Source organism: Calypte anna, chromosome 11 (assembly GCF_003957555.1).
Source record: "Calypte anna isolate BGI_N300 chromosome 11, bCalAnn1_v1.p, whole genome shotgun sequence".
NCBI lineage: Eukaryota > Metazoa > Chordata > Aves > Apodiformes > Trochilidae > Calypte > Calypte anna.
The window spans coordinates 8,402,260-8,474,348 of record NC_044257.1 but is presented as its reverse complement, the minus strand read 5'-3'; the positions used below and the strand labels follow the sequence as shown (position 1 = coordinate 8,474,348).

The 72,089-nt window shown below is 42.0% G+C and overlaps 2 protein-coding genes across 2 annotated transcripts; one reads left to right on the top strand and one right to left on the bottom strand.

Moving 5' to 3' along the window:
- Positions 1-33,838: 33,838 nt before the first annotated feature.
- Positions 33,839-44,851, bottom strand: CCNE1 (cyclin E1). Its single transcript, XM_030457745.1, has 11 exons — positions 44,710-44,851; positions 44,504-44,594; positions 44,214-44,282; positions 38,431-38,573; positions 38,219-38,354; positions 37,302-37,448; positions 36,178-36,273; positions 35,675-35,809; positions 35,474-35,585; positions 35,238-35,395; positions 33,839-34,464 (listed from the first exon to the last, which is right to left on the bottom strand). Exons 1-11 carry the CDS (start codon positions 44,721-44,723, stop codon positions 34,342-34,344), a joined length of 1,224 nt encoding a protein of 407 aa, XP_030313605.1. The 5' UTR covers positions 44,724-44,851; the 3' UTR covers positions 33,839-34,341.
- A 488-nt stretch (positions 44,852-45,339) lies between these two features.
- LOC103526578 (uncharacterized protein F13E9.13, mitochondrial-like) lies at positions 45,340-69,647 on the top strand. Its single transcript, XM_030457818.1, is given in 9 exon segments — positions 45,340-45,391; positions 45,598-45,673; positions 46,833-46,915; positions 53,064-53,148; positions 53,151-53,228; positions 61,447-61,597; positions 63,701-63,837; positions 68,844-68,939; positions 69,222-69,647. Coding segments are annotated over 8 exon segments (750 nt in total). The 5' UTR covers positions 45,340-45,391; positions 45,598-45,600; the 3' UTR covers positions 69,269-69,647.
- Positions 69,648-72,089: the final 2,442 nt, after the last annotated feature.

Here is a 72,089-nt window from a genome sequence, read left to right as displayed (position 1 = left end):
GAAATACTCATCTTCTAGAAAACAGGCCCATGGAGCTCAACACCTACAAACTGTGTCCCTCCAATAGGCAGAAACTAATTGGTCATGGGTAATAATATAGCATTCTTGTCCCTCTGCCATTAATATGTGGCTTTATTAATATATCATGGCTTGGTAACATGGTATGACTGGGATCTATATCAAATTATTATGTCAATGGCCCATTAAGCAAATAGTATATTAAACCAGTAGAAGAGCATTGAGATTTTGCTCCATAAATGGTATATAACAGCAGGTTTAGGATTTAACTAGACACTCCAATAGATGAGATACTGCACAAGATGCAGGTTAGCAACAAATTTGCTTTATCTTGTTCGTTTCTATATAGAACCAGACACAAGGAGGCATTTTCTGTCAAGATTTGCACTGTAGCAAATTAATAAATATTTTCCTATGAAAAGCCATACAAACATGACCATGTAATGCACTACTAACAAAAATGTTCCATTAACATTTCTGATCGAGGTCATCAATTCTTCTTCATTCTTCAACATGTTATTTTCACCATGTCCAGCAGTTATCTGTAACACTGAAGACATCAAACGCTCCTCCTGTGCTTTTTCCCCCTCTCTAATGTTTGAATTCAGCTTGCCACAGAAATTTAGGGATGATGAAAACTCCTGGACATGAGCCCGTGCAAGCCCCCCTTTCCCATAGCATCCCTGATGCTGAAAGGCAACTTGGTTTGAATTCTGTGCTCTTTCCCCCTGAAGCCTTGTGCTTAGGACTTACAGAAAAAGAAAAAAACAAATTAAAACTGTAACATGGATATTTGTCCATCAAAGAATGTATTAAAATTGCAAGGCTTGCATAGGTCACCAGGCACCTCTCCTCTGGCAGCAGTCCCCAGCCATGCCTGGCAGAAGCTGGAGCAGCTTTAAGGTGAGAAGCACCAGGTAACAATGGGAAAGTCACAGGAAAATCCACTCCCCCTCAGCCATGAGCTCAGCTACAGGCACAGCCTTAGGCCCAGAGCTGCTCTGGCTGTTCAGGTTTTGCTGTGCAGCCTCTGCCAGTCACCTCCCAGACTTCTCCATGCAGCTTCCAAGAGGACTCCCATGGAGGTTGGGCTGCTCCATACCTCCCAAGCTTTCCATCCCTCAGCTTCAAACCAGCTCCAATGGAAACTCCTTCCACCTTATAAAGAAAACACAAGACGGTTTCTCAAACAAACAAAGAAACTACACTTAAGTTATAAAAAGCTTCAAGCATGTCCCTGTGTACTGACCCACCAGGAAAGCAGAGGGCTGATGCTCTTCAGCAAGAGAAGTTATGTCAGCAGTTGCTTTCTGCCAGTGCCCAACCTGCTCAGCCTATATACAAGATCAAGAGTCACCTTTTTTTGTGTATCTTTTAACCAACTCATGTAAATAAAAACCACGTGGGATTGATAGATGCTATTACTCTATAATAAAGACTTCAAAAAACAGCACAGAGAAGCAACATAGAATCCAAGGTTCAGCTCAGTTATTATAAACTAAAAAGGAATTAAAAAAATAAACTATCAAGTCATTTGCTACAAGCTGCAGCCAGGGCCACATCTCCTCCCACCACAGGAGCCAAGAAGGAGCAGAGCTTCGGGATGCACAGTTCCTGCATCCCAGCTGTGTGTGCTCTGGTTCAGATGCCCATCCCTAGTTTTGGGCAACCCAGCTCCAGGTCCATGCCCTGGCCCAGAGCCAGGCAGGCTGCCCTTATTCACTGCCTCCTGGGCAGTATCTTCCCTCACCACAGCCACGGGTGTTCCCAATGCACAGGTTTCTCCACGTCCACCCACTGTGACTGCTGCCTTAGCAGTCAGCTTTCTGTCCACCTCTGTTTAAACTTCTCTGCCTGCCTGATGCCTCTTCCCCTCCTAGGATTTTTCCCAACTCTCTCCTGCCAGCACACACAAGTTACTGTGTGTGAGGATCTGGTTCTCACACATTGAGCACAAATTGCTCCCCTCCACATGTGTTTTCTGTTCACCGAGACACTGATCTGGTGACAGTAATCCTCTTTATTCTCAGAATGGTTAATGGATTCAGGCACAATTTATCTCTGCTGTGCATTCAGCTTTCTGGCCTCTAAGAAGTGAGCACAAAACAGTTTCAGACACTTCTGTTCACTGTGCACAAGACTAGAGTGCTTGAAAAGATGCAAGATAGTGAAAAAATCAGTGCTGTGTCTTTCTGCCTCACTCATGCCTGCCAATATCATTAAAAAAAAAAAAATCAATAGATTGCAATTTGCATTAATTTTAATAAATTTGCATAAAAAACAGCAAATACATTGACAGCTTTGTCCCCAACAATTATAAAGTTATGCTGGAGCAAAATGCTAGAATCCAGAGCTCATTGCAAGCAGCTGCCTTGAGGGGTCGGATAAAGCAGGCAGGTAATTCCTCTACCTACACAGCTCAAACTGGGCAGGCAGCATGAGCAGGGTCTGACCCTGCACACTTGAGAAGAACAAGCACATCCCTGGCTACAGAGCAGCCCATGTGTGTGTGTGCATTCAAAATACTACACAATACTAGGAAGCAAAAAATGTAATTTCATTCCATCAGAAATAAAGCAATCATTTGGTGGTAGGGCAAGAGAGCCCAGCCTTGTTTTGTTACTCTAACTAAATACTCATGCTCAGATTTTTAAAGTATCCTGTAATTAATTTTTCAGTTCCACTTTTTGGAGGCCAGAATTAAGGCCCCTGAGGACCAGCCCTTGCCTACCTGCAGCAGTTATTGAGCAGCAAATAATTCAGGTACGCACAAAAGTGTGGTTTGACATTGGGAGGTGTTGACTTGTGCAAGCTAACAAATCTTCCTTCCCTTGACTAAGCATTTAAATCAGGTCTGCAAGATTACCTGTTCAAGGTGCTCTCAGTTTCCATGTATGTGTTTCTCTTTTCAAGAAGATGTTTCTCATCTCCCAAATCCATAACTGACCACATAAAATTTGTTTCAAGACAGTATGATTACTTTTAAAAAATCAGGTTTCCTGGCTCTTGATCTTGGTCTTCAGCCAGAGGTGAATTTCCTCTGCCTGTGGTGTAACTTGCTGTGCAGTGGGAGAGCATCCCACAGGTGCACAGCACCAGGCTCTGATTGGAGAGGACCAGGTAAAACCCAGCAGATGTGGCAGCACAGTGTAGGCAGGGAGAAGCACAAGCTCCGTATGTACCCATTGCACATCAGTGTGGTGCAGCTCACTCCTTCAGCAGGGCAAGCATCACCCCCAAACACCCATGTCTCCTGCCTCTTAGCATAGAGCATGACTTCCCCAAGGTTTTTAAGCTGTGTTGTTCTGCAAAAATGCTGTAGGTGACAGACAGGCGTAGCATGGTGCCCTTAAACCTCAGCAGTCAGACACAGGCACTGAGCTACCATGCCAGAGCCCCAACCAAGATTTAAGGGGGAAGAAAAATATTGCTGCTTACAGGCCTAAAAATCAGAAATACAATGATAAAAATGAAGTGAGTAACTGCTTCTCTGCAAAAGGTGTAAAATATCATTGAAGGAGTATAAATAACAAAAACCTCACAAATACACCAAGGCCTTCAACACAGACCAAAGAGGAATGATGCACTGGAAAAAAAAATCTCTCAAATCCTGTTCAGAGAAGCTGATTTCTGATGTTCTTCAACTCTGTGCTTAGAATAATTTTTTTCCCCATAGAAACTTACACAAAAATGACAAAGAAGGAAAAATATATAAAAAGCCAAGAAATAATGACTTTTTAATCTTTGATGATATCTGCTCAGAGGGTAACTATCTGTAAGGATTGCAAAATTTAACCTATCATTTTCATAGTGACAACAGAATTTATAGATTAAAGATTTATAGGTTTTAAACATTTGGAACAAAACCATCTGGCTCCGTGATAGCCAGCCCCAGACTCAGAGCTTCAATAGTGAGAGCTCTTCTCACTGAACAAAAGCCAAACCTCAAGTCATCAACAGCATCTGGCTATGATAAAGTCCTTCTCCAACACCAACTACTCAGAGGTTCACTGCTAAATTAGTGGGTGTGCCTGAGAAGCTGAACTGCATGAAAAGGTAGGTGAAGACACAGTAGGTATCCTCTGGGAAGCCTGGAAAAGGTACTGAGCGTGTGCCCCAATGGGGCAGGAAGAGGACAAGATGAACATAGACTAAATTTTTAAAATCCTCTCTCATAGGGGTCAAACACTCTCTCTGGGTATTTACAGATGCTTCCCATGGGTGCAAGGCACTGAGCACTTACTGGCAGGGAAGAAGGGAAACTCCTGGAAGCAGCCAGTGGGATGCCACCACACCAGAGCAGGTGCCAACACAGCACCCATCTTTACTTACCCGGTGAAACCATCTCCACAGTCCCACACCATCCCCGTACTGTGTCTGGAGACCCAAAACAACCCATTGGCCAAGCTTTGGCATGGAGAGAGGGTCTTCAGGACCCAGGTGTCCAGATGCTTGCTCCTCACCCACCCCCAGTCCCAGCACACTGCCTGTTTTGAAGCCACATCTGTTCCTTAATGGTAAGGTAGAAATAAAAACTTGAGACAAAGCTCTGACATTTTATAACTGCATTTGCACTAACAAATGTAGATGACACATTTATTGACATTGTAACAACTCCTCCAGGACAACAACATTTTTTTAAAAAAATGGAAGAGTAAAGATAAATCTCCCATAGATATTGCAATGAATCTTACACTGACATCCTAACAGCTCTGATTCAATCCTTGAATAGGGAAGAGCTCATTAAAAATATCTTCCCCAGTCACTACATGGGGCCGATGGCTCCTTCAGCCCAGCCCCAGCGACTCCCTCCTGCAGCTGGTGATGCCAGACAGGAACAATTTATAGTTTCATGAATTTGATGAAATGACATCTACACTCAGATTAGTACGTTCAGAAGAATTGTAAAGGTTTCAGGCCCAGATTTTGTGAACTACAAGTTTAATTGGCCCACGATTACTGTGACTGCATATGCAAATTAGATCAGAGCAATTTCACATGTAAATGGCCATAAATCTGGCATGCCAAGCCTGCCACTGACTCCCTGCCACTCTGCCCATGTGGCACAGGAGCCCAGCCCTCCAACTCCCCACACCTGCACCTGGTGCTGCCCCTGGGATCCCACCTACACAGCGACTGCTGCATGGCTGGATCAGCACCCCAGACTCTTGGAATGGGGTTGTGAGCTGAAACCATGGGCTCAGGAGAGTGCAGAGGGGTGCATGGCCAAGAACACAGGAGGTGAGAGGAAGGGGCAGCAACCCCATGAGTGCCCAGCAGCCAGTACTCTCCAGGGGCTTCTTCTCTCACTCACCCTGTGAAACCCTAACCCAGGCCTCTGCCAACAGCTCACCTGGGCTCATAACTCACCAGCAACTTGAACTAAAGATTTATCCTGAAGATTTTCTTACCGACTTGGCTGCTCTCCAGAATTTTCACAGGTTTTCCAGTCCTTTCCCCCAGGGCAGCCTCTCCCTCCCAGGGCTTTCTTCAAGGCAGCAAGTTCCCACAGTTAATGGGAACCCCAAGCTGTAGATATGGAAATTGAGACTAAGCCCTTGGAGCAAAGTGATTCAGTAGATGCTAACCTGGATTGCTGTCACTCCTTTTAGGGCCTGGAGTAGACTGAAGAGCAGTTTAAGATCTGGCCCATGTGTTCCTCTCCAGGAAGAAGGCACCCTGCAAGCTGTAGCTGTTCCTTAACACAGGCTCTTGTGTATGGGAAAAAACTACACAAGGAAGGATGCCATCAATCACTGTTGCAAATCCAACAGTAAAATTTAGACTGAAAACCTTTGCTGGGGATTCCAATTGTAGTTTTGGCAGCAGAGGAGGGAAGCTGGGGCTCAGACACCTTGCCTTTCTATAGAGCTAAGGGGGAGATGCTTCAGCAGCAACACCTGGGGCCACTGCAGAAGAACCACCCCAGAAATGCTGGTTCCAGACACAACAGCTCATCCTTCACCTCCCTAAATGCCTCGTTTGCACAGTGTGTTTGTTGTTGTCCTTTTTAATGAAGAAAGACTTCAGATCTTCAGCTGTGGACTTCAAGCTCTTAAAAAAAATTGAAAAGATAAAATCCTAATATTAATGAAGAAAAACAGACCTATGCAAGCCAGAGACAACTAATAACCTATGCAGAGCTCTACACTGATAAAGATTTGCTAGTTCCTATTGAAAGTGAAGCACCAAGAGTTTTCATGTAATATGCTCCTAAGAAGACTCTGGTATTCAGTCTATCTGAACAATGTGCTTTAGGCTTAGTTTTCTGAAGAATTTTGTGCCATTTATGGACCATTTCTGCATGTAAAACAGGAAATTAGTGCACTAAAAATGACTTATGCCCCAAATTAGTCTGTTTTCATACCCACAAAATCCCAAAGCAGCTGTATTTAACTCTGACCTAAGTATTCACCTCAGGGGTGAATTACCTAGAGAAGCTGGAGTTAGATGGAAAAGCATCCACAGCTTTAGAAAGATTATTTTACATATTCACCAATAACTCCATTTCATGGAAACAAGTGCCAATTTGGGGCACATTGTGCCATCACCCAGCATGGCAGGATCCAATCCCATAGCACCAGACCCCTCCAGCGCTGCTCCCTCTGACCAGTTAATGTTCTCATGTCTTTCCAGTTTAGGCAAGACTAAAAATACATTCCAACCTACAAATTAAATCCAGGGTACCCCACCTCAATAACAGTGCATGCATAACAGTGCCACACGTCCCATGCCCTGCTGCTGCTGGCTGCAAACCTCACCCAGGGATAGGTGTATAGGTCTTGGGATCCCACATCAGCCCACGCCTGACAATAGAAGGTGAAACTTGGGAAGCAAAGCCAAACCAGGTCATGTTGTACAACAGCCTCCCAAAGCTGTGGGACCTTTTCCCACACATATTCTGGGTGTTTTCCAGAAATGTTGAGATTTCTCAATTTCAGCAGGAAGCAGCACTATTCCTCAGCTTCTGGATGCACCCTTTCCTTAGCGAGGTCCCAAGCAGAAGCTGGAATAGGAATTTGCTTCTTTTGCTCCCACTAACACAGCACAATCTCCTCTGTTTACATCTGCAAGCTCAACTCAGCAAAAACATCCTGCACAGATGAACTCTGCAACTATGCAATAAATAAATAATAACAATAATATTTTGTGTTAATATAACACCTCTAATCCAATTATCTGAAAGCTCTTTGCAAATACTAATTAATTAAGTCTTGCAACAGCCCTGTGACTTAGGTTACTATTATCCCCCTTTTACACATGACAAACGGGAGTCTCCGGGATGCTGCTTCCCTCAAGGGCACACTTAGCAGCACAGCCAGGGCACAGCCCATGCTCCTGCACCACTTTTCATGCACAGTGTCACTTTAAAAACAAGGGTTTTTTTGGGAAAGACTGTCACACGACAACAGCAGAAGGGCTGGAAACTTCCCAGCATTGACAACACCATCAGACCCAGCCCTTACCTGCAGCAAGAACCAGGCTCCCACTTGCTGCTTTCTGCCCCAGAAAACCCCTCAGGACTGCAGGTCCACACGGAGGAAATCACACCTTACCTCTCCAGACACAACACAGCATGAAGTAATAACTGTTTGCCTTGGGTCTATTCCAAAGCAGGGACTGCAAAACAAATAGACACAGGGCAAGAGCTCAAACCCCCAAAGTGCTCATGGAGGCATAGGACTCTTTTATGGTTTCCTCCAGGTGCCATGAATTTACCCAGAAAAATGTGTAATTGACAGGTGGAGCCGTTTCTGTTTCCCTAGGAAATGGCCCATCCCAAAAGGACAGGTGGATGGAGGCTGGAAGGGAACGAGTGCCTCCAAAGGGCTCCTACACCATTTTGCCTATGGCACTAATTATTCATCAGTCTTTTAAAGGCTATTCTACTATCAATAAAGCAAATAATTTTTTAACTTGTGTTTTATGAAAAATTAATTTTTAAAAAGAAATAGAGCTGCTGCTCACTTTCTGCTGAAAGCAGGCTGGGTTGCTTCTCTGGCCAGGAAGGTCAAGGCAAAGTACCTCTGAAAATTACTCTTTTCTGCTCTTTCCTGACAGAGAAATACATCTGAGGAGGTTTTAATTTCTTACAACTATTTTATACCCATGCTGTTTTTAATTAATTAATGCTAGCTGGAAGAGTTACCACAGCTCCCTGGATCAGCCATCCAAATCAGGGGCACTTTGGGCAGGAGTATGGTTGGAGCCATTCTTTGCCTCTTTTCAGTTTACCCCAATACAAACAAACAGGCGCTAAAAAGGAAATATTTTACATTCCAGTTGTACCTTTTCAGAAATGTGCTGGTTTTCACCCCAGAAGAGCATTGCTGTCACACCCATCTCTGCTGTGCACTGAGCCATGGGCTGCTTAGTAGTAACTGGGGGAAATACCCTTTTTGTCTACAATGAAATCCATACTCCCTGTTTTTTAACATCCAAGTAATAAAATTCACACAGCTAAGTGAAAGATGTTGTAAATTATTTTACAGACTCGTTGCCAATTCATTCTCCCTTGTGTTACACCGAGGTCAGTTCAGTGCTGCAGCTGGTCCCAGGCTTCCCCAGCAGCTCTGGGCGTGCAACACGGAGAGGAGCAGGCCAGGAGGTGCATTGCTTTAAGTCAAACAAGATAAGACGTGTTTGCCAGTTGATCACCAAACCCAGGAAAGATCAAACAGCTCCAGTGGAGGAGAACTGGGTACAGCAGCTCATAGCAAGTGCTGTGGCTAATTCCAGACCAAAGGGGAAGTAGGATAAGAGGAAATTTATGAGTAAGCTCTTGAAGTAATGAAACGAAAGTAATGCTGATTGGCCTCATTTACAGCAGTTCAAAAGCTGATCAGCATCGCTGAAGTAGTGAAGGATCAACTAACAATCATTTCCACAGTGAGGAGCAGAGCTGACCCACAGGACACAGCACAGCAGGTGCTGACATGAGGCGCCACTGCTGCTGGCCCTCGCGTGCTCTCCTAGCACTGCTCAGAGGTCCCCCTGGCCCTGCTGGGGCACCAGCCCAGCTTCCTTGGGAAACGGGGGATGCAGTGCTGAGTGATGACCAGAGCAGCTCACTTTTTTTCCACTGGAAAAAGAGGGGCAAGGCTTGAGAGCAGGTGAGTGCCCCAAAGGTGTATCTCAGGAGAGGAGCACCATGCATGGAAGGTGCTGCCCTGGTGCAAAGATGCTCAAAGCTGTCCAAGCTTTGCAGGATCAGGACACTGGCTGAGGTTCTACCAAGCACTCTCTCTGTCTGTGGAGCTGACAGGGCTGCCCAGCCTGGGGTGAGCTCAGGCCCTGAGACATGTGGTTCTCCCTGCTTGCCCGGCATGGTTGGGGCTGTGTTCAATCACAGCAGACAGTAACCAATAAATCAAAATAAAAGCCAGTGGATCTTCAATTATCTTAGAGCCTATTTTTAGAAATAAGCTTGCCTCCAACTGTTCGTCGTGTGCTTCCCCCAGAAGTGGGGCTAGGAGAAAGAGGCACATTTGTTACTAATATATCTTCACTTCAAAACTGGGTTTGACCCATGTCTGGGTCAGACTTGTATAGGAACATATTATTTGTGAACATGAAACCATCTGGAAAACATGTGATTCCATTGAATTTGGACAAAACCATCTGCCCATAGGTTGCACCAATGCTCTGATGGAACATGCAGTTTATGGAAATATTTGTCTCTTCCTGGCTGATGTACTGTATTATAACTAATTTTTTGTAGGCCATGTTGCATGAAGTCCGGATCTGCAGTGAAAACAACATGCCTGATAAAATCTTATGTGAGACAATGAGATGTAATATATACATTTTGAAACCGTAGAGAGAAAAATGACCTTTTCCACCAACACATTGATTCAAGTCTTTATGTAAGCACAAAATCCCTGTCTATAAACCTACGTGGCCAAACCTCTGTGTTTCCAGTAGTATTTCACTTACCTGGAGAGTGTGGGGGGGAAGAACAGCAAATGAGTGGCTTTCAGCTTTGTATTTTGATTCCAAACACCGTGAGGGAGTTCAGTGCAGGGCGGAGAATCCCAATCCACAGCTGCACCAGTTGCTCCACAGGACGCACTGGTGGTGCCACTCAGGCTCACCCCCACTCCATTTGGGATCGAAACCCAAACTTAATTCGCGTGGAAAACCAGATCCCATGAAACGAGGAGGGGTTTCCCAGTGTCCGTTCTGTCACAGACCAAGACGAGGTGGATGAGTCCGGGTCTCCAGGGAGGGTGGAGGGGGGGGAGGGAGGCTGCTCAGAGAAGAAAAACTTGTTATTTCTGGGGTGACGGGGTGCAGCGGCCTGGGTGAGGGCGGGGTGCATCAGGGAGGGTGCGGGCCGGTCTCCGGGCTCGGCGGGTCTCGGCCCACGAGGTGGCAGCAGACCCTTTGCAATGCGGCGGCTCTGCCGGGACAGCCCGGGCGCGTCCGCAGCCGCGCTGGGCCGGGGAGGAGAGGTGCCACAGGATAAATGCCTTTCAGCCGTGTTTGACACCGCAGCAGGACAGGAGAACCTCTCCTAGCAGGGCTGGGGAAGCAGGGGAGCGTTTCCTTGCGGTACCTTCGCTGCCCCATTAGCAGCCACCTCTGCCGACACCCTCAAAATGCTCTTGTCTTTCCTGTCACATTCAGCACAGCTTGCTGGCCTGCTGCTGACACGGTGTGGAACTTCACGTTGTTAAGATCTTTAAAAGCAACAGCAGGAAAAAAAACCCAAACAGATAACTCCTATATCTTTACTTTTTCCAAGCTCTTTCTCCGAGTGTGTCAGGGCAGGACAGGAGCATCTACCAAGCACTCAGCTGGATGCTCAGTGGGGCATCGTGGCACTGCTGGGGCACGGCAGGTCCCTCACCTCTCTCATGTGCCACAGCACAAAGTGATTCCTCACCTGCTGGGGGAAAACTAAGGTATTTCCCACGAAGTGTGCTCAGGGACTAGTGAGATCTTCTGTGGCCTTGGGCACCACAGACACGGATGTGCTGGGGACAATGGGACAACGCAGCCCAAGTGGAGAGGAGGTCCTTGCAGATGGGTGTGACAAGCAGGACTGGTTTTAGCTGCAGCTACAAGGCATGATCAGCACTGCAAGCCCAGACAGGGCACCATCAAAATTCAGCTGCAGATAACAGTATCTGGGGACCTGCAGGGTGATAGCAGATGGCGGAAGGAGTTTTTCTTTATAAACTGAAAATGCAAACATGGAATCACTGTCCGCACTGATTTTTCCCCCCAAAGAACACACGAGCTAATAGACACTGCTACACATCTCCTCAATTAAGCAGTCAAGATATGTTGAATAATAAATGAGCACAGAAAGGCCTGGGCTGCAGCTGGGACAGAGTCCCCAGATAACTGTGGTGAGTGCAGCAGGTGCCGTGGCAGAGCCCTCCCAGCCCCCTCCCAGCTCCTCTCTGAAGGTCTCTGCTTTCTCCCCATAGCTGGTGGCTTCTCCTTCACTTGTCTCACCCAGCCCAGGGGAACCTGCAGCTCTGGTAGGGAGGACCAAGCCCAAACACCCGAGCATCCCACTGCCCTTATCCTTCATCTCTCTGCTCTCAGCTGCCACTCCCTGCCACCTTTGCATCTCTGATACGCAGACCACTTTGAATGCATTATGGGGGGTTAGACATATACATAGGAGAATACAGTAAAAGTTAACTAAAAGGTATGACCTACATCAAGCAAAACCATCAAGTGTCTGTTACATTAAAAGAGGTGGCTGAGTCCTCCATCCTGCTCGGCTATAGCATTTTTATTTTATTTTTTTTGCCAAAAAGTGGGTACAATGATGTTATACTGCCATCTTAGGTAACAATGTACCTTTGTTTATAAAGAGGGTAAGGAGCAGAGAAGTGAAAGGTATGAATATAGTTTGAATTCATTGCTTGAGTGGGCAGAACATGAAAATTCAAAACATTCCAGCAGCCTATAGATGTAGGCAAACTCTTGGCTGTTCAGGCAACTGATTGTTCAATAAATGCAAACAGACAAAGCAAAGCATCACTGAACTTGAGAGATAAAGGTCCTAACAATAGAGGCCTTTTACAATGTGAGTCCAATTTTTGGTGCCTGTTTATAGAAGTAAAACCCAATTTGAGCAACTGGAGCATCAGCTTTTTACAGTGAAAGATAATTCAGTTGGAGCAACCAATGAGATCATGTAAGATCCTCTGAAAAAATCCTAAAATATATATCTCCATTTTGTTAATAAATATCTTGAATCTAAGCATTAAAACAATGTGACTTTAATGGTTTCTCCAACTCGTAGCTACATTCCTTGGTAGCAAGAGATCCCATGTGGGAATATTAAAATAAGACCTCCCCCCACACAGGCTGGGAGTGATGAAACATAACTTAGCAGCTTCAGCATACATCAGAGGATAGAGCTTGGTGTTAAAATATTCAAATAAGGAATTCAGCCCTCAGTGTTTCTGTACCCGTTGGTGTCCAAATTTTGAAACTGGTATTTAAACATTCTTATAAGTGCCAAGTTTCCATAAGTAAATATGAAATTGCATGTCAAAAGCTGGTAATCATGACCCAGTTTGTAGCTGGAAGTCTAAGTAGATAATTTAAAGCTGTGTTTTGGCTTAGTCCAAGGAAACCATCAAAATCTATCGTTGCTTTGTGAATCTTTGTGAAGTCAGCATGCTACAGGTAGGAGAGGGACCACGTGATACAGTAGCTTCTCATTTTTTGCTTCAGTAGACTCATTTTTTATTGAATACCAGAGTAAATATTTAAGCAAAACTAGTGTAAACTGCTGGCAGGTATGCCATGCTAAGTAACAGTCATTTACTTTTAAATAATTAAAAGTCAATATACAAGCATAGCATTCTTATTGCAGTGTGGCATGTGGTACACCACTCTGCCTACGTGTCACTTCAGAGCCTGATTTACTAACAAAACATTTATCCCTGCTTATTTTGAAAAAAATAAATAATATATTTCTGAAAAGCAGCCCTCTCCATTATATATGGTTGCAGGTATTTTGGCTACACATACCCCAGCTATTCCTGGGTAAGGCTGAACCTGCATTACTTCTGGGGCTGATAAGGAAAGCCCTGATTTCCCTTGCATGATGCATAGTGGAAGTGTCAGGATGGCTCTGATGGCATTTAATTAAATATTTGGCAGTGTTTAATTAATTAAATATTTAAACATTAAATACTAAATAGGATGTGATATCTGCTTAGTGGACATTATGTCTCAATAGCCATTAGTCATTAAATAGGACTCAAATTGGCCCTAGAAGACTCCCCTTAGCTAAGCAAGGTCTTAAGTACATGCACTTTTGGATCTTCATTAATAAGTAATAGAGGCCAATTCAGACTGTGTAGCAACACAGAGATCCCTATTAACAGAAATGTTAATGTCTCTGTTTGAGACCAAGCTCTCTAGCCCAGACAGCAGATGAGATGCTCAGAGCACAGGGGTGGGACACGGCCCCTTGGGTGATGTGCCGAGCAGCAGCGACCAGGAAAGCCCCCACCACAGCCACAGAACAGCCGGCACCACCTTTGCAGAGAAGGACAAAGGCACAGTGCTCAGATGCCTGTGGTCTCCCAACCCCACAATGTCTATATGGGACTTTTTTGGGTTAACTTCAGGGGATTTTAAATTAATTACACGGTTTAGTGTTTGCACACGCTTATGCTCTCTGCAAGATCCCTGGCTCTCCTGGGGAGATGTGTGCGGCCACCTCGGCATAAATGAGAATCAGGCTCTGTGCACTCACCCTCTGCCAGATTCCCACCAGCGTTGGCCAGGGATTGATCCAGGCAGACGTTACCACCTGCCAGTGCCAGACGTGTGCTCTTCCCTCAGCATCCGCAGAGCGGCTCACGCTGGAAACGCGGCACGTGATAAGGGCTTGGATGAAGGGAGGTCTATAAAAAAGAGGAGGGCTGATGCTTTGAAGATTTTTCTGTAAGATATTTTTAGCAAGGAAACAACATTTTACAGGCCCTTGTGGTTTTGAATTTGCTATTTCATTATACTCTATTCCCTAGACAGCTACTAATGGCAAACACTTCATACTTTTCATCTCAGTGATATTTTTGGTGAGATTTATAATTTTTACCATTAAATCTGAATGCTGCTCTCAAGTACACATTCACGGTTCCTTTCAGCCCTGCTTTGCTCAGCAGCAGTTTCACAGCCAGCACAGGCAGTGCCCAAGGGACTCCCTGGGGAGGGCGAATGATCCCGGTTCCCACCCTGCCAGCAACCCAGGGCTTTTCAGGGGCCAATAAACTGGTTGTAAATTAAAGCAACTCTCAAATAATTTTAAATTATGCTAAAGCCCTATTAAAACCCAGAGAGGGAATATCTAATCAGCTCAACGTTCCTTTTGTTTGGGGAACTGCTGTAACACACCACATGCCATCAGTGGGACATCTTGGAGGGGCAGTGGTGTCCAGCCAGCAGGACTGTTGGGTGCTCCTGCCCTGCACTTCTCCCTGGCTACAACATTCATACATCTTCCACACCTCCCAGGCTGCATACACACTCATAATCAGACTGTACTTGTAGTTTTTACTTGAAATATCGAGTTAGCTCTTGAGGGATTTGTGTCTGGTGACATATATATTGGTACTGAAGTCAGAGGTCACCTATTGCAAAAATCTTGTTGATAGGACAATTATGAAAAAGATCTGTGCTGGTTAGAAGACCCTCTAACTAGATTTGGTCTTCTTCCTTCAGCCTCACATTATCAACTCGTGGTTTCTCTCTGTTTTAGTGATCCAATCTTTCTTCTTTCTGAATTTCTCCCTTGGGAACTTTCTACACAGATATTTCAATATATCATGCTATTCTCTGCAGAAATCATTTGCTCAGTAAAAAGACTAGATTTTTTTTTTTAATTGTTACATTAGCAGTGTTCAATAGCAGCCACCATGCCCTCATCTACACCTAGCACAGGCTAGAAAGGGCTGGTACTGGATCAAAGCCATCTTCGGAGTGAATCAGTCCCTTCACCTTCATGTTTGCATCGCACACAGCTTCCAGGGCAGCTGGAACCAGCTTTGGAGCAAGGTGGCTTCCAGGAGCAGTGCTCCACAGAAAACATTACTACTATTTTGCAGACTCCAGCTACACGCTTCCTGTGTTTTAAGGAGTTGTCAGTAATGGGATAGGCACTATAAAGCAAGTGCTCCATCAAATATTAAGCAGCACAGTCACTTGCTGAATTACCAGCTAACTGCCAAATGCAGGTTTATTTTTCAGTTCTTGTTGCACAGTGTCGAGTTGTCAGGAGACACTGTCTGCAAAACACAAAACAAATACCTGTGCCATGTGCCCCAATAATTCAAACAACCTGCTCAGCATCCTCTGCCCATTCCACCTTCCAACGCAAAGCAAGGTGAGCACTGCTCTGCTCCCCGTGCTCCCACTTCCCTCTCCTGGTACCTTTGCATGCTTCTTGCGTGCTGTTAAAAGGCTTTTCATTTCCTGACAATTTATAAATATGCATTGGGCCTGAAGGATGAGGGTAAAGCAACTGCTGTTTCTTTTTTTAAAGAAAATTAAACATGACAAACTTAGTTATTCATGCAAACCATCCACCTGTTATCTCTGATTATGCAGGATCCAAATGGTGAAGCTGAGTGAATGAGTGCATTCATCAAAGTAAACTGTCAGAGGCAGGAACACTGGTTTTAACCTACCATACCTATTCTCTTTTGTACTTACGTTTCATCAGCCTCAAGAGGCAGTGCAGTTTCTTGGTACCAAGAGCACCTATTTCACTACTATCTCTATTTTAAGGGGATTAATTAGCCTCCAGAGAGTGGAGAAAAAACTCTGCATGTAGCACTCTCATGCTTTAAAACATCACTTCATCAGGATATTTTAAGCTTGCAGGCCAGACCATATGGTATTCAGGAAGAGAAGCTGGAAGCGCAGTGCACACACACATTCCTTCACACACCCAGTGCAGAAGGAGGTGAAGTGTTTGGTTAAGCCTCAGTGTGTGTGCAGATGTACACATGAACAGGGAAAATAAGCAGAAATAAACTTCACAAACTGAAAAGTGACAGGTTTATTTTCACCCATCCACCAACCTGCCCCACAGCAGCAGTGTTTTCACCTAGATTACATAAACTTGAGAAAACAAGAAAGCCTGAATTGTACTGCCTGCAGCAGGGCCCTAGCACAGGCAGCAGAAAGAGCACTGTTGTCCCTGCAATTACCATGGGGATTCAGGTGGAGCCACCCCACTGCCCCTCCAGGCATTGCTTTGTATGTCCTCTCCTTCAAATGGGTTGTTACACCAAAACACACAGTTCTTTCTTACTCATGTCAGCCTGTCCCTCCAGCAGCTTGCTGCCTGCTCCCACAGAAGGAAGTTCTGTTGAAGATAAAATCATTTCACACACACTTATTTGAAGCAGCTGACAGGGAAAAGACAGCATTTATCCAGGCAGTGCATCATGGTGCTGCCTACCACAAGCATAACCACGTGCCCTGTCATCTCAGCCTGAACCCCAGCAGCTCCCAGCACAAGCTCCAGCACACACTCAGGCTGAGAAGCCTGCACTACCCCAGCTCTGCACATGTAACTCTCACTGGTGTTTTTAAATACATTGTCTTTTTCTCAGAGTGCAAATGCCAATTACTGTTTAATGTGGCACACTTGCATTATCTGTGTAACATTTCCAAGTTAATTAATTGGTTACAAGTCTTCTTTGCTTCTTGCCCCACAAACATCAACAAAGGGGTGAACAGTACCTCCTGCCCAAGTGATGTTCAGGAGATCACAGAGGCCCCTTCATGTCCATCCTGCACTGCTCTTCACCACTGATCCCACTCATGCTGGTGTAAGCCAAGGACCAGAATTTTAGCTTTTGGTGGCACTCTCAATAGCCCTACAGTGCTGTGCCATGCCTGGGGGGGTCAAACTCCCCAGGGATTTTCAGGGTGGACTGGAGGGAAAAGAAGATTTTTTGCAGCTCGCAATCCCTTCTGTAACACTATAGGATGCTTTAGCACCAGGAGAAGCCACAGCACTCTCTCCACTGTGATTTACACTCTGGTTGAGTCAGTGTGACAGCAGGACTACTTAACGCTACCCTCCGCCCCCACTGTTACAGAGTTATGACTTTAAACACTGAATATGAATCAAGACTTTCCTTTCCATTCAAATCCTCCTTCTGCCCTTCTTATCTGACTCATTTCCAAGCTGCCCACTGACCTTCATGCTAATTGATCATTACTAATAGATAAGGGTAGTGCAGCTTTTGAACTGTACTTACTATGTGCTTTATACTTCTTGATTGGCACAGACTGCATTTTTTTGCCTGAAACTAAGATCATCTGAAATTAAATCAGAAGCTGGTGGACAAAGCTTTGAGAATAGCCCTGCATGCTGGAGTGAGCTGCCCTGCTGCTTCTTGCCTTACCTGCAATGACTGGAACAGCCCAAATCCAGAGGTGGGGATTTGCAGGAGGGCGGGTGAGAGGGGGAGAGTCAGTGAGGCTCTTCTCTAACACCACACATGGCATATTGGTGTCACCAAGTCCTTTCACTCACCCCCCCACCCCCACTGCCTCCCCCAGGAAGGGGTCTGGGATCACTGCTCGGAGTGTGAGCACTTCCCAAAGGCTGCAGTGCTGTGAAGCTGCTGTCTCAGGAAGCACCCAGCTCTCTGAGCAATGTCTGCCTTTGGATACAGTGAACTGCAAAGAATTTAAGTGACTTGTCAGGAGTTATCAGGAGAGCCTGAGGTGCAGCTCAGAACACAGTTGTTGCCCATAGCCTCCTCTGCAGCTATCAGATAATGCCAGCCCTGTGTTGCACTAATACTGAAGAGCACATTTCATACACAAATGGATTATTACTGGAATCTTATAGATAAAGCCATTTATCTTCTGAGGCCCTTGGGAGTCTGAGTAGTTAATACATATCACAGCAGAAAGATATATAAAGCACTCAATACAAAGACACAGTGAGAAGCATGGACAGAAGTGCTGAAAGGGAGAGAAGAATCAGAGCAGGAAAGCAAACCTGCAGGAGATGAGGTTCAGCAGAGGTGCATGCAAGTTGACCAGATAAACCAGGTCTCCAAGGACTTTCAGGTGAGATTTTCAAAAGTATCAATATGAGCTAAAACCTCCAGTTATTCAGACACCAATTTCCTTAGAAACTTTATCAATGATACAGCAAGAATCAGTCCTTATCATCAGATTTACACATGCATGGGCACAGTTGCAGGTGGAAGTAGGTGCTGGTGACTCAGGACCATACCATGCAGGTGTTTGTACATCTGCCTCTTTATCCAGCCACAGTGACAAAAATAAGAGCAGAAATCCCAATGCCCCATTTTCACCAGCACTCATACCCTGGTGATGAGCACTCTAAGAACCCATTTCAGGCAGAATAGAAAATTAATGAGGGAATAAAAGAGGTTGAGTCACACATCTTACATCTCAAATATGCCTTGCACAAATCAGCCGTGATGAATTGTTGTATGAAGTCTGGGTAAGGCTCCTTGCTGGCCAGAATACAGATAAAGCATGTGTGGGTCTCTCACATGTTAAACAGAGCTCATTAATGGAAAGATGCTTTTTATCCTTTTAATTCTGACCACATCATTCACTCGTCATCTTATTTAGACCCTATTTTTCCCAAGACGGGCAGGTGATATGATTGCATTGGCCTTGATACAACCACAGCTCACACTCTGCTTGACAGCCCAGCAGCAGTGACCAGAGCTTTTGTGCCCGTGCAGCTGGGAGAGCCAAGTGCCTGCACACAGAGATCCCAACCCATCAAACCCACAAGGCTGGTAGAAAAACAAAACCAGGCAACTTTCAGTCCATGAATATACATCTCATTCAAAGCAAAAAGGAGGCTCTCCAGCAGTAATGCCAAACACGCAGATTAATGACAATGCTTTGCCTGTGAAAATGGCCTTGCTGAGTCCAAACACGTTCTCCCGAGATGCCAGATTTGTAAGTTAGCAAAAATGTTGAGCTGTCTGTTTGCTTTAAACAATTATGTCAGCTCTGCAAGTAAAATATGTTCCGTCGTCTGACCTCCCCATGCTGCTAGATAGGGCAGCATTTGGTTGTCTCTTGCTTTAACACAGACATCAGAGGACAGCTGGAGAGTTTTCCCAGGAAAAGCAGGGTACAGCTAACAAGGGAAGAGGCAGAGAGACCAAAGGTAGTAATGGGCTCTTGCACCGATGTAATTTAACACCTGCTGCATCACAGCAAAGCCCTAGTGCCCCAACTGAGGTGCAAGATCTGGTCAGGTGAGAGTTTAAGTCTTAAGTTCCAAGTAAAAAGCCACATATTTTGAGCAGGCAGCCCTTTAAACAAATAATGTCTGGTCCCACGCTCTATTAAAAATCAAGCCCTAAAACCAGACAAGATGAAGGAGGCTATTATTGCTGCTCTCACTTCTCTCCCCCGAAGGGGAGTTGCTGCAGAAAGAGAGATTAAATGATTTATCCCAGGTCATAGTAGAAATCTGTGGCAGAACTGGGAATTACAGAGGCTCCCCTGGGTGCCTGCCCAGTACATTAAGCACAAACTCAACTTTCTTCTCTGTAGCACCAAGTCAGAGGCCAGGTCAGACATTTTCCCTGCTAGAACAGCTTGTCAGCACCTGGCACTGCGCTGCTGAGCCGAAAAACACTCACTGTCAGTGGTGAGGGCAGAGCAGCAATATTTATATCAGAGCTAATGGAGGCAAACACTGATCACTTCCTTATGATTTACACCAAACACACCATAGCCAAGCTCAGCAGGAGGACCTGGTCCCTCCCTACCTTTCCAGAGGATGCTCAGCAGTGCCTAGAGGCACCAGCACCATGATGGGATGGAATTAAAACTAGAGCCACCCAGCCAGCGAGTCTCCTCAGGCAAGTGTTAGTTTGAGTTTTTCCCCCCTTCAGTAAAATGAATCACACAAATGTAGTTTACATGAAGGCTGAAACTTGAAGTAAGAACACACGAGGCTCCCAGCCTGGAGGACACAGGAGCATTGATCTGACAAGCTGGGCTATGGCAAGAGCTGTGGGTGAACTGCAATGGAAATAAAACTAAGGGGCAATTTAGTGCTGGTGCTAGCACATACACATATCCCAGAGATTTCATAGCCATTATCTACAGAGCCCATTCTGGCATGTGGAAGATGAGGTTTGAGAAAGCCAGAAACATTCTGGGATTATGTTTAAAAGGCTGGTTACATCATAATTGTAAACAAATTGGAGGGGGTAGGGAAACTGAGATGGCCTCCCCCTGGGAGCCCCCAGGCCACACAGCCCCTGGACATACAGTATCTCACCTCATGAACACTCAGGCTGCTCTGTGGGTCTTTGCTGTTCAGAGCTCCCTGTCCTGTAAAAGAAACCTTCTGCATCTTTCAACTACCAACCCATACAAATAGCTTCTCACACTGCAAGTGCATATAAAGCCAATAGCTATCTTGGCTCAAATATGGGAAAAAAATACCATGCACACAAGAAGACACAGTTGTTACAGAAGTATTTCCCACATTATAATCACATGCAGAGACAACATAAATGTGTAAGAAATCCAAAAGCTATGACACTTTTGTCTCCGATGTTTCTACTTCCAAGCTAGCTGCAGATGAGAGGACAACACAGCTTGTTCTTTCCCATATTCAGATACAGCTCAGCATCAAAAAAAAAAAAAAAAAAAAATTCTTTCAGAGTAATCACAGTCCAGGAGAATACATCTAATTCCCTCTAAAATAATTTGGAGCTTCACTGGGTAGAAAATTGCTATTTCTGCTCCAATGCCAGAGAATTCCATTTTTAATTATAGAAATTTCTGTTATGCACAATTATATATTCTTTCATATTCTCTCTCACTCTTAGTTCAAACATACTATTAGCTCTTTAAACTACTGCTATGCCTCAAGCAGACACAGGTCACTCCTGCTGCAGAGTAATGCTGATGTTCATGCCTCCTGAATCAACTCAGACCAAGTAACAGAGAATGAAGCATCTTTTTGGTGTGTTCCAGGACACGTTAGCCAAACAGTCAAAAACTGTTTGGATGTAAGCTTCAGTCAGATGTAATTAGAACAGAAAAATGGAAACAATCTTCTCAAGAGAGAATATATATGGACTGATAATGCCTTGTAGAGACACCATGAGCTAAGGACCAAATTCAGTGAGCAGCTGAGAAAAGCCACATGAATATCCACAGCAGAAGTCAGTGAAAAATGACACTTTGCTACTGTCTGTGTTCATAAGAACTGGAAATAAAGGAATAAATTCTCAAATCCCAAACCAATAAACACAGAATTATCTTCATACAATAATTAATCATCCTGTAGAATTTAGCAGCTGAATGAAAATAATCAACCCATTTCTAAAGAGGTAATTATTCAGAGCAATGGCTGGAGATTTGCAGCCCAAATTTGTCCTGGTCAGATGAGAGACTCCAAACACACAGGAGTTGGTCAAGACCCGCATCCTGGGGATTTGTGTTTGTAAAGATACAGAGATGATAAATCAGTTGCTTTAAACAGCTGCATTAAACAGATTGTCTCCTTAAGTTTAGTACCTGCTTTTTCAGTTCCAGCAGGAATTTAGTACCTTTGCTGATCAGAATTGATAACTTTAATTGGCAGTTCAGAGTTAGGTGCAAGGTGCGTTGACACTAATGAAAATTAGTTGCTTAATTTGCCAGCCACACAGGGGACCATGCCAAGGAAGGTGATGGGAAAGCAGAGGCAAGCTGCAGCTCTTTGCAGCCCTTCCTTGGGGCACAGAGGGATGGGATGTGGGGTGACGCAGACAGGCAGAGGGAGGACATGCAGGCAGGTGCCTGGGGATGCCCACAAGCCCAGGCAGCAACCATACAACCATGTGAGAGGGCAAAAGAGCACAGAGAAGTTGCTCAGGGGCAAGCACAGGGGAGAGCTGTGTGGTTACCTTCTGCCCAGGAGGCTCAGAGCACATGGGACATGCAGGAGGACCTGGGAAATGTGGGACCCCAGCACTGTGCCACACAGCCAGGCTGCCCCCTGAGCATCTGGGGGCACAAAGTGCACAAAGCAGGTCCCTTGCTCCTCTGAGAGGAAACTTTTCTTCGTTGCTGACGAAACATAAACCACAGCAAGAGAGGAGGTGCACCTGCCTGCACCAGGGCAGTCTAGCAGTCAGCTCCCTGTGGCTGGGACACCCACCCCATCACACCAGAGACCACCACTGGTGTCTGCTCCAACAGCAGCCTCCACCCACCAAATCAAGCATATGCATCAAATCCCCTGGTATCTTCCAATTAAGCTCTTTTGGTAGAGTTTAAATTCAAACACAGCCACCATGCAGGCACATTTGAAGTCCTCACTAGCCAGCAACTGAAGGGTCCAGACTGGCCCTGTTTCCTTTGAAGCATGTCTGCTGGCTGTAGGTTTCTATAGTGCTCACTTGCAATTACAGCTCTTTTCAACTTTTCTCTCTCTCTCTCTCACTTTTTTTTTTTTTTAATTTAGAAAGATTGAGAGGAATTAAAAAGTCCTCATCAATCAGATTTATCAAATAAAACTGCAGAGGTAGGGCCAGCTGCAGCTACACATGTTAAACTCAGCTGCAGATATGAAAGGAAAGGCTGTAATTCATAGTTAGGGTACTTAGCTTTTTGAGGGTTTAGCAGCAAAGCTAATCCCATTGCTATACCCCTAAATGTAGAGTCCTAGCCCTGAGATAGCTGAAGGCATCCAAGGATTGGTCCCTGTGTACACAGAACTTGATTCTTTATCCTGTGAAAGGTGCTATCTGTGCTGTCCTTGCTGTCTGGACACCCTCCTTCACATACTGCTGTGATTTCCCTGTTCTTTGGGCCTTGAAGGGCTTGAGAATAATTTTGTTTCTTTGTCCTTGGACAACACATGTGGCCAGCCAGCATGGTTACATCATTTACCTAAGAGTATGCCTAAGTTACTCTGGTCACAAGAGGTCAAAAAAAAGAAGAAAATAAGTGCAAAACTTCTCATTGATTTACAAGGGTCAGTATCTTATCAGCCTTACCAAGTTTTACAGGGGTCAACTGCTGCTGAACACTATTAGCTGAGTGACACTGTAGCCAAAAAAATTCAAAAGCCTGTAACATTCCCAGATGGTCACCCAAGGGTCTTCAGGTGGGGATGGGAAGTGTGTTGAAGGGAGAAGAATCTGAAAAGGATGATAAGGAATAGATATCATAGGAATGGATAAAGTCAGAGGTAGAGGAGTCTTCCCTCTTCTGCATCAAGTTACTGTTATTACCATGTAACCCCCTTGAGCAGTTCTAGGACACAAGCAGTGCCTGTGATTCTCCTGCAGGCTCTGCTGGCCGCTAATTTGCAAGGTCCCTGCTCACCACCTCCCTTCTGCAGTGATGAAGCATCAGGGGAGCACTCAGAAACCACAGGCACCCTCTCCTCTCCCTCTGCTTTTCCACCCTGCTCTCTGAATGGGCAGCTCCCTGCAGAGAACATGCCAGCTGTCAGTGACACTTGCAAATAGCAGTCCTATTCCTCTGAAAAACCCTGAGAAACTCAGGGACATAGCCGTGCCTGCGCATAAGGCACACAGGGACACAGAAGTGTAGAGAGGCTGCATGATTTCCTCATAATTATTTTACCAGAAAGGTTGCAAAAACTGAGAAGGGATAAGGGGTTTTCTTACCACACCTGATGCACACAGGCTCTGTCCTGGCCGCTGCTGCACCACAGCATCCGTGGAAATGCTTTCTGACATAAAACACCACAGCCTGCCTTTATACAGATGTTACAACGTTGAACAACATTTTGTGCAGAAAGATAAGAGCATGACATTCATTTTCCCTGCTGCTCACCCCAGCAGCTTTGCCCTACAGTGGGGCTGGCCTGAGGAACTGGCACTCTGAGAGCGCTCCTGTACCCCCAAACCACCACCCTGTTCCTCCAGGCCAGCAATGCTCCTCCAGTTTGTTCCCAGCAAAGCTGCTTTCCACAAACACAGGTTCTTCAGCACCAACTCAACTTCTTTAGCAGAGGTTTCCAGGCTGCATTTCAAATAGTAAAGGTTTCAGTCACTGCTTGCTTCCGAAATTGAGCTGGTTTCTTAGGCTACTGCCAGACCCTTGTGTCCTCCAACAGTCTCCATCTGCTGGTTTTTTAGACAAGCAGCTCCTGCAAGGACAAAATATATGGAGTTAAATAAGATACGCTTCATCTTTTTTTTCTCTCAGCAAAACTCAGCAATTTGAGAGATATTTTGTAAATTCAGATTTGTGATTATTATTTTTCACACTATGGCTACCACAGTGACCATAGAGAATTTATTGAGGTAATAATGTATTTAAATAGCCAATTTTTAAAAAAGTGGAACCATTGCAATGGATTAACATTCAAATCATTAATATTCAAGCATATTAAGTCACTTAAAGGATTTTTGTGTGTGTACGCACATTTTGGGGTGTATTATCTTCATAATACGTGAGGAGAAGATATGCTTTACTGTTGACAGTTAGCACATTTTCTTTATTGCTTTTCATTTCATTATGAGTAAAAGTGTTATTTGTCCACACAGCCTTCCTTAGGATGAATGCCATCATTTCTGTTTGCAGAGGCAACCAAAAATTAAAGGAAATATTTTAGATGTCATCATTAAATATCAAAAATTGATTTTAAGTAATTACTAGTACTCTGGCACGTATGCATTTTATTCAGAAAATCCCTGTTAAAAATATTTGTCAGGGGATATTCAAATTTATTATGTAGAACAACACAGCATTAACATGCTAGCTTCTGTTTCATGCTTTGGTTCATAGCAACAAAGATACCAATGGGAAATCATTAAACAAATATGCAATTTTTTTTGCAGCATAACAGGTCTGTGTTTGGTATCACTTGAAAAAAACTCACCGAGCTCAAACTGACAGAAAAAAAAAAAATGCAACGAGCAGGCAAAGTATAGCAACATTATAAATGTTAACAGATTTCAGAAACTGATTTTATGTTAATTCAGATGTTAATGTTGTCCGAGGCTGCTGAAAGGAGCACGGGGCTGCTGGAGGAGGGAGCGAGCCCAGGGAACACAAAGGGATGCCTCTGGGTGAGTGTGTGTGGGGGGGCAGTTTTATTAATTATATTTCCTTCAGAGCCCTAACAATAACATGTCAGTAATCCACGCATTCTGTACTTAATTGACATTAATGATTTGGCTGGTTCCTGGTCCTCTCTGGGAGCCTCCCCACGCCGTGAGAATCCCGGCCATCTTGCGTTCCTCCAGCCCCGCCGCACAGCCCCAATTAACTCAATGAGCGCGGGGGCTGATGAGCTGCTCCCCCCTCTCCACGGCTCCCTTCTCCCAGACAGGTCCCAGCCGGACGTCTTCCAAGCTGCTCTCCACATCCCTGAAGGAGAACACAACCCCCGACACAACCCAGCACAAAGGGTTCCATTCATGTTCCCCCCACACCCTGGAAAGGTGCCTGCCCCACACCCGCGGCTGCCACCGGCCCTGCTGGGCAGAGGTGGAGGTGGAAGAGATCCGTCCAGTTCCCCTCGGACACCAGCAGCTGAGGGAAAGTCAGGGATTTTTCTCATGCTGGTGGGCAACAGGTGCCAGAACACACCCAGCCATGACAACCCAGCATCCCACGTGCCTGCAGCTGCCCTCCAGATGATGCCCTGTCTGCAGGCACCCAGAGTCATGGACACAATTATAAGCAGTGAACTGACACCTCTCAAACTACCCTCTGCCTGGGTTGCTCTGGTACCCATAGCCCAGCTGCCAGCCAGCAGTGTGTCCCAGACTCCTGCAATTTACCTCCTCTGGAGCTGAACCTTTTGGTGACATCAGTCCCAGGAAACATGGGTTCTGCTCAGGCAGGCTGCTGGGGAGCAAAGTCCACTTGGCATCAGGATGATCCAAACCCACTAATGCTGCTAGCACACCCCAGCCTTTTTGCCTCCAGCAGGCAGCCCATGGAAGCCCCAGGAGGACCCTGTCACCGTACCATAGTTCAAGAGACCATGCAAATTACAGCAATGACAAATCCAGTTTGTTCTGGGCTACTCTTAGCCCCTACTCAGTCTCTTTCAATGCCAGACTTACATGATGGCTGCCAGTGCTACACCAGCAGTTCCTTCTTCCCCTCTTGCTTCCCACCTTTCAGCCAGCTCAGAGGCCGTGCTGTCACTTCTCCAGGGGGCCCACCAAGCACAGAGCAGACTGCTGAGCCTGTGCCTCTCCTTCACATGGACAATCAGCACCCTGTGCAAGTCCTTTTTCTTCTTACCTTACAGGAGTCAAACCTTCTTGAAGTTGTCCAATGGAGAAAGCCTACAGACGGAAAGGCATTGAAAAATATAAAAGAAAACAAAACCCAAACAAACCACAAAAAACACCCCCCGTGAGTCCATTTTTTTTAGGAAATTATGGTAAAAAAAAATGTAGCTTGCTGTCACTGTCAGCAAATACATTCCTCTATTAGGTGGTGTTGGAATCAGCCATCCAGCAGGAACACCTCTCCCACTCCCAGCAGAACAGGGTGGCCCAGGCAGTGAAACATTCAAGGAATTGTTCTGTTGCCACTTCTCAGGGGAAAACATTTGCTCAAAAACAGTCAGATGAGTTTGGAGTGATCTATAGGGCACTTTGTTATGTTAATGACTGTTACCAACTGTCTCTTCTTTATATTAAAGTGTTGACTCATTGTCAGTTGGGGCGAGACAAGACAGCTTGCTTGTGCCTTGCAGTCCTTTTGCACTTACCCAAACTACTCATGTGAAGACACTTTAATATGAAGAGACACTGTCTGTGGCTATTATTAATCTCCACACTGAAGCCCAGAATACTAATAAAGCCACACAATAACCTAACCTTTCCTTGGTGCATTCTTCATTCTGCAAGATTTTGGCCAAAATTAAAACATTTTTCATTAATCTCACAAGCCTGTGGCTGACAAACAGACTTCCCAAACAAAGATATAAAAATGTTTTCACTTTCCCTCTACTATGCCCAAATAACATCATCGTCATTCTGAAATAGGTAAGAGAGAATGCTTCCTGCAAGCCCAGAAACATCAGCTTTATAAACATCAGAAAGCAAGGTTTGGCACATCTGGTTGAGATGAGAGAGCAACTTGTTTATTCACTGACCAACTTTAAACTGAAATGTAACTGCCAAACCTTGCTGTGAACTGTATAGCCCAAATAGCACGATGACATCTGGTCATCTTGGAAGATGAATTTTGGGGTAAAAAGAAAGAAAAAAAAATCGAAATAAATTTAAAAAAAAAAGTTCTTTTAATTCCCTCAGTATTTCTTAACATACAGAAAAACTGGGCTGAGGTGCTGAGCTGCAGAGGCTGGCAGACTGGTAGAGTACCACCCCAAAAAATCCAAACAGCTTCCATGGAATTATAAAATAAAACACCATATTATTTTCTGTCTGATGTTGTTACTCTGGGATTTGGTCCAAGAATGCCCAAACCATTCATCCTAGTTACATGCAGAGTACGCAATAGGTGTGTTCATGTAACTGGAGCCTGAACATGATAACCTGGCACATCACAGCTGTCCCTGCTTCTTTTCCCCTGTGGCAGGGGAGAACCTAAACCCTTTCCTACACAGCTTTATTACATCTTTACTGTCATTGCAGTGAGTGTACAAGTTACTCTGGAAATTTTTGCTCAGAAATCCTGACCGTACTGAAAATAAAAGAATCAGCCTCTGTCAGAAGAAAATACAACACACCAACACACTTCTAGTACTGGGAAAATCATGTCTGTGGCATGGTCTTTAACTGGGTGACTTTTCAGAAAATATTTAGACTTGTTGCTTTTTGTTGTCAGGAAATTTGTTTAGCTCATGACTGAACCCAGTATCATTTCAGTTTCAAGGAATTTTACTGTATACAGTTTGTAAAAAACCCAAACATTTGATCCTTTGATTTTGCCTTTATAGCTTAAGAATCCATTAACATATGTGGTTGAATACTTTTTTAAACAAAGTGAAGCCCAACTGAAATATTGCCAGAGACACATTAAGAGCATTTAGATCTAGAGAACCATTTCCCCACCACAGCCCCTGTCTCTAAGCTTACAAGCTCCTCCTCTTTTCCAGGGTTCACAGAAATTTAAGAAAGCCACTAAACCCTTATTTCTCTAGCCAAGCCCAAATCAGACACATGACATTTGAGTCTGATAATATAGCCCAGGAAAACATGCTGATAAAGGAAATATTTCCCCCTCCAATGAAGAGAAGGTTTTGCCAGGCAACCACAGGCTCTTCTCCATCCCAGAGCACCTGTGGCAGAGAATAGTCACCAGTCAGCAGAAGTAAGGCTTCAGTCTCATGCCAAGGAGTAGGGGTTTTTTTCACACCCCTTACATGTTGGTGAAAGTGTTCTCAGTTCAAACAAGCAGGTATTTAAGAACTGAAATGCCTCGGAAGAGGAAGGACAGTTCTACTCAGCTAACATCCACCAGTCAAAGGAAAGTTAGGGTGAGGCTCTGCACAATCATTTTTCCTTATATCCCAGGTGATCACAGATCCTAACCCAAACAGAAACAGGCCTTTCATTTATTTCTTCCTTGAAGCCCTGCTGAAACACCAAAAACCAGTACATTACAAAATACATTTTTCTTTTTACTTGTTATACAAGAGCCCATTCAGCTCAGTAAAACAAAACCAGCTTGCAAATATATGCAGTTCCTATAGGCAGTCTGCTCCTCTGAATTGCCAGCAGCTGCAGGACTAAAGCCCCCTGGGATCAGAAAGATTTTCCTTCCTTCCTTGATAGCCATTTGATCTCATTTGCCCTCAGTCTGCAGTTTTAAAAACCCTGCTTCTATTCAGTCTACAAAGAGTACTGTGTTTCTTTTTATAATCTCAAATCCACTGTAAACAGAAATAAAAAGCTTCGTATACAAACTTACCCTCTTGTAGTTAGCTTGAACTGATTATTTCTAGACTGAAAGGAGACAGATTCATAGAATCATAGAATCTGCTGGGTTGGAAGGGACCTCTGAGATCATCAAGTCCAACCCTTGCTCCACTACTGCCACAGTTACCAGCCCATGGCACTGAGTGCCACATCCAGTCTCTTTTTAAATATCTCCAGGGATGGAGAATCCACTAAATCCCTGGGCAGCCCATTCCAATGTCTGATCATCCTCTCCATAAAGAAATTCTTTCTAATATCCAACCTAAACCTCCCCTGGCACAACTTGAGACCGTGCCCCCTTGTCTTGCTGAGAGTTGCCTGGGAAAAGAGCCCAACCCCCCCCTGGCTCCAACCTCCTTTCAGGTAGTTCTAGAGAGTGATGAGGTCTCCCCTGAGCCTCCTCTTCTCCAGGCTGAACAACCCCAGCTCCCTCAGCCTCACCTCATAGGACTTGTGCTCGAGTCCCTTCACCAGCCTGGTTGCCCTCCTTTGGACCTGCTCCAGGACCTCAATCTCCTTCCTGAACTGAGGGGCCCAGAACTGGACACAGTACTACAGGTGTGGCCTCACCAGGGCTGAGGACAGGGGCAGAATCCCTTCCCTGGACCTGCTGGCTATGCTGTTCCTGATCCAGGCCAGGATGCCATTGGCCTTCTTGGCCACCTGGGCACACTGCCGGCTCATGTTCAGCTTCCTGTCAATCCAAACTCCAAGGTCCCTTTCTGTCTGGCTGCTCTCCAGCCACTCTGTGCCCAGCCTGTAGTGCTGCTTGGGGTTGTTGTGGCCAAAGTGCAGGACCGTGCCTGCACAGCAGGACTATTCAACACTTGGCCATGTTGAACCTCATCGTGTTGGAATCAGCCCAACTCTCCAACCTGTCCAGGTCCCACTGCAGAGCCCTCTTGCCTTCCAGCTGATTGACACTCTCTCCCAGCTTAGTGTCATCTGCAAACTTGCTGATGATGGACTCAATCCCCTCATCTAAGTAATCTATAAAGATATTAAACAGAACTGGGCCCACCACTGATCCCTGGGGGACACCACAGCCGCCAACTGGATGCAGCACCATTCGCCACCACTCTCTGGGCCCGGCCCTCCAGCCAGTTCCTAACCCAGCACCCCTGTCTAAGCTGTGGGTTAATGAGCTCTTCTGCCACCTCCCTCATCACACTTGGGTGGATCCCATCTGGTCCCATAGATTTGTGGGGATCCAAACAGCTCAGTAGGTCACTGACTGTGTCCTTCTGGATTACAGGGGGGCTGTTCAGATTCTTGTTTCTTTCTACAAGCTCCAGAAACCAGCTGTCCTCAGGACAACCTGTCTTACTGTTGAAAACTGAAGCAAAGAAGGTTTTAAATACCTCAGCCTTTTCTTCATCTTTAATAATTATATTCCTGCCCATGTCCAGTAGAGAATGGAGGTTTTCGCTGCCCCTCCCTTTGCTATTGATGTATCTGTAGAAGGACTTTTTGCTGTCCTTCACAGAGGTGGCAAGATTCAGTTCAAGTTGTGCCTTTGTCTCTTTAATTTTCTTTCTACACAACCTAACTACATTCCTAAATTCTTACTGAGTAGTTAGCCCTTTTTTCCACAATCGGTGGGCTCTCTTCTTTACCCTAATTTCTTTCAAAATCTCCCTGTTCAGCCAGACCAGTCATCTTCCCCGCCGGCTCACCTTTCAACACACTGGGACAGCCTGCTCCTGTGCTTTCAAAGCCTCTTTGCAGTTAGCCCAAATACTCACTGTTTAGCAACCAAAGCCAAGTGACTTTTGCTCCTCTTAACTTCAAAACACAGAAGTTTCACAGATGGGCTAGAAATTGTGTTATAAAAGCAAGAAATGGACATTAAGGTCTTCTTGTGTAATCATCACTTCCTGTCATCTCACAGACACAAAACACCATCCTAACAAGACAACAATCCCAGCTCTCTCAGTTGCTCCACCTTGGCTGCTCACCACACTCTCAGCAGGTCCACACCCTGTGGCACAGAGGATGCTTGCTAGGTTGCAGGAGGAAGGACCATAAGGGAAGGAAGATCCATGCTGCTTCTTGCCAGAGGTATCACACAAGGAAGCTGCATCCCTATTTATGTGCCAAGTCTGAGGAGGAGAGCTCTCCAGGGAAATTCTAGGAGCTCTGGTCAAGCTGACCTCAACCTTGCCAGCAAGTGTGCTTAATTCCCAACAAATTGATGGCTAAGAAAATATCTGAGTTAATTGTACTATTTCACAGTACATGCCAGTGTCTCCCTTTTTTTTGAGGGAAGGAAGAAGGTTATGGAGGAGGAAGGTTTGGAAAATGAGAGTATGAGTAATCTAATGCTTTAAATGTATGTTGTTACATACCTGGAGCATGTTCCCAAAACAGGAGATTTATGCCTGCGAACTGCTCCACCCAATGCCAACCTGTGCGCTTGCCAGCTCCCTTGCTGCACTGCACATGGAGCTCCCAATAGCCCACACTGGGGCTATTTCCTTCAATAAAATCACAGCTACCACCAATTTTCAGTTTCATAGTAGCAGTACGAGAAAATCATTGCCGGATTCATTTTCTCTTGTTCAAAGTTTCTCTGATGTCCCCAGCTTTCAAACCAAGGTGAGATTTTGATACATAGTTATGACAAACCTTTCAGGAGGAAGATAATCACATGCCACCTGGGTTACTGCAGAATTCAATTTACTTTGCAGCATGCTTTATGCTGGTCTCTAGCTATTAAAGAGAAAGACATTTTCCAGTGGAGAAGCATAGAGCAACACAGAGCTAAATTGCTTTCTTGGCATTCCTCAGCACCTGTGAGCCCTCCTGCACCAGGGACAGCAGCCTCATACATTGCCCTGGGGGTGCCCTCGCATAGAGCCTTCCCCACCTCAGGTAACATGGTTAAAGTCACAGGAACACATGGTATGATCGTGGCTCATCTTTGTTGCACAAATTTCATCAGGCTTATAAACACAATAAACCTTTTTCTGCTATAGAGTAGGGCAGAACTGCCCACTTCCCCACTGATCCAGGACCAGGGAGAATTTAGAATAGGATCCTCTGGCAGAGATGTATGAAAGGAATGCCCTTGTTTATTTTGATGCTTTTGTTAATAGGGACAACTATCTTAAAATTCAGTTGTATTATTTCCTAGTTGTTTTCAGCCTGTGGCAATCAGTGCACAATTTTTTTCCAGCTAAGCTGGAAAGACAGCATACTTAGACATAAGCATACACATGTGTTCCAAGACAAGAACCAAAGATTCTTAAAGCATGAGATAAAATTGAGAAGGTAAGAAAAACCAATTCTGGTAAGTCACTCCTGCTGGAAAGCACTGCAGCTGTGGCACATGATAGCATTCTTTCCTACCTGGGAAGCTGCAAAGCTGTGATCCCCACACTCTGAACAGGCTGCTTCCCACCAAAACAAAGCAGGCTGACCCTTCAGGAGGGGATTATACAATTATATATACAAGAAGTTATACAATTAGCAAGATTGCCATCTGAAGCAGAGATCTAATTTATTAAGATGTCTGTTATCTGAACAGGTAACATATGGAACACCTGCATTTACTCTTGAATAGGTATTAACCAGAAAGTTGTATTTAGCTTAAACAGAATGTTAAGAGTTCATATCTGTAATGTTATTATATTTTCTTGAATAGTCAAAGGAAACAATTACCACTTACAAGATACAGTTAATTAAATAACTTTTAAAGAATTTAAAAATTGTATTTTTCAGAAGCAGAACTCACGCTACTGAACACTGGTAAGTAACAGCAAAAGGACTAGTACTGAAGCTAGGACTACCTTTCAGGAGTATTATTGCCCCCTCCCACACCCACCAGTAGCTCTGTGTTGGAAATGAGAAGTATTAAAGTGGGTCTCAACAATTTCTCTGTGACAAAATTTTCAACATTCCTTTGCCCAGGATATGTAGTGGCCAGAAACTAAAACCACTCTAAACTAGCACCAGCAAAACTTGTTGACATCTACACTTACTTCATTAGCACAAAACTTAAACAATTCATTACAGAGGGAGGAAAAAAAAAGCCAGCAACACCAAATAATTTGCTTACCATTAGTTTTGATAGGCATTTTTATTACATTAAAGCTTTAACATTCATCATATCAGGAAAGAGCAAAGGGGAGAATAAGTTAAAAAAAAAAAAAAAAGCAGCCTTGCTGGGGACTAATGTTTAGAAAAACTAACACAGCAGAGTAGGAGCTTCCTGAAATGGAAGTGTTGTAGCACTTAAGTTACCTATAGGACAACCTGATGTATCCTGGTAGCCTCACAAGTTCTCAGTGTTGTTGAACAGTCCTTTTAAGTGAAGATCATGAGAAAAGCAACCATTTTTAAACATTTATTTCTCTGTTTTCCTTTTCTGCAGAAAACCATGACTTTCCAAAAAAGTCTTACTACAACTTCACAGATTCTCAGACCCTGCAAAGGTCAAGGACAACTCTTCCTGTAAAAAGGCACACACCATCCCAGAAATAAATTCTGCACAGCAGACAGTTGTCAAAGAATACACCAAAATCCCAAAGTTTAAATGATTATGTTTTAGGAAAAGATAGGCTTTTCCTGCTGATGACTTTTTGCTTATTAAACACAACAACAGTTCAGACAATCTGATTCAACAATTCCCTAATACACTGATGATTTGAAAGTGTGCTGCAGAAGGATTCTCCATATACTTGTCATGTTTATTATCCCCTCCCCAGCCACCTGCACCTGGCTAAGGGAAACCCAAGTAGCCCAACATGACAATTTTATCTTAGCATCCAAAAAATTTTAATTGACAAACCAGTAGTGGTAAATAAATAACGCAATAGTTTCTACATTATTCATCCCCAATTCCCACACTACCAGTGGTCACAGTCTGAAAATCTTAGCTGACCATAATTAAAAGAAAAATATGATATACATAAAAATAGCTGTCTTAGACAGCATTTTTATTAAAAATGGATACATAAGAGACATAGCAGCATTTACAATAGAGTTTTTTAAAGGCATCAAGTTGTAAGCCAACCATTTGAAAAACAGGCTTTGAGATGTTGTCTCACAGTACTTTTTGTCCATTTGTCAACAGGGGACAGTGTAACTGCAGATTATCCAAAGGATGTACAGTAACTATTCAAGCCCTTCTCCTGAACAGTTGGTCACATCAAGCATCACCCTCCATAGCAGCATTTGGAGCACTTTTCAGTGTTCTTTTAAGTGGCTGGTGTACTTGATCAATATCTTCAAAATATTTTAATGTTCAATAAAAATATTTCAAATAGAAAAATTCTTCCATCACAAAAAAGTAAGGTTTCCTTTTTCAGATTCCATAAAAGCTTATGAACTTCACTGGCAGCATTTCCATAATTGAGCAAGAGTTGGAACCAGCAGAACAGGCACTTCAGCAAAATTGTGTCAACTGTTTCTATAGTCATATTGGCTTAAATCCAGAAGACTGTTTCTTACTACTTTGTGGTGGTGTAAGGACACCAGTAGGGAAAGGTGAAGTCCTATTTTGCTCAGCCAATATGGCTTGTTTTGCTTGAGCTTTGTCCTGAAAGACCAAGGATAAAGTAATCTTTCTTTTGATCTACCTACACAACAGCTCAATATAATTCAGTGTTTTATAACTGGATAGATTGCTAATCTGGAAATACATATCTGTATCTAACCCCCCTGACAGTAACTGATCTATTATGCACTACACAATAGTAATCCAAACCAAGAGATACACCTCTTTTGGAATCTGATTATCAGCATTATGGTACCTGGTACTTAACTTAATAACAAAAAACAAAAACAAAACCACAAACCCAATAGCTCAGATTAATTACAATTCGTTGGACAAGTTTCTGAAGTTTTAAATTTCTCATGCTAAAGTCCACTGTTGTTCAACTTCTTTTCAACCACCACTATCACATAACAGACCCACAGGATCAGTCTGAAGTGACCAGTCTCTCTTTCTCTTTTTCATGAGGCAAGGTAGTATTATCTATATTTCCTTTAGAGAAAGCTCTAGCATACAATATTTGAAGTAACCCCAAAGGGTAGAAATATGCTTCCAGTTTCTAGGATAATTGTTTGCCATTTGAGATGAGGTTTAAAACAAAAATCACCTTTTAAAACTAAATACAGAACATCTCAGACCCAAGACAAGTTTGTCACGGTTGTTTTGGAACTAGAACAGTTTTAAACAACCTTATGCATTTTATCATCTGGGTACACTCAGCCTCAGTATGACTTTAGTTCACCAAATGTTCAAGCCAAAGAAGAAACAATCAGAAGATTTCACAGACAGATTTTTGTCTTCAATATGCACATACATACCAGCAAATCCAAGCTGTTTATGTGCGTCTGTATATTGTGCAAGTCTTCAGGAGCTACACCTCTAAAGTGTTTGAGTTTGGAGCTTCCTACTTCCCTTATAGCCATTGCAAATGGAACCATCCATTTTACACACTGCTCTATCTCACACCATTCATAACCTGGAAAACAAAACATATGCTTACCTGACTGAACAAATGTTTGTAAACATGCTAGATTTAGTTTATTAATGCCAATACCTGAAACTTTCTGTATCAGCTCAGATGAGGAGAAATGATATAAAGCAGAAGCTGCAAGTACTCCATATGTATATTCCAAGCAGCCAATATCCAGCACACAGAGGTCCAAGAGCTACAAGACAATAGATGTTTAATGTGTCTGTGACAAGAATACTTTTTTTTCCAGGTGAAACAGCATTTGAAGGAAGAAACCAGTCTTACCTCTGCTATTTGTACAAATATTTGCTGTGGATATTGTGGCAGCAGTACCTCATAAAGCTCATTTAAATATGCAACTTGCATGTAAATGTTTAGCCAGGATACAACTGTCAGGGGATTTAAGTTCCAGTTCAGAGCCTGAAAGAACAGACATGTACAAGATTTCAGTATTAATAAAGAGTTCCTAACTTAAACCATGCAACTTCATTTACTCCAGATCAGAAGCTATATTTCCAGTTGGTCCAGGAATCTTTGTAAGACAAAAATCTAAGTCTCTCCTGTACCTCCTCCTGCTGATAGAGTGGGGAAACAATACATTTTTTTAATACACACAGACTGGTCGATGCTTTAAATCACTTGTTACTTACAGAATACTGCTTTCTACTTATAAAGAGATATTGGAACTCTTAGCAGCACAAGATTAACTGAGGTTCTCTGCTTTTAGTCTGACTGTGCTGTATGTTTTTAAAAACTAAAGTAGAACTAATTCTACTTTGAAATACTACCTTCATAATGATCAATTCCATACTGAGGATTTCATCTTCTGTACAAGCTCCATCTGTAACATAGGCAAACTGGTGCAACTTTGGTGGATAAATTTCCTGAAAGACAGATGATCAAGTATTAATCTGTGGAATAGGTTTTAACCAGTGTCATGCTAAGAAACAAAAAGATTAACAAACCACCACTACTGCAGCATTTCAAAACAAAGGGGAAAAGAAGAAAAAAGAACCAACCCCTGACCCTAACTCATGGTGCTCTACTCTGCCATTAATATAAACACATTTCTTGTTCAATCTTCATGCTCACACCCTTCACCTTTCAGTTTTGATGGATCAGTACAACATGTGTTATGTTTTACTACAGCGCCACTGAGATGGCATCATAAAAGATCTTTCTATACATCCTAAAGAAAGGGCATTTTATCCTTTGCTTGAGAAAAATAGATTGAAGAATAAAAGCCCCTTTAAAAGACAAGCAGCAAGAACTTAAGTAGCAATATGTATTTTAATAGTTCAAACAGTTCAGTATTTCAGTTTGTTCTAGTAAAGAAAAGGGTACTGACAGGACAAGAGGTAACCATTTTAAAATGAAAGAGGGTAGATTCAGATATTAGGAGGAAATTCTTTACTGTGAGGTTGGTGAGATACTGGGACAGGTTTGCCCAGGGAATTTGTGGGTGCCCTCTTCCTGGAAGTGTTCAATGCTAGACTGGATGGGGCTTGGAGCAACCTAGGGGGCCTGTGCCTGCCTGTGCAGAGGCGGTTGAACTAGATGATCTTTAAGGTCCCTTCCAACTAAAACCATTCTATGAGATAAAGAACAGCTCAGACCACCATCCAGTAGGTACTCCACTAACAACAAAATTGCATACAGCAACCAGCCACAACCTCATTTAGCAACTACAGTTAATTTTATATTTATTCTAACACTGAAAAGACTATCCTTTGAAAGAGATACTGTGATGTTAGCTAATATTAACTTTAGACAGTTAAAAAAGAAATTTTGGAACAGAAAAAAAAGGATTTTTATAGCAACAACCTCAATAAAGCCTACAAAATGTAAGTAGTGTATAATAAGTGTGTTGTCTGTCTATTCACATTCTTATGTTAAAGCTGGAGACACTTACCTCAAGCTTTGCTGCTATGAATAAAGAAGAGATACCAATAAGCTGCAATAGTGTTTTTACAACATTCTGTTGCGTTGCCATAAACCGATCGAAGAAGTCTTGTGCTAAATAAAAAGTTTCTCTATGAAGCTTGTAGACTTCACAAACCTGGAGAGACAGATTAGAAAGGTCAAGAATAGTGTTAGAGAGTCAAAAACAGATGCTACAGATGTATTATAAAAACCCAAGAGCTAGACACAAAATTCATATTGGCTTTCTGTTTCATTACTATTGTGAAATAACATGTTCACTGAGAGCATGAGTTAAACAGTTTCCTTTGACACAAGATGACAGCCACTGCAGCAACTCCCAAACAAAGAGATCAGAGTAAAAACTCTTCTAGGAAATGCAAGTACATGTTCTAAGGATGTCAAAACACCAGTTCATCCTTTTTGCAAAGATGCATAATTCCAATATCTCAAAAGAGAAAATTCTCCCAAATATTTTAGTGCTAAAACAAAGACTATGCCACCAAGTCATCCAAACAGCAAAAAAGACTCAGACAGAGAGTTGAACAGTCTACATGCCAATAACAAAGGACATGAGATGTGTCTGGTCTTTAAATCACCACACCTTCCTTCTTACAATGACTTTCATAATCATTTGCATAGCTTTTATCTGTGGTATGACCTTAAAAAGATTACATTATGGAGCTTTAGGGACAAATTAATTATTATCCACTATCAACCTAAATGATTACCAGGCTATATTGTCAGTCTGTACACTATCAACTCAATGCACTATATTTTTTTTCCTCAAGTTTGGCGCCATTGGCAAACTTCAATATGATACAAAGATGAGGAAAGATACTCATGACAGCTATTAGTAGACTTCACCAAAAGAATGCTTAAAATACTCACAAGCACAGAAATGCTCACCTCCATCAGCCAGTCTAGAAGAATTGCTCTCATTTTAGGTTGCAGAAGGGGATGCCTTTGCATATAAAGTTTATCCCTTGCATATGTCTCTTCTTTGTTTATCATGTTTTTCCATACGTCCTCTCTGTTTGCCCAGCTAAGACAGATCAACATTCAGTACCAAATCACACGACACAAGGAAGTCAGACAAGCAGCAGCAAAATAGCACTTACTGTAGAACTGGTAATGGTGAAGCTCTAGTTGGAATGACACTCAGATGTATAAAGTGAGAGTAATCAATGCCAACTGGATCATCATCTTTATCTGGAGTAGGAATCAGCATATGGGCATTTTGGTGAACATTCTTCCAAGATGGCTATTAAATGAAATATGAGATTTTACACTCTGCTCTTTTAAATCATCATTTTATCTACAAATAGCAAACACGACATTGGCAAGAAAATGACAGAAACTAGGGTTACCTCTGTAAACTACTTGTAATCACAGACTTGCTGAGATAGGAATGGACCACTGTAGGTCATTTTGTCCAACTTTCCTTCCTCAGGCAGGACCACCTGAGCCAGTGTCCCAGGACAATGCCCATGTGGCTTCTGAGTATCTCTAAGAATGGAGGCTCCACAACTTCTCTGTGAAACATATGCTGGTGCTTGATTACCCTCCAACTAAAAAAAAAGTGTTTCCTGATGTTCACAACAAACTTCCTGTGCTTCAGTTTGTGTTTATTACCACTTGTCCCATCACTGGGATCACTCAGAGTCTAGCTCCATCTTCTTTACATCTCCTTTTCAAGTATTCACGTACACTGATGCATGTCCCCAAGCCATCTTTTCTCCAGGCTAAACGGTCCCAGCTCCCTCAGCCTTTCCTTATGGGAGATGCTCCAATCCCTCAATCATCCTAGTGGCTCTTTGCTGGGTTCTTTTCATTATGTTCAAGTGTCTCTTGTACTGGGGAGCCCAGAACTGGACACAGCACTCTAGGTGTGGCCTCACCAGTTTTAAGTAGAAGAGTGCTGCCTGCTGAATTCAGTTTGCTACTAAAGGTGAAGAACATTTCCCCTGCTTTCCTTTTGAAGGACCATAATTGTTTCATGGAAGAATACTCATCAGATTCTCCTGTTGGCACATTGCATTTTGTTTCTACCAAAAACACCTTTCATGAAAGCAAGACACTTGCCCTCAGGAAAGAATAAAAAGGAACTTTAAAATACAATTTGTGATTATAATTATATAAATACAAGGTCAGGATATTTCTGGTAAGGAGTATGTAGATGCAATGCCTGAAGTCATGGTTCCCTATAAAGTTACCTTGACAGTGAACACAGCAAAATAATTCATAAAATTTTTCTTATTCATCATGCAGCGCCAAGACAAAAAAACAAAGCAGTTTTGATCCAATTGTTTTCAGAGTAAAGCAAATAAATGTTAAGCAATTGCCATTAAAGCATCAAGTTGACCATTTCAAATATACAATTTTGCCAAGGTCTGCAAAAATTAGACACCCACCACTTCTCCTGTTATATCCTTTAACTGGGACTAGAACTTAAGTTTACATTTTTCTTTTCTCCTTCCTAACTCTTTTGAACAAGATCTTGGTGAACATTTCACACAGTTCCCCAGGAAAATACTACTGCAGTAGAATACAATGCCAGTGCCATAAGGAAATTAAAATTTTGGCATTTCTGCCTAACAGCAAAGTCAGCCATCTTACTGCAAACAGATCTGTTCTGCAGCACTAGAAGGACCGAACTCCCTGACAAGATTCCTAATGTGCCTCAAGAAACCAACCAAACAAAAAAACCAACCAAACAAAAAAGAATCTTTAGGTGCTAAAAAGTAATATGTTCTACATTTAAGTTGCAAAGAAGCTTTCACACCTGATTTACTTATATTATAATATTATAATATTAATTAATTATGAATATAATTAATTATATTACAATATTAAAATTTACTTATTTATTTATATTATACTGATTTAGCATATTAATTGGACACCCAAGTCTTTAAAGATTTAGCAAGACACTCAACCAAATCTAAGGAACAATATCAATAAACTTCTGTACATTACACTGTAACTGTAAGGAAAGAGAAGCTACCACTGAAAAAAAAAACCAAAACAAAAAACCAAAACAAACCCCAAACACTTTAGGATGGGGAGGGTGTGAGGAAACCATGAAGAGCTTCCTTTGGGCTTGCACAGAGACAGCCCAAAACCAGGGAGCTGCCAAAAAGTGACAAATGTTCTGGAGAATCTGTGCAGCCTAATGGAGGAAATCCCACAGTCTTGGGCTTACTTCTCAGGCAAACAGGAGCTGAAGCAGGATGCAAACCAAAAGTCAGTGGGGAAAAAACTGCCTCCTCAAATCTGTACAGTCTAACAAGCAAGCTTGGTGACATCCACAGTAATATTCCAGATACAGGAATAGGGACAATGATGAGAGATACAATCTGTACCTTAGATCTGAGAACTACATACAGATTGGAGAAACTGTACTGAGGCCATGAGGAGGCATGTTAGTAGGAGCAGCACCAAGAAGGGCAGAAGGTAAGTGATGGAAGAAGTCCAACAGAGCAGTTAAGTCCCCACAGCTCCAAAAACAGAAATCCCACATCAGGAGCAGGTTCTTTTTAAAGCACACACTTTCCCACACCTCAGTTTTCTGCAACATGTCATAACTCACTGATATATCAAACTTTCATTTAAAAGGATCTTTTGGACATCCTTCAGGCATATAGGCCAAGCATAAAATGGAGCAGATAGCAACATGAATTGCTGGTTACAGGCAGAGCCTTCAGTGAAGCAGACACACCTAAGAATACAAACTGTTGAGACACTTGAGCTGGGAGCCACCAGAACAATCTTCCACAAAACCCAGAGCAAGGAGGGCACCTGGGAAGCAGAGGAAGAGTGTGACCCAAAACTTCCTTCAAGCAACAAGGTCAGAAAATTTCAACATAAAATCCAAGGCAGAGAAACAGTGAGGGGACAGGACTATTTGTCTCACCCTAAAAAGGAGCACGTCATAACAGAGAGGCATCAACTACTACCCTGCAGCTTTAGTTTGCCCATCAGATATAGTAAGGCCTATAATTTTAGCCATTTTCCACTCACAGATGTATTAGTTTGAAGCACAGTAATGCTTCCTTGCCAGCAGAAAGGGATTTGGATTCCAGTACTAATAAATACGAGAGAGAAGGGCAAAGAACATTATGAAGTTGTTCCACTTCTTTCTGAATAGCATAGGAGCTTCTACTACTATTAATTTTCTAAAGAGTGAATACTGTCCTACACTAGATTAGGACTAAGTCAACCACCCAACCTGGATACAGTTTATACTTTATCTGATTGTCTGAAGACTTGTAGAGTTGTTGTTTACTGGGTTTTTTTGTTTTGATTTTTAAATCAGATGTTCCAAATGTTTTCGGAGGATATTTTCAGAGCCATTAGGTGGAACAGTTTGACAACAGTAAGACCAGATTCAGGAAAAATGCCTAGTAAGAAGCTGATCAAAACTATTTCCTGAAAATTTACTCCCATCTCCTTCTCATCTCAAAACATTAGCTAGCTTCAACTAAAGAAACTAACTTGTAGATCTCTCCACTTGAGATAGAGGTGGCCACTGAACAACTTAACTTTGTAACACAATTGCACAAAGTTGCTCAAATCTAGGAAGATGAAATTTGTTTTACATGAAGCCTTGGAAGTTTATCCATGCACAGAAAGCAGCCAGAATTAATATGAGAATTGCCAGCAGAATTAAAGCAGTGCCAGTTCACTAAAATCAAACACAGAATTTATGCAATATTCTGCTGTCACAAACCTGATGATATAACCACCCTTTCATCACATAAAGGGTAACAGCATCCTAATTAATAACTCAGGCCTTATGTTCAACAGAAGCAAACTAATGAATTGACTATGAGGATGCCGTAAAGTGGGATGTGACCGAAATTTTGCCTTGTGTATAAACTAATGTCAGTAAACAATTTATTTAATGTAGAAGCCATGTGGTATAGGCTGCAGTGGATTTATAGCTACTTGCATTATAGAATTGTTGTGCCTCAACAGAATAACTATTGCACTGGCTATCATACAAGCCTGCTATACTGCTGCTGGAACCATAAACATATTCTCATTAGTGGCCCATGGCAATTTATATCAGAGAATAGCTTGTGTCACACCATCCACTGAAGAGCTGCTGCTGTGCAGCCAAATGTTAGCTTCTTTAAACAGATCTGTAACAATCTGGCTACTTTGTCATAACAAAAACCCTTCTCTATGTAGAGAGGATGCACAGGTACCCTTATTTATGGTTTGCAGAATCAAGGGGCCAAATCACACCAGTATCCTAAACTTAACTTGAAAAATTCCCATGTAGATATTTTGGATGCCTACTGTCTAAATTACTTGAATTTTAATGTACTTATAATTCCCAAAGTAACACTGAATGGCTACCAGGCCAGGAACACAAATAAGAACACAAAACTGGAAGTCTTTATCTATTCTCAAAGTTGAAGGTCAATGCACACAAAATATATTTCAAGTTTCCTTCCACTGTCCTTCTGGAAGAAGGTAAAATTAGATCCCTGTTGAGGTCATTTTAACAATATCTTATTATTATGCAAAAAGCATGGAAAAGAAGCCCTTGCTCAGATCAAACAGAATGAATCTTTTGGTGAAGGAGAGAACTGTGGTGAAGGACAGGCAGCTCTTCCTTGTCAGAAGTGAGAAATTAGTTTAATATACTGCACAAAAGAAAGACAGAAGGGAAGGAGAGATGCCCTCATTAAATGCTCACCATTTGAGCCCTGCTTAATTTGTTGACTGATAACTGGTATACGCAGTTGCAACAAGCAGAGGCCATTCCAAACAATGATGCCCATCTGTTATGGTAGCACTTTAGTCTTAGAACTTCCAGCTGCCACTTCTGGTTAGATGTGCCACATTATGCACAGCCTCGTGTACAAAATGAGTACGGTCTGTACTCCCTGATCATGACTTTTGCAGCTTAAGTATCACCCTGCACATGCATTAACAGACCAAAGCCCTAGTGACAGGGCTTGAGAGAGCATGCGTGTGCATGCAGATAAAAAAACAAGGGGCATGAAGGTATTTCAGAAAACCAGCTATGCCTTTTATTTATTTATTTAGAATGGACATCCTAAAGTAGGGAAGCATCAATGCTTTCAAAACCATATACCAGTATAGCATCCATTATAGATACCAATAGCATCTCAATTTCAAGGATTATAGAAAGGGCCCTAAGGATGCTAAAGGACACTACCAAAGTTTTGACTTTGTTAACTCAGTTCAGTCTAAATATTTTACTGGGAAAGCTGACAATGGTTGCTACTAACCACTGCAGACCTGATTTCCCCAGCTAAGTGATTTTACAGAAATTATCCCTCTGTTCTGCAGACAGACACTAGTTTACCACTGCATTAGCATCAGCATAAACTCCAAACTTCTAATCAGGAACCCCTTACTTTCTGACAATCTGATAATAACCCTTTGTCAATAGAAACAGAGCTGACTGTGAAATGGAAGAGGAATCTTTCCTCTGTCCCTGGTGACTCACAAGTAGATACACAACTACAAGGTAAACCACCTCAAGAGCTGATTGTGTTTGCATGCTTAAGTGTCCAAACGCTTTGGCTTGCATAGAGAAGTCAATGCAGAATGTCTTCACGTAGGCCTAAATGCATATTGAGACTTTTGTAAGGTGAACACTTACAGTCCCAGGAGAGCTAGACATACTGAAGTATGAACATAATGTTTTTGGATCAACACAGACCTCATCTCTTGCAAAGACACCAGACCAATCTGCATAACCTTATGTGCTTTGCACTCTTCAGTAGGCAGGGTTGACAGTCCCCATCACCACAGAGCACATGGTAGCTGTACATCTCTGGCACCATGTTCATAATACTAGTGAGGTACTAAGTGAGGTAAGCAAGATTATAGGAATACAAGCTAAAGCCGTATCAGTTACCTGATTTTCATATTGCTTTTTGCAAGTCATCTCCATTTGAGCAATTTCTTCATCCGGATCCTGTAAGAACTGCAAACAGCAATATATAATTTCAGGAATACATAATGCAGAACAAGCGACCATTGGCCACCATGACATGTGCCCAGTCCCGCAAGGCCACAGCCCGCCCAACACCCAGGCCACCACATGGCCACCCAGACCACCCAACAAAAGCATGCGAGGGCCCGCAGGCACGGCACGCTCTGGCCTGCCGGTACCAGGGCGGGATGCCGGTCCGGGCCCGCACTCACCGTGGCCACATCGGCTTTCCTCTTGCGGACCCGCATGGCGCACTCCGCACCCGCGTTCCCCTTGGTGGGAGCCTTCTCCTCCACGCAGTCGCTGCCAAGAGAAGAGAGAATGAGGGAGCCCCGCCGGCCCAGAGCCCCCTCAGAGGGATCCCCAGTAGAGCCCTTGGCCTACAGGGGCCCACGCACGGCGGGGCCGGCGGACTCACCTCTCCCGGCGCATGGTGCCCGCCTGGGCCGGGTCAGGGCGAGCGGAACGGCGCGCAGAGAGCGGCCGAGCAGGCCCGGGCCCCGGTCCCCACAAAGGGCCACGGAGACGCGGGTGTACGGCGCGGCACGGGCGGCCACAGCCCCGGGCCGGCCCCGCCGGCTCCCCCTGCCCTGCGGCCGGGCACCCCAGGAGACAGCAGAGGCGCCCGCCACCCCCGGCCCCCACACTCGCTCACTCACCGCCGCACCAGACCCTCCCGGTCGAGAGCAAGGGGCGGGTGGGTGCTCGCCCGGCGGCAGCAGCGTTGGCGGGGCGCAGGGGCAGGGCGGGAGCGCGGGCGGGCGGGCTCCGCTGGGCGCCTCCTGCCTCAGAGCGCGGCCGCTCCCGTCCCTGCGCACAGCGCGGCCCGCGCCGAGCGGGACATTTAAACGCGCGGCGCGGGGCCGCCTCCCCGCTCGCCCGCACACGTGGCCCGCACGCAGCGCCGGGGGCCGGCGCCCGGCTTGGGCGGGGTCTGCGGGGGGCGCGGCGGGGCCGCTGCGGGCCCTGGGGCGGCAGCGCTGGGCGCCTCGGGGCGCGGGGTCCCGCGCCGGGGCCGGCGGGGCGGGGCCGGGCCGGGGGCGGGGCCGGTGGTGCCGACGCGGAAGTAACAGCGGCGGCAGCGCGAGCTGTCGCCTCAGGTGGGCTCCGGCGGGCGGGCGGTGGTGGCGGGCGGAGCGGAGCGGAGGAGAGGGAGGCGAGGAGAGGGGCCCGGCTGCCCCGCCAGAGAGCGGGAACGGCCCCGGCCTGTCCGCGGCGGGAGGCAGAGCGCTGCCATGGCAGCCAGGGGTCTGCCCGCCCCGCTGGCCGACCCTGATCCCTTTCCCTCCCCGCGTCTCTCCCGCAGAGCATGCGGCTGCCCGGGCTCTTCGGGCGGCTGAAAGCGGCGGTCGTCGGGGTGGTGCACGTGGGAGCGCTGCCAGGTAAGCAGTGGCCGCGGGGCAGGGCCCTGAGCCCCCTCACCGACGGGGCCTGTTTGCTCGGCTGCGGCCCCGGCACGGAGCCCGCGCCCTGGGAAGCCCAACCCCCCAAACGGCGCTGCGGGACCACTCGTGAAGTGCCCCAGGATTGGGCACGTTCCCTTCTTAGAAGCAAAGGAGGCAGGAGACGCTACTGGAAGGGAGCTACACAGGGAAAAGAGGGGCTGGGTTGGGTTTGGTGAGGTCTCTTGCTGCTGTGTTTTAAAGGGCAGTGGTTAGGAAATTACCCAAATGAGCGCTGGAAAAGTATAGAAACTGAGTAGGGCTCTCCCAGATCCTGAGAGTTGTCAGGAAGCTCAGACAACAGGCTTTTGTTCCACCTGACCTGCTCATCGCCCTTTCCAAGGGCTTAGGGTGAGCTGAGCTGATTACTGCAGCTGACCTTCCCCCTGACGGGCTGGTGCCCAGACCTCACTGCTCCACAGGTACCCAGGAGCAGCCTCCAGGCACCACGGCCAGCTGTCCCCACACTGGGAAAGCAGACCACCTAACAAAGCTGTCAGCTCCTCACAGATACTCCTGTTCAGACACTCAGTGCCTGGCTTTAGGAGTCCAAGTAGCAGAAAATACTGTGGAGTTGATCTTAAGGGAAAGTTGCTGATTTCCAAAAAAATCCACGTGTGTGCATTTCTGTCCTAAAGCACATACTGAAGATACAATCAGCCTTGCAGGTTAAAGTTTAAAAGAGCTCTGACTAATTTTAGGTGGAGTTGTATTTAACATGGGTATTCTACAGACCTAGAGGTAAATTTTGCCATAGGCTCTATTGCTTGGAGCATCACTAATGCAGGATAAGCTATAATTAGCACAGGAATAACATCCTAAGGGCAGACTTCCTGCAGTGAGAGATTATAGCAGATATTCCTCAGGTTTGTGAATTAGATTTAGGAGCTGAATGGTTACAGCACATCTGCCAAGCTCAGCTAAGGAAAGAGATACCACTAAGGCATGTCACAAAGAGATGCAGCAGCCCTTTTATAAGCCTTGTCATGTTTCTCCCTATTTCAGTATGTCAGTCCCTATTGTTATCTGACATGAAAGCTGTTATTGTATGTGGGTTTTGCTTGTGCAGTCCCTGGAGTAAGCAGCATTATTTTTGCAGGGACACCAAGAAGTTCTTTTCCATTGACCCAGATCATTGATCAAGCTTGTCAAGAGGCAGAAGCTTACAAGGATGCTGGAGTTGTAAGTTTTGGTTTTGTTCTTCCTCTGGCAGCATCTACCCAGAGCTGCTTTGCTTGCAAATATTTTAAACTGAGTCTATAGTTCATTAAAAGCACCTTAAACCACAAAGTTTATGAAGATGTATAAATCCACATATTTTATTTCAATGTAGTAAGCAGACCTTCTCAATTACAAGACTTAAAATGCATATCACACACACCCAAAACAACTGAAAAAACCTTAGGTTCAAATTATGCAAATCAAGCTACTTAAATTAGATTACCATCAGTTTCTGAGAATCAAGTAAGCTGAAGAGAAAAAAAACACAGAAGGAAAGTTGGCTATGACACAGATGGTTGCTAGCATTCCAGGTGGGCTGTGGGATGCTTCACCATAATGCAGCCACTGTATTGTTAGTTCTGCACAACACTCTGGTTTCATGAAGTCATGGAGGAAGTCCTTGTGCACTGCATGCCTCAGCCACTTGTAGGTTGAAGGATTGTCCCATGTTCATGTTTGTGGCAAAACAGAACAGATTATTCAGGGGCCTTTTCTGCCCTTTCTAACCCTTCTAATTTAGCCCCCTGGCAGCAAGTGTGTCAAGTGTGTCTGCTTTGTGCATCTAGGAGGGAAGGCCAATCTCTGCTAGAGGCAAGAAGGGGCAGGCAGGCACTACTAACTGAATTTCCATTGGACCTAAAGTGTTAAAGTAATCTTCATAGGTCAGTAGATTTTAACAGGGTGTATGTCCTTCTGAAAGGTCAGATACATTTTAAACATTTCATTGCACCTTGTCTTCAGGTGTTGATGTGCTTTTTCTTTGACTCTACAGCATTGTGTATGGGTTTTTGCATGTTAAGGTGGTGTCCTAATGTCTGAGGCTTGAAAAGGTCTCAGATGAACAAGTGATCACTGCTCTGAGTTTCCTGCAAAGCTTTAATAACAAAACACTTGAAACCTTTGAATAGCATAAATTAGGATGATACTTTACAGAGCAAAACTGAATTTAAATGCTTGGTCTAAATTATGAAAGACCAAGATCAAAATGCAAGACAAGTCACATGAAGTAGGTTATGGGCAGAGCACTTCTAAGGCTAAATTAGGAAAGAGCCCTGAGAGCAAAATTGTTGAAAGGATAAGCAGCAGTGCAAAAGGAAGTTTGCATAGGTGGACTTCAGTGCCTATGAAACACATGGGCACGTGGGATGTCCACCCAGTTAAAATAATCCCTAACTGCAAGTTGTGCAGAATTAGTGAGTTTTCTTCCTTTTTATGCCTGTTGAAAGAACAGGTGTGTAATAGTTCTGTGTTCTGTACTGTGATTTTATATGCCATTTTTACAGGTACTGTATCAACATAAGGTATAATGGGATTTGGAAATGACAAGTACTAGTCTCTGTCTGCCTGTTATAGAGGAAGTGGTTACACAAGTGATTTGTAACTCTTAAAGCCACTGCCCTCCATTCCCATGCTGCTTTACCCATTTCCCTTGCATAGTAACTGCACATTGAAACCTTCAGGAGCAGGGAGAAAACACCAAGTATACCTAGAGGCAAGAAAGGGTATGGAAGGAGTTACTGTCACTGCTGACATGCACAAAGCTGGAACAGTGTTAAGTTTTAAAAACAGTACTAACACAAAATTTTAATTTGGGTTTTATACTTTGTCATTTCAACATTTGTAATAAATTCTGTGATTCCAGGTCTGTCTGGTTTACCTTTTCTCCTACTGCATTTCAATCTCTGAACTTGAACATCTTTTTATACCTACCTTTCAGGTAGAGAGATGAGGTAAATGCAATCATTTCTCTACACATTTGGACAAGTTCAGGGCTTAAACTAAGCGTAACTTTATTTTGTAGTGAAATGAGGCAATGAGGCAACCAGGTGCCACTAATTACCAAGTAGTGGGCATGAGCTTGTGTTAAGCCCACCTGTGCCTGATTAGGGTGGGCCCCCACTGCGCATGAGCAGGATTAGGGGGCCAGTAAAAGGTGAGGCCTGAGACACAAGCTCAGATCACTCCAGAGCAAGCCAGTGGAGAGGTTTGTTGCCTCTGGAGCAGTAGCACCGAGCCAGGCTAACCAATCCTGAGGGCAACAGACACAGGGCACTATTTGTGCACTTCTGCTGGAACACTTGTTGAACCTCAGAGCGCCGTGCCCTAAGAGAGGTTCGTCTTGCAATGTTATTTCCTGTAGAAGTCATAAGAATGTCAGTGTGGACTCCACACCAGTCTCCATTGTGAAGGTTCATACACATTAGTGTTACAGAAATAGGATGAAGAACCTTTATTACTGTCATAAAGGTAAGAGTTAATCAGGAGAGCTTCCATAACTACTAATATGGTTGCCTAACACTTTGTGCAAATCACTTGTTTAGCTCTTCTTGATACTTTAAGAAAAATGTATGTTTTCATGATAGATGCTTTAGGAGCTTCTTGACTTCTGCATAGAGATCACCATTCTTCCAAACTAACTATCCTGCTTCCCTAATGGGATTATATTGGGGTTTCTCCCTCAGTATTCTGAGTGAACTGCTAAGCTGTCTGTTTTTCTTCCAGAAGAAGAGCTAGAAACTTAAAAGGTATTTTTCCACAGATGTTTTTACTGGCAGTATATTCAAATGCTGCCTATGGTAGCCTTGAAGAAGATACGTAACCATCTTGCTCCTAGATGTTTATATATTGTCTCAAGTTACTTGAATTGGTATTAACATTTAAGTATATAGTCTTGCTCACTAAATGCATTAAACTTAGAAGTAAATCCTAGCATTTTCAGAAAAAGGTGACTCGTTTGGCACATTAGGAGCTTAACATAATAAATATTAAAGGTTTGTGATATTAGACCACAGTAATGAAAACAAGTGAGTGCTCAGTTAGGAAGCCATCTGTGCTCAAAATGTATATGCTTTGTACTTCTGTGTTGCTAAACAATGGAATTCCCTAGATAAGATTTTATTAGCAGTAAGCTATGAAGCATTATGATCCCTCCAGTTTATATTTGCTTTTGTTTAAGAAAAATGCAAAATATATACTCAAGTTAACTTCTGTTCATTTGATTCAGCCTAGGTGAAGCTTGCTTTGTAGCCAGGAAAAAGCATAGGGTTCCCTCTAATGTCATTGATATAGACCACTTTACTACCAGTTGCTGTTATCTCTCTGTAGCTACTTTAGTAGCTGATGTTAAAGACAGTTCAAGATGTTTAAGTAAAAGTATTCCTTTAAAAAAAACTTATCCAAAGTATAAAGATCCATTAAGTTGCAAATATTATGGTACTTCTTACTGTGTACAATTTTAGGTTTGTTTCCTTTTGTCAATGCTGTCCCTGGAGGTAGCTGTCACTGATCCTCCTGACCTTTTGGTTTTGTGCCTGAAAGGGGAGTTAATACATGGTTTTCAGGGATGTTTTGGAAAAATGAAAAGTTTCAAGCCTATTAGTCTTACAGGTACAATGAGAGTTGGAACTCAAATTATTTAGAATTTAATAAACAGCTGAGAAGGACTAAACTAGTATTTCTGTATAAAAGCATGTAGGTCTTTATCACTTGGATTACAGATGTTAACATTTCAAATCGTAGCTATGTTTCAGTTGAATAAAATAGCAGACAAACCTCCCCACAGCTACCTCCTGCAGTACATGCAGGAGAACATAAGATATTTACTTACCTGTATCAAGGCAGTAATCTCTTGCTCTGGAGATAGATCTTTAGAGGAATTGTTAAGAAGCTGTGCCTAGACGCAGCAAACAAGTGCTCTTCAGAGGGACCTGATTTCCTTTTAAGGGCCACCTGTCTGGTGGTGGGTCTCTTACTGTCTCAGTGCATACCTGAACACTAATGGGTATGGTGCAAAAAAAAAAAAAAAAAGCAACTCACTCTCTGTAGGAAAGAGCAGTTGTTTTAAGCAAGCAAAGGCTAGTATTTGTATGTGTTTATAGATAAAACCTTTCTGATTCTGGGTTAAGTTTGCCCCAGGTAAATTTACATTTGGGAGATGCTGAGTTAAAGCTTGTATGATTGTTATACCTGTTGTGCTTCATAGAGTTGTGACTATTTTTGAGGCATTTCTGCTGTGATATGAATGTGAACAGTTGAAGTGTTTTAAGAGGTCATTTCTGCAAGTGGAATAAAGCTAAGGAAATTATTTTTCTATATAATCAGAGAGCTATTTAAATGAGTTATTTTCTGGTAGCTAAATGATACAAGGGCACCTTGCATGTGTGTAGCACTTCAGAAGTAATTTAAAATAAAAAGAAAATATATTGTTTGAGAATTATTTATACTAAGGTTATTATACATAAGCAACACTTAAGTTACCTTAATATCAATTGAAAAGGAACAAAGAAGGTATTTGCTAGAGTTCTATCTCATACTCTCCAAATAAATTCTGGTTTGGAGGGTATAATGTAGTAGCTGTTTCCATACACTTCTAAACTATAAGCTTAAGTTCCAAGAACTTTAATTTAGCATAAATGTTTTCTTTCCACCATTTTAATTAGCCGTCTGATCGTACTGAAAGTCTGGTTTATATACATATCAATTCAGTAAACACAGAAATCTGTGGTGTTATATTTTTATATAAAATATGAAAGAAAGCTTTGAGTTAATGCATCTGTAATTCAGTTCTCTGCATTGCAGAACATATGTTGTTCTTTTTTAATTAAACAAAACATAACATGCAAAAGAACATAGTCTATCAAATGGTTCCAAAAGAATAACACATTATTAAAGTAGTACCAAAAATATTCACTGTAACTGTGGACCTTGAGGCCATAGGAAGAAATAACTGCTGCAAACTGAATATAGTAAGCTCAAGGCAGAAGAGAGAAATGTTGTAATCCTCCCATATGTCTGCATTTTGAACTGGAATTCAATCAGATGCTTTTGATGCTCACTAGTATGGGTGTTTTTTAATTTTTAGAGGAATTAATTCATTAATGTATCTAATGGAATAATTTGGTTTATTCAAATCCTGAAGTCTCTAAGTAGTAGCAACACACAGAAAGCTCAGTTTCACTGCAGAATTCCTGTGGAATCCTGGCAGCCTGTTTTGCTTTTTCAGCTACTAGTGTGGCTCTTCAGGAGCTGAGCACCTGGAACCCCGATTCCCAGATACCTTCATTCTTTCGTGTCCTATTGAGGTTGATTCTTGACTGCCAAAAGCCTTCTGAGGCTTCTAGGTTGTGGATCCTTGCCCTTTGTCCTTATGATAAATTTGGAGTTTCCCAGATACACAGGCTTTGGTGAAGTCTACCAAGTGAAGCATTCTTGATCTAAGGACCAAAGGGTTCCAGGTTTTGCAGCCTCAAATAATTATCTGGTTTTGAGGGGACATTGCATTTTTTGAGTTTGTTTTGTTAAAACATTATAGTTCTACATTAATCCTTTTGCCACCTACTAGTACTGGCCAACTTTGCATTCTTGCTTAGACTGACTTAGTATATCTATGTGTGCAGGGGCCAGAAGGACAAGGAGTTTCGTTTTCTCTTGATACTACAAAGGATTTAGTAGTTGTGTCTGAGGTACAAGACCATTTCCTCAGCTCAGGTTTGTTGAAAGTCCTGACCTCACTCCAGACACCAACTAGATAATAAATAGCAATATCTTCCTTTAAGTAATTCTGCATCTGGAATGGGTGAAATATCAATAGTTCATACTATGGTATTAGGCACACTGCAAATAGGCACAGTAATAATAAAAAAAATCCTTTATTTATCTGAGATGTCATCTTTTCTGACATTAATTGAATTGAAAATTTCCTTTATTATCTCTAAATCCTCCGTTATCCAAATTTACTCAATATCCTATATTCCACTTGGATAATTGGGGTTTAACTTTACACTGTTTTTAATGAGGTGTAAGATTTGACTCATTCACCTATAGTTCAAATTTTAGGATGGATCAAAGGAAAGCAAATTGATGAATGTATAATTAAAAATCACATTTTTTACTCTTCATGATTTCCCTGCAAACGCCATGCTGTTGATGAAAGCACTTTTAAAAGAGCTTGTATGCATCAACACAATTTACTGTAGGTAATCCTTCCTTTGAAGGAAAACCTTCATATGTCTTAATACAAAACAGTGCCACGGTGAACTAGTGGTGTTTGGTTTTTTTTAAGCTCCTGTTCTCCCAGTTTAGTCATGTTTCTTTATAATAATCTCCACAGGATGGCTTGATAGTAGAAAACATGCATGATCTTCCTTACACTGTGTGCCCTGGGCTTGAAGTAACAGCAGTAATGTCAGTCTTTAGTGCTGCCCTGGCCTTGCCCTGGGTGTCCAGATCCTGTGTGCTGCAAACCAAGAGGCAGCAGCGGTTGCTCTTGCTGCAGGTAATAGAAATGACTCATCAGTTATTACTCTTGTTTGCTATGGCATTTACTCTCTGCAAATTGTGCATTGTACTAACATAGATACCATGAAAAATGAGACATGAAAAGCTCACTGTACCCTGAAAAAGCAGAAATTAGATTTTGAGAAAGATGCCTGCTTGATTATAATAGATGATACTTGTGCACAGCTTTAGTTGGAGGCAGCGAAACATCCCAAGGCCACTGCTGCAGCTGTCTAGGTGAAACCTGTCTAAATATAATGATTAGTTTAAGCCTACTCATGTCTAAAAGCCACCTTTGGTGTAGCTCTATTTACTTCAGTGAAATTATATTTGAGGATCAATTTAACCCACTGTGGTTAAGCATCCTGTTTCAGCATCTAATTATATGTTGTTGCTACTACAGTTATCCATTAAAACTAAGTTTTCATTGCTTTATTTTAATGAATGGGTTGAATGAAGCTTTTTATAATAACAAAAATTGAGTGTATGGCCAACCAAACTACTTACAATTAAATTGTGTTTGGGGGAATTAAGTATAAATTAATCTATCTTTATTGCATGAATCCTAGACTTGCTAACCTTTCTGCTCCTACTACATGCCAAAGCAATTTTACTTTTTCATATGTAACATTCCATGCTTTAATGATGGAAACTGTTTTACTATGGAAGGCTTGTACTTCGTAAATACTTCCCAAATTGAGGGTTAATACCTGTTTTTTGCAATTTTCCCAAACTGCAAATGTGATTACAGAAAGGTTGCATGTTTTTGAATGTGGATGCTCCATAAACAGGCAGAATTTTGTAAGAAACTAAAGGTGTAAAAAACAAAACAAAAAAACCCCCCACAAAATTAAAAGATGCAGGTGTTAATTGAAATCCATACATCATAGAATCATAGTATGGTTTTAGTTGGAAAGGACCTTAAAGATCCTTAAAGTCAAACCCTCCTGCATGGGCAGGAACACCTTTCAGTTGCTCAAAGCCCTGCCCAGCCTGGTCTTGAACACTTCCAGGGATGAGGCATCCATAATCTCCCTGGGTATTCTGTCCCAGTGTCTCACCACCCTCACACTAAATAATTTTTTCCTAACATCTAACCTAAATCTACACTCTTCCTGGATAAAGCTATTATCCCTTGTTCTTTCACTACACACTCTTGTAAAGAGTCCCTTCCCAGTTTTCTTGAAGGTCCCTTAGAGGTACTGGAAGGCCACCAGAAGGACTCCTCAGAGCCTTCTCTTCTCCAGGCCGAACAACCCCAACTTCCTCAGCCTGTCTTCACAGTGGAGGTGCTGCAGCCCTTTGATGGTCTTTGTGGTCTTTCTCTGGACTCCCTCCAAGAGCTCCATGTCCTTCCTGTGTTTGGGGCTTCAGAACTGAGCACAGTACTCCAGGTGCAATCTCAGAGAAGCAGAGTAAAGGAGGAGAATCACCTCCCTAAACCTGCTGAGTCTCTCACCAACCAGCACGCCCAAGTCCTTTTCCTCAGGGCAGTTCTCAGTCAGGTCTCCATCCAGTCTGTATTTGTGCTTGGGATTACCCTGACCCAGGTGCTGGGCCTTCCATTTTGTCTTGTTGAATGTCATGAGGCTGGCATGGGCCCACCTCTCAAAATACCTTCTTTGCCTCCAGGTATATTAGACTTACCTGCAGATGCAGTTTTAATTAAGTTGAATGTGTTCTAAAGGTCTTAAATACCTTTTTTTCTTGGAGCAATTCTTGTTAGTAATTGTATTTTGAACTCAGATTTGCTGTGCTTTAAAATCAGATGCAAAATTTTATTATTTTTTTTTTAATTTTAAAATTGCCATTTCCAATTTAGCTACTTGGCAAACTGACAAAACCTAGTTTTTATGGCTGTAATGGAACCTATATGACTACATAAAAGAAAAATGCTAGCAGAATCCAGTTTTAATTTGTAGGGGTTGTATGCATGTAGGACACTTGAGATCCATAGGCATTTGCAAAAATATTTACACATACTACTTTTAAAAGCAGTAGCAAACTGTTAGTAAGTTATGCATCCTTTTAGGATCAAAATTGATCACTAAATGAGGCATACAGTGTGGGAACAATGAATTTATGAGGGAGAAGATTCCTGCATGGCCTGGGTTTTGCTCAGCTCTACTACTGTTCTGCCAGGAGGATGCCAGCTAGGAAGGGCCTGTGTTTAGTGCATTTCATTGCAGGTCTCTAAAAATTATTGTCTCAAGCTAACTGAACAGGAAGCAAAAAGGAAAGAAAATCACTTTAAGCAAAACCATAATAAAGTGAGTGCTACTTTGTGGGTAGAAGTCTTTTAGTAGTTATTCTGTAGCAACTTAGTAGTGACATTAATGTCAATACAGTTTTAATAGGTGGCTAGTAACAAAGCCATGCAAGCTTTCACTACAAAAATTACTTGCTGAAAGTTTTTTAGCTAAAAGCATAGGTAGCATCTCCTGCTACTTTGCAGTCATTTTGTTTTCCCTGTGGAAACTCCTGTCTTTGGTAGAAATAAATGTTCTGAAGAGAGCTGCACGAGGAACTCATAAGTGGTCTCTAGGTGAAGGTAAAGATTTTATTTTTATTTAGGAGAAAAAAATCATCAGGTTTACAGTGTGACTAGAAGGAGCTCAACATCAGCAACATGTGGTTATGCTGATAAATATGTTGTGGGTAGCCAGATAGTAACAGATGGAATTTTCCTACCATATTGACAAGATATTGGATAAATCTGAAAATAACAGTAAAAAATCAGATGATATGGCATCTGATAAGGTTGAGATTTTTTTTTTATTTACTTTGATTCTTTAGGAAACGTTTGTTTATTCAGTTAGGCACATAAAGTAAAGAATGCCAGGAAAAACAGGTTGATGGTGGGTGCTTCAGCAATGGTATGGGCAGTGGTAGGAAAAGAGTGGGGAACTTTGAGGAAAAAATGAGCTGCTGTGCTTCCACTCTTCTGACAGAATCAAGAAGTTCCTGTTGTTATTATAAAACCCCACAAAACCAAAACACAAACAAAATAAAAACTTATTGAGCCAAAGCAGTTATTGCCAAAACCCTCTCAGCTCCAAGAAGTTACTTCAGACTCTCACACCACTGCTGAATGCTCTTGTTTAGCACAGCAACAAGGCCACCACAAAGGCTTGAAAGGAGTTGCCCTGGACCGTCCATCCAGCAGGCCATGACATTCTGCTGCCTTGGGCCTCATTCCAGGGCCCAGTGTTCCCCCTCCAATCTGCCCCACAAACCAGTGTCAGTGTCTGATCCTTCACTTTTGATTTCATGAGATTATGTTGGAAGCTGCTGGATTTCCCTCTGTTCTTACGGGCAGACATGGCAATGTTGGCCCACTTTAAATTAGTGTCATTATATACACAAATAGTGGAGGAGATTCATGCCAAACCTTTCTAATATTAAAGTCCTCTGCTCAATCCTTACACTCTTCTAATGAAGGGATTTTATTTTAAAATGCAATTATGTCTTGTAAGGAACTGTAGACTGCAAAACAAAGACACTATGGAATAGAATGGTTTTGTGTTTATATTTTTGACTGGAAGCTATCTTAATCACAAATACTTATTCTTAGAAGAATAACACTTCTTAATAGTTCATTTTAATGACATCCTCCAAAGGCTGTATTATCTTTTCCTAAAATGCTCTTAATGGAGAAGCAAGTCAGAATTTCTTTGCTAGAGTTACTTTTCAATTGGTTCATTCTTAGCAGGTGCACCGTGTGGTTTTTAGAGGTATGGAATTTCCTGTTTGTATTTTCTGATTTAATTAACTACATCTGCTTGAGGTTGAAACAGAATTATGCATATAAACTGGTTCTATAAGAGGAGATAAAAATACAAATGCTCCCTTGTTTTTATTTAGCAAATATTACTGGTTATTGTTTCTGAGTGCACAGGAATGTCCACAATATATTTTCTATGTCTGGGTCAGATTTGGGTATAGTGTTTGGGTTTTCCTTTATTATGTATCAGTGTGTCTTGTTCCCTGAAGTTAACCATTATGTTAATTTCATGTACTCATGTTGCTTGTTGTTGATATCCTTCCAAATTGTGTGCCTTTTTTTTTTTACTGAAAGCTTGCTAATTATGAAGCTCTATTCATATTGGAGGGGACTGTTGAGTCTAAAAGAATTGCCCGTAAGATCTCAGCTGCTATTTTGTTCCTTGTGTTAGTGAAATGTTCTGCATGGTTCTTATCTACCAGTGTAGGTCTTTGCAGAGGAGATGTGCAGTCTTTATAGTACAGGGAGTATATGCTGGTGGTACTCTATTATTTTGCACAATCTGCATGATGTTCATTACCAACATACGGCAGTGACAGAGAATAAGTAACTGGCCCCTCATTAACCTAATGGAGACAAAGCCAATTGTGAGAAGGATTTCAAGAAATATTGCCATTGTGGAGTATTGGCATGGCCACCTGCTGATCTTTGAGGCATAAAACAGTCCCCATAGCTGTATCTCTGCAGTGATGCAGAGGAACATTTCTGATACCTCTCTCAGTATCCCTTCTGATACTTCAGGTACCTCTCCCTGCTGTATCTTGACTCCACAGGGCTGAAAACTTGGGCATGTGAGCCAGAGGCAAGTTACACTCTTGTGTTCTGGCCAGAGCTTCAGCCTGGGTGCCTGGCAAGCAAGGTCTGTATGGTCTGCTGTAGAGTGCAGCTTCCTACACCTGGGTGAGCCCGTGTTACACTCATCATGAATCAGGGCTCAGTTTTTAAGGTTATCTTCTCCCCTCTCATAAATTTAGAATAGAAAGTTCAGTTGGAAGAGACTTAAAATAATCACCTAATTCAACTGCATGTCCACCTGACTGTGGAACTGCCCTTTATTTCTTTAAGGGTAATGTTGCTGAAATCCCATTTGTGAATTAGTCTTCATCAATGATAATGACACAGTTGGTAGCTGATTAAGTGAGGCTTCATTTCAGAAGATATCCCAGGTACCCAAGGTCTCTCCATGTCTTATAAATTCAGCTTTCCTTTTTTCCTTTCCCTCATCCACTAGCAGAGGTATCCTTCATGGGAATTCACTTGCTACAGCCCAGGATACATATTTAAGTTGAGGCAGAATTAGAACTAGGCAGAATTGTATACTGCTTTTTTGTTTTTCTTTTTCACTGCCACCATCTTAGTGCTGTGGTGTGGGGAGGCAGGTAAGGTGAGAACTGCAGCAGGAATGCACACACTTTGGGAGCATCTGCAGGTGCTGTGGAGCAAGGCAGTGACCTCTGCTTCTCCCAGACCTCCAGTTCATGCTGAGCATAGAAGCCACTGCCCTGAGCAGCCAGGGGTCTGTGCAGCATGGGAACAGTGTGCTCTAGCGTGGATAGTAGGCAAAGTAGATACTTTCCTCTTTTTTCATTTTCAGCACATCAGACTTTCAGATTGTTTTTGAATTACAAAGGCAAGAAGAGCTGGGAGCCAGGATTTGCTGCATGTATAAAACATGTACCAACATATATCACCAACAAAGTTGACTGCAGGATCTTGATTTTGGGTAAAGGCAAAGATGTTTCCCTGAAGTCCAAAATGCAGCAGCAACCAGAAGCTGCTGGATTCCATTTCTGTGAAAGCAGAAAATCTTAGCTCCCAGCTCCATTTGACTTTATAACTGAAGGAAGGAACATACCTGAGAAAGGACGTGCATCCAAGTTGCTGTTTGAGTGTTAAAATTCAGTCATCTCCCCATTTGTAGCATTTAAGATAAACTAGAAGTGCTATTTCCTCCATCAACTCAGTCTTGCAGTATTTTCTTACCCGTCGAAAGAAGTTTTTCAGTCTTTTTTTTTTAATTCATAGATTGTCATTCAAAGAAAATTAAAAAATAAAGCTTTTCTCTACAACTGATAGACCTTAGCAACTGTTTAGGTAAAGCAGTTTAAGTAGGATTAAAATAGGGACAACCTCTACTTCCTTGAACAGGACCTGCAGTGGCTTGTGACTTGATTCCATGTTCTTAATATAGTCTTGAAGTTCTGTTTATTAGGTTATGCTAGAAATTTCCTGCTCTATTTTCCAGTGAGATTAAAAAAAAAATTTGTTCCCATATAAGTCAGAAAGGGACTGCCTGTTAACTATCCAATGGTTATTACTTTCCAACTTGCCAAATGTGAAAGTAAGCAGTAGTATCATTCTCAAAATTTTATGAGCGTAAAAATGAATTCATTAGTGGAATCTGATTATGGCTTCATAAAACAGAAGGGTAATGATTTGGTGCCTGCACTTACTACACTTGGTTAAAATTTGTATTTTCATAGCCCTCAAAAACTCAGACCAAAAATGCAGCCTTGTTAAACTAAATACAATGCTAATGTGTAGCAGGAAGTCTTAAATTACTAAGTTACGGAAATACAAACCAAGCAGCAACAAACAGCATGAAAGCAGTGACTTCAATAAATGAAATTACTCAATGAGTAGCCCCCTGTCCTGAGTTAGAAGTAATTGCTGTGAAAATGTAACTTATCTCTAAACTCATTGATAATTTCATAATTAGAGGATAAGTAGTTTTTCTTATTTAACTCTGAATTGTACTGTAAACTTAGGTGATTTAAATAGGAACTATAGCTTTTGTTCTTAGGTAGAAAAGTCTCAGTCTAGCTCTTTGCACAGTGTTTATTACCTGGTGTCTACTAGCACCTGTAACCATACTTATGGCACACTCTTGTCTTTGGATCCTGAGAATGGATCCTCCCTGCTTTTCACCTGCTAATCTCAAGGCACAGGACAGCTTGCATTTGATTTGGTATCCATCTGTGGTGTTTCTTGTGAGCTGGAGTCTGTGTTGCTAAGCAATACAGGCTCTTGTCTATCAGGCATAAGCTTCTGCAACTTCAAGGCTTTTGGAATGAAACTGAAATTTAAAAATAAACAGGCATCTTGTCATTTGATGAACACATTTTAAAGATCATTTATGTTTATATACGAAATGGGCTAAGGTGAGGCCTCTGATTAAGCAGTTCTGTGGTGGGTGGGATTGACGTCTTGATGGCTGTTTTCACATGCATTGGTTTCCTTGGTATGATGTAATCTCTGATTAAATGTGCTGCTGATTCCAAAGTTGGAGCAGTAGCAGAGCTGCAGAAGGGCCTGGAAGAGACCTTGAAAGCAAACTGGAAAAACAGCAAAAGGTGTACAAGATGAGTGCAGAGTTTCTATACATGTTAAGTGACAGGTGAAATAAACTTCAAGGTTGTGAAAGACTGGAAAGACAATGAGAATACAATAAAGGAGTCAGATTCCAGTCGTGTCCCTCACAGCTGTTGGCTTATTACACCATGGCCCAAGGCTTCAGTATTTCAGCACAGTAATTTCAATGCTGTGTAGGGGATCCCGGGGAGTAGATGAATGGACTGTGAGAAGTCATTGCAATTCATAATATTCCTCATAAGTATCCATCCCACAAAACCTCCCTGGTGGAAAAAAAAAAAAAAAAAAAATTGATGGAAACCTTGTTGCTAAGAAAGGTAGAGTTTTGAGGGTTGGGGTAAGTTTGAAGTAGAGAGGAAAATGTTTCACTTTTCCCAAACCTTATCTTTTTGTGCTTTTGGCACAGTTCTAGAAGTCATTTGTTGATGTGGTGCTGTGTAGAAAATACAAGTTACCTTTAGATAGAGAGTCAAACAGGTTGTACGTATATTGTGTCACAGGCTGTGTTTTCTCAACTGATTTCCTAAAGAAAGAAGCCTTTATTTTTCCTTTGTGTCCATGTCCTCCATGCTTTTGGACCTGATGGCCAACTTCAGGCACATGAAAGGCAGATGAAAGAAGTAATAGGAGTGGGGAGACCTAAGTTAATGGCCCTGTTCAAAGAGAAGACACATTGTAAGGAGAAAGAAGCTGTTTTTTGGCGTACCTGCTCCTCTGTTGACACATCATGGCCAGAGGCAGGGCAGGGTGTTCAGTAAGAGCCACACAGGAACAAGCTGAGGGGCTGAGATAGAGAAGGAAACCATAGGAAAAGGGAGGGAACTGGACTGGTAGTAATATGGAAAAAAGAATTGGAGAGAATTTGGGTTAAATTGAAGGACGTAAAACTTATTTATGTGGAAAAGGAAGGTTGAGTAGTCCTGGAGCATATGGAACAGCTTGCTTTGGAATCAAATAAGAAGGGCAGTAAGGTAGGGTCTTGTTTGGTTTTAGTATTTTTGTTTCTCAGTCTTTTGGATTTAGCTAAGGTGCTGCTGGGTTTTTTTGAGGGTTTTTTCAGGTCTTGATTTTATCTGGGCTGAAGAGTTTGTGTTTTCTCATGTTGCTGATGAAGGGATTATAAATGCCTGCGCAAGTGATCTGCTACAGTACAGGAAACAAATTGGAGCAGAGAACATTCAAATTTTTGCTGATATTAAAAAGAAACATAGGTAAATATGAGCTATGTTATATGTAAGTATGAATGTAATAATACTACATTTTTCTCTTGTGTTCTAATTTAAAAAAAAATGCCTAGTTAGTGTCAGGAAAGTCAGGGAGAACTTTGTTATTCAAGCGTGGTCTTGCAGTGCTATTAGAGGATATGTTTAAAAATAAATTTGCACCTGTAAGCTGCAGGTAGCTGCATCTGTGAAGTTTGCACTTGTTTAACCTTCAGGGTTTATATATTCAGACTGTAAAAGTTTTGCATCTGATACTAGGTGAGATTTTGTACACTTGTGTATATGCCTCTGATGTTGAAAGAAATTCTGTTTCTGGAGGCTAGGCAGCCAAGATTATTTTTCATTATGCAAGCAGTTGCCATATAAAAGCATCCAAATCATAATATTTTGGCATTTAAAAAAGCAATTTTCTTTTTTCTCCTTCCTGCCAATAATACTGATTTCTTCTACATAAATCAGTGCTGTCTATGTATGGATTATGTCCTATGATTATCAAACAGAAGGAACTTATGACAGATGAATCCAGCTCCTTTTCTGCTGATACTTTATCATAACTGTCATATGGTTCTTTCAGCTATTTAGATGTCACTCTTTGGTTTGTTTTTTTTTCCCCAGAAGAACTGCTCAAGTGTTATGTATTATACATGCTAAATAACCTAATTAAAGTGTTTGTGTGTAGTATGTGTGCAATCATGAGAATAACCAAGGCTGGGAGATTTTAAATACCTAATAAATAGATAATAAGTTTCAAAATAGAAAGGAAAAAATGCAGCATGGTCAAATTAAGCTTTCAAGATCCTTTAAGAGCAGTGTATTTCGAATGATTTCTTTGTATGTACATTTATATGTACATGTATGTGTATAAAAATAAATTGCATTAGAATTTTTTGTAAAAAATATTGCATCATGTAATTATTTTTTTCTTTGTCTTGACAACTGATGAATTGATATTTGTATTTTACTTTTTGGATTTTTTTTTACTCCTGTCACAGTTTGCTTTTACTAAAAGAAAAGAGGTTTTTGTTTCAGGCAGATTCATAAGCTGAGAAGGAGATGTGAAAGGACTCGCTGGCTGAGTTTTTTAATGTAGAAAAATATGCCTGCCACTGAGACCTGCTAGCCTCCTGTGCTTTAAGTGGGGAGAAAAAAAATTTGCTGTCTACTTGCTGTGTTACAGCTACTCTCCATGTGCTAGTTGTAGTGTGCCTACTGCTCTTCAGCCCCATTTCAACCTCGTATGCAGTAGGTACTGATGCCTGCCTTTGGTCAGAAAAGGGAGAGTGCACTTCCTTTTGCATCCATCCCCACAAGTGGGATGTATGGCACACATGAGCTGCCAGTGAGTATGTCCAGGAGTGTTGTCCATACAGGCTGATCCAGGAAAAAGGTTGGCTCAGTCAGCACTCACCAGTGCAACATGTTGGCCATAGCCATTGTTTTCTGCTTACAAGGAAATACAGAAACAAGTCAGGTGTTGAAGCAGCAATAGCTGGAATGCTTTCAAAGTTTAAGAACTGTTTAAATTAAAAGCAGTTACTGCTATAGGTTTCAGACAAACCACATCACCCATATATCAAAGACTGATGTTGAAAATCTAGGTCGCAGGTAGTTTGTTTGTAACTGCTGTGTAAGATGATTCCTATGATTATATACTAGGTAATAACTATACTTTCTGTTAGTTGGACTTTGTGAAATGAAGTGGAGGGTGTTAATTCCATTCTAGGCAACAGAAGCTGTTTTATGAGTGACTGCACATCCACAACTGCCACTTGAAGTTAGAGAGCTGTGAGTGCTCAACATTTCTGAAATACAGGTGCTCGATGTGTAAGCAGCTGTCTCAGTTGACACTTGGTAGTTCACACTTAGCAATCTCTTTAGAGACATGAGGCCCAGAGCAGTCAGCCATGGTTCCCTGGTGGTTGGGTGGTTTTTTTTTAAATCTCGTTCGTATTACAATTTCGCTTCCCAGTTTAAAACAGGACGGTTCCCCTCTCTCACACAGCCTGCCTGCGGCTGTCCTGACAACAGGGAAGATGAAGAATGGCAGCCTAAACATTCGACAAGATGGATAACAAACGTGTGTGCCGACAGTATCCACAGGGTACGTTCCTGCTGCTTACAGTGCTCATGCCCAGATGTCAGCATGGCTGCCGAGCTCTCCCTGGCTGAGGGTTTGGTGCTGACCCGCACAGTGACCGCAGTGCCCACCGAACCTCGGGAGCTGAAAGGTGAGAGCTGTCAGAGGAAGGTCAGACAACCAGCACTGGATCAGCTTTGGGAGTAATGTAGGGAGAAATCTTTGTATCTGTTCTTCCTGAAGGGAAAAAAAAAAAAAAGGGAAGAAAGCAGCTCTTACTGTAGGGTTTGATTTGATACAGCAGAACTAATGTGATTAAGGTGCTATTCAGATTGGTTCTCCTCAGCTGCTAAACAACAGTTTGGGACAAAAACGAAAATTAGTTCAAGCTTTTGTAACGCAGTGATGCTGAGGCTTGAATTAAAAAAAAATTGTAAAAAATGTGTAAAATACAAAAGGATTATTTGATTTCTAAGAAGTCTTAATATAAGAAAAAGGTAGTCTTTGGCCTTACTAGAAAACTAAGTATAAATCTTTCCATTTAAGAGTTAAGCATTTTTATCTTTCATAATGAAAATAGAAGTCCTGCAGGAAGAGGCATTTTGATAAGGCAACATTCCAAAACAGAAATCTGAGGGGAAATACTGCTTTTAAGATATTCAGAAAGAATACAAGTTTGCTGGCAGAAAGATAGTACATCAAAGTAATTTTAAAAGGCTGAGGACTTGTTTATCAACAATCATCTGACCGATGAGCTCTGACCTTTGCAAAAGTTTTGTATGATTCTTCATATTTTTATATTGGCTTAAGTTTGGATTATCTTCATGAAAATTGATTGCTCCTGTGCTAGAATTAGAGTCCTATCATTTGATTTCCATTCTTAATTTTAATTTACATTAATGGCTTGAATTTGAGGGTCTCACTGCATAACATTGAATGTGTATTTCTTTAGGTTTTATTTTTGTTGCCATTTTTAAGCTTAGCATGTTTTGAAGTTCCAGTGCAGAGTGAATTGTGTTCAACTTGTTATTTGATGAGGGCGAAAACCATGCTTTATTTGCCATAGATACTTGAACGTCAAACATCTTTTGAATAACGTGAAATCATTCAGCATTTTGGGTTTTTTACTTACACAGTTTCCACAGCATTTAAAATGAGTGTTGAACTTGTTAAAATGCTGTTTTATTTTATACGTATTAAACTTTTTGCCAAATAGGTTATAATTTGCTATGCTTCATTCACCAATGTTAAAAATAAAATGTCTTGGTATTAATAGTGAAGTCTTGAATTAGCTGGATCTCTTAGTACAATAAACTAGAAATGATACATGGATACAGGTGACTGAAAGCTAGGCCAATTTTGAGGCTACACATTTTTTTAATTTACCTGCAATAATGTTTCCACCCCCAAGTCTTGGGGCAAAATGCTAGGTTAAATTCTGCCCTCACATCTGTGTGTAACTTCCATTGATTTCCTGACCTCTGGGCCCATAGGTTTTTTTATCCCAGAACTCCAACCAGACAACACCATGGATTCTGCTTTTCTTTCATGTGAACAAACATGTCACTCTCAGGTTTTTTTCCATCTCTAGATGCACAGAACAAAATGAATCAGAGTAGGCAGGTGTAATAAAATAACCACATTAATTTTGTGTTTGGATTTCTGCTGTGAAAGCAAGAATCTCTGCATCAAGGATTTGTTTTACTTAAGGCACAGGGTTTTGGACGTTAGCAGGCCTTATTATAACAAGGATGTTGGCTTAAAACTGTTAAGAGAAGAACTTTGCAATCAATATTCCAACACGTAAGGAAATGACAAATTAGGCATATCTATGTCAGCAGATTCTTAAAAGGAATGAGACATGCAGTCTACAAAGTTGGTGTTGAAGTGAGTGAAATTTTGCATTTCACGAATTTATGCAGCCCTGGAAGTTCTGTATTACAATGATACACACAATTGGGCACCTTTCATCACACTGCAAAGCATCTCTTGAAAGCAGAACCAAGAGACGTGAGATTTTTGTCATGTCTTTTTTTTTTTTTTTTTTTGAGCTTTGTTGTGCAGTAATATAGAAATGTTTTTTGCCTTTGTGTCTTTGTTGAATTGACTGATTTGTGATGGGGTGTGGGAAATGAATGTTTCCCTGTCAAGCCAGAGAATTGTGTTCAGTAGGGTTTTGTTTGTAGTTTGTGTCAGTGCCTTCTTGTAGGCAATCATCAGCACTGCTCCTTGCAGCACGGAATTGTACAGTCATGAAAGGGTTTGGGTGGGAAGGGACCTTAAAGATCATCTGGTTCTAATCCCCCTGCATGGGCAGGGACACCTTCTATTAGATCAGGTTGCTCAGGGCCCCAAAGTATCTGGGACATGCTTTGCTTTGGGCCCATCTGGGCATGCCCGACACCAGTGGTCAGCAGAGTACAAGGTCTAAAAATCAGACATCAGGTTATTAAGGAGCAGGAATTATAACTGAGCATTTTGAATTGCAATTATTAGTTATAGAAGTTTGTTCCAGTTTCCTACATTGTGAGATGCTCCTTGGTGAGAGTATGAATCAGGGTTTCTTTTTGGGTATAGCTGGTAAAATACCTACTTCGCATTCAGACTATTTTAAGTGATCAAAGCTTTGTATAATGACTGGTTAGTTATCTATGAACAAAGCAAGTGGCCTCAGATGAGTAAGCAGTGGAAAATGAGGTGCATCATGAAACTCAACAGCTGGCTGTGACTGTCACCTCCTTAGTTACTGTTCATAAATGGGGCATGAAGACTCATTCACCCTCTCACCTTTTGATGCTACATTTAGGTCAAAATAGAGGCTGCTGCCTTCGCAGTACCTCAGTGATAAACAGGAGATGTGAGTCTCTGATCTGTACTTTTTGTAAGCTCTGGATTTAATGACAGAGAAAGTCCTTTGAATTAAAAAACTAAAATGTCTTACAGTGCAGCATTACCATAAACATTGTATTGTGTATAGTACTGCACACTGCAGTGATTACTGCATATGAAAAAGCTGTTGAAGAAGAGTAGTCGAGCAAGTTATTGGCACAGTGGTGCTTATTTTTACGCTGCTCTTCACCATTGTTTTCAAGCTAGGAGCATTTGGCCTTTATTTCATGTAACTTGTGCATACCATAGTTCAAATGCTTTCATTGTGCTTTGCAACCAAGCACTATGTAATTTGATTTTATTAAAGACATAACTGCAGATGTACTGTCACAAGAAAGAGCACAGTGCCCTCTAGTTACGGTTTACTGAAACAGAAACATGTAAGTTGTGTGAACTTTAGGGTGTTGTTACTGTAACATCACAAAATTGTCTCCTTTTTTTCTTTGTCAAAAAATATAATTTGAAGAAGAAAGCCAAGAAGGCTGAGAGATATTTCAAGGAAAGCTCTGTGCTTAGAGGCATCTTGACAGTGACTGAATATTGCCATGCAGAAGCATCTCTCACCACTGTTGCTTTATTTCCTTTACAAATTTTGTGTTAACACGGCCAATACACAAATCACCTTCAACTAATCAACTTTAGGCCTTCATGTGTTTGGAAATGCCTTAAAAATAACATTTTCGGTATACTTAATTAGGTAACCCAGTGGCATTGCAGGCTCAGCACTCCCATTGCCATTCTTCACATTGTCAAACTGAATAAATCTCCAGCACAGGAGTTGTGTGTTGACCCCATGTGTCATGTGTGGATCACAGCAGGAGTTGGATACCTTGCTACTTTGAAAAGCTTTGGGGTTTCTTATAGTTTCATGGCTTTTTACTCTTTGCTTAGTAGGACTGAGCTATTATCTTACACCCATGTGATCATGCCCTGATTAATTATTTGGTTCTTCATTTTTCCTGATGATGTGAAATAATTGTAAACCAGCTACATACTAATGTGTCTTATGCATTTGTTGAAAGAACAATTATTGACTTGGAATGCAGTTCCTCTGGTAATAGTCATTTTGTTGCCCAAAAATCTGGTCAGTTGTAGTACCTTAATTATACATTGGTGTCTATGTAAAGCAGATATATTTCTAAGAATGCCTAGGTATTATATAAATAAAATTCTGATTTTTCTAGAATAGTAGTATACTAATAATGCTATAAATAACTGAAAATTAATTAATTTGTTGCTTTAAGTAGGATGACTATAACAATATAAAATATGCATAGAAATAACTATGGTTTTAATCATGTAGGCACAATCCATCTGATTTGCTTAAAAATTCCAATAAGGACTGTGTGGAATGGTATAAGTTTTATGTTAAAATGTTTGTAAGAAGGAGAGGCTGTTCCTAGATGGAAAAAATGGTAGGGCATGTAACCTTTAAAGATATTCAAGAACATTTTAATTGATCCCTTTTCTTCAGTGAAGTAGGAAGGTGATAAATAATTTGTCTTTCCTGAAGCATAATTAATAAGTTATGCTTCTGATGAAACTTCATTTAAACGAGGTGCTTTGAAGAAAACTTTTATATGTTGTTCATATTGTTTTCCTGGTTACTTCAAGCATGGGAGCATTAGTAAATCCCTTGTCAAGGCCATGGATCTGTTCTGTGTGGAATCTATATTGGCTGCTACTGCAATACAGTAGTAAACAAGAGCTTCTTTCCATGTAGTACCTCAAGCCCAACAGAGCCTCTGCTCATGATGGTAACAGTCACATGGAAGTAAAAGGATCTAGTCCTGGTGTGCAAAAACTTCCTGCATGCAACATCTCTTCTTACCAGGGATCTGGAATAGAAATTGATAGATTATAGTAAAATGCACTACATTCTCTGCCAGCCAATTCAACTTCATCTTGCCTAAGTCTTGTTCCCTGAGAATAAATAGGAGTAGAGGTATGGTGTCAAGACCCAACTTTCATATCTTCCATAGCACTGAAGCCATCCTCTGATATGTGGCCAGAGTATTCTTCTGCAGTGTTTTATACAACAATGGAATGTGAAAAAAAATAAGTTAAAATGAGGATTTTCTTAACAGCTGTTCAGAGCTGAAGGTGTTTCTTCTCAGTTGTTTCCTTCCTTAGTAGAAGTAAGAAATACCATAATCATGAGTTTCTTCATACTAACCTTTCTTTTTTGTTGAAAAACTATGAAAATTAGAGTCTCTGTAAAGTTTCAAAGATGGGACTTAACCATAATTTTGGTTGTTTTCTCTTCAGAGGTTAAGCATGCTGTGAAGATTCCTGTGATGATTTGGTCTGGACTGACTCTGGAGAATGTGAGGAATTACTTGGATGCAGACACTCTTATAATTGGTTCGTATTTCCAGAAAGAAGGTTATTGGGCAAATCATGTTGATCCTGACAGAGTAAAGAAGTTTATGGAGCACATAAGTAAACTGAGAGAATGAGTTTGTCAGCAAATGGTACTTCTTTCTCTGTGTGTGTATAAGTGCAGTACAATACTACATACAGAATTAATGCACAAATGTGTGCTTGAATGGCCAATAACATTAAATGAAAACACATATGTACATAACTGGCTGAGAAACGTGGTGACACTTGACAATAAACTGGGGCTCTGATGTTTGTCTCTAGGCAGCACATTTCTGTGGTGCTCAAAGCCATTGCCAATGCAAAACTAACTCTGAAGGCTTGTATAATATATTCTCTTATAAGAAAAATGCAGATGGAGTTTAAGAATTTGTAGTAAATATTCATCACAGTTGAGCTCAGTTTTGTTTTGCCTTTGAGTACAATAGGATGCCCTAAGTTTACAGCTAAGAGTACTGTAAATTGGACAAGTTAATCAGCCTTTCAGTTTCCCATCTGTAAAATGATGATAATAGTACCTGCATCACACGAGAGTTATAAGACATGATGAATGAATATACAGCACTTTCCTCTCCTCAAATGAAGGTCTCTATTAAAGTTCAAGATCATTATTTTTTCATTAGAATTGTGCACTTATTTAAAAAAGGTAGCAATTGTTTACCATACAAAATTTAAGATAATTGGGAAATTGATTTATTTACAATACTTACTAGAGAATAAATGTAAATATTTAATTAAATTTTAAGTAGTGTTGGAATTTAGTCAAAATGTTTTTGCAAAAATCAGATATTTTAATAAAGGTTCATTGTTACTTTTCAGCAAGCTCCTGCAGTGTTGTACCTCTCCAGACTAATATTAGTGATGTCAAAAACTGCCAGGTTCTTTCCAGTATACAAGCTGTAATTATGATGGAAACCTTTCTACCAAAGGTGACAGGTAAACATAGATTTTCATTTTTCCTGTAAAATATAGAGGAAAAATATTTCAGTTTCCTTGTATATGATGTAAGATATTCCCCTTGAATTTGATTTTTTTTTAGCTCTGAGGACAACATTTAAAATAACTCAAAGAATACCTGTTATGTCATGGCTGTATAAAAAGTGAGCATGTTTTCATTCCTCAGGACTGGGAGCTGAATTTGTCCTCTGGCATCCCTCTCTCTCTTGCCTTGGCATCTATGCATCAGTTTTCTGCTGATGCTAATGAACATTATATGGTAGATATCAACACAAGTATACAGACACATCTTTTGTGTCAGCTGGCAAAGTGCCCATGCTTTTCTGAACAAAAGACACTTCCTCCTTCCAAAGGCAAAAAGATTTTCAAGAAATTTTCTTCCATTAACATAATGGTGATTCCAGAACATCACAACAGGAGATTAAGTCTTCTCTTCAGGTTTCTTTTTCTCATACTAGTCTGTCTCCCACATGACTACCATCAAAAGTAGAAAAATGTCTCTGGTGTGTTGACCTCCTGGAAAGGAGATTCTTTACACTCTATGGCAACCTTGGCATTCTGCTTTTCTCCCTTTTCCTCTTAAATATGCTGAGTAAGTTTCAATGTATTGAAATCTTTTCAGGTGCCTGCTTGTGTTTGTTTTGGACATCAAACCCAACAGTTCTGTCCCAACTACTTATCTCCACAATTTTTCTTGTGCCAGCAGGTGCAATTCATGTGACCTCACAGGGATCAGGAAACTGATTCTAGCTGAAAGCTAACTTGATTTTCTACACCCTCAGGGGGGATTGAAATTTTGGTCATCTTCCTCATTCTTTTCATCTGCAGATCTATCTCCAAGCTGCTGGCATAGGCAGTGTAGAAGTATTTTAGGATCATGAAGATGCCATAGGCAGTAGTCTTTGTAAGGCAAAACCCGGAATGAGTTGGTGTAATGTTTGTGACATGTGATGAATACTGTAGATGGCACTTTCACTGTCAGGTTTGCATTTAATACAGCACTGTATAACACCTACTGAAGGAACAGACCACAGTTTGGGCCTGGATTGTTACAAATGAATGGTAAGTGCAGAATTTAGGGAACAGAAGTAAAGGAAAGATGATTTTAAAGCCTGGAAATGTGACTGATCACCAGCTCTTTATTATTCTTTGTGCTGAAAGTATTTGTCTAGCAGCATTAAGCATCTGCTTGCCTGATTCACACAGATGCTGTAAGTAGAATTTGACCTTTTGTTCAGAAAGTGTTTGAATATTTAATGTAAAAATATTAAGTTATCAGAAGGGCTGTCTGTTTTGGAAAGACTGTTAAATTTTTTTTACAGCCCAAGTTGTTAAAGTACTTTGGAGCATGAACAACTTGAGAGCAGAACAAAGCAGGCAGTGCTAATGTATAGAAACTCCAGAAGTAAATAACAGCTGTTCAAGAAGACTTCTATTAAATGTGTATTAATTAATTTGAAGTGCATCACTTAAACATGTGAAGAGATTATCTTGTGTTAATTTACATTAAAACACACAGCACTACTGTATCCTAAGCTATCACCTCATCCGACATTGAGCATTTTGTTGGGTGTTGATTGCTTTCGATTTGCCCTTTTAAAATGTCAGATAGTGGCCTCCCTTTCTTGTTGGATCTCATCTTTCTCTCAGGGTTTGCTCTTTTGTTGTTACTGTACTTACTCCTGCCTATTCAGTGCCAAGCAGAAAAAACTTTGGAGATAGGTTGTGAAAATATAACGCTTGTCATGCACAGTTCCCTAATGTACCCACCTGGACTTCACATGTGGTTCTTGCTGGTAACTTATGACTTTACATGAAGATTCAATAGCACTTCAGTATCATCTTTAGTATATCCAGGTAGTGTTTGCTGTGCTGAGGAACTTGGAAGTTGAGTTTAAGGACAGAGCTGTCTGTGGCTTTTGTCTTGCACATTTGCAGTGCATGCCTCTGCAACTGAAATGATCTCTTGTTTAGAAAGGATGGGGAACTAGTCTGAAATTTGCTTTTTGTGTGCTAATGTGATGTGGTGTGTAGTAGAATTGACCCTCTGTTCTGGTCTATCATCCTCATTGGAAAAAACCATCAGAACTTAAAATGCTTCTGAGAGAGACAAAGCTGGAGTCCTGCCTCGGAGGGATCAGGGAAACCTATCCAGTTCACTCCTTGCTTTGAAAA

Coding starts and splice junctions, on each gene's coding strand:
- CCNE1 (XM_030457745.1), bottom strand. Junction 37,449..38,218: donor TTCTAGACTGGCTGATGGAG/GTGAGCATTTCT, acceptor CTGTCTCTCCAG/GTTTGTGAAGTCTACAAGCT. Junction 35,586..35,674: donor TATTTGTACAAATAGCAGAG/GTAAGACTGGTT, acceptor ATTGTCTTGTAG/CTCTTGGACCTCTGTGTGCT.